Here is a 71,897-nt window from a genome sequence, read left to right as displayed (position 1 = left end):
GGACGTCCAGGAGGGGGAGGAAGGCACGGGACGGGGGCACGTGGCCCGACTGGAGCCCGGACGCACGCAGCCTCTCCAAGTCCTCGACCAGCTGACGGTCCCTCAGCATGTCCTGTACCGGCTGCAGCTGGAAGCCACCTCTGGAGTCTGGTCACACACAAACACACACACACACACACACACACACACACACACACACACACACACACACACACCGTTCTCTCTGAGCATTAAGAAGTCAGTTCTGAACGGGACAAGAAGACGTGGCTGCCATTCACATCACGCTCTGATTTGCATCTCATTCTCTGGCTGTTCAGAGGTGAGAGGTCAGAGGTCGGACTCGGCCACCTCGACCTGTGAAAACACGGAGCACCTGAGTAATGCCCTATCAGCTCTCTCCTGCTTCCATAATAGAGCACCGCAGGGATGATGTCTTTTTGTAGGCTTACCCAGAAGTCCCAGCGCTGCTGGTTCATACGGGGGAAAGCTGCTGGTTCATACGGGCCCTGCTGCGCTGCTGGTTCATACGGGGGAAAGGCTGCTGGTTCATACGGGGGAAAGCTGCTGGTTCATACGGGGGAAAGGCTGCTGGTTCATACGGGCCCTGCTGCGCTGCTGGTTCATACGGGGGAAAGGCTGCTGGTTCATACGGGGGAAAGGCTGCTGGTTCATATGGGGGAAAGGCTGCTGGTTCATATGGGGGAAAGGCTGCTGGTTCATATGGGGGAAAGGCTGCTGGTTCATACGGGGGAAAGGCTGCTGGTTCATACGGGGGAAAGGCTGCTGGTTCATACGGGGGAAAGGCTGCTGGTTCATACGGGGGAAAGGCTGCTGGTTCATATGGGGGAAAGGCTGCTGGTTCATACGGGGGAAAGGCTGCTGGTTCATACGGGGGAAAGGCTGCTGGTTCATATGGGGGAAAGGCTGCTGGTTCATACGGGGGAAAGGCTGCTGGTTCATATGGGGGAAAGGCTGCTGGTTCATATGGGGGAAAGGCTGCTGGTTCATACGGGGGAAAGGCTGCTGGTTCATACGGGGGAAAGGCTGCTGGTTCATATGGGGGAAAGGCTGCTGGTTCATACGGGGGAAAGGCTGCTGGTTCATACGGGGGAAAGCTGCTGGTTCATACGGAGGAAAGGCTGCTGGTTCATATGGGGGAAAGGCTGCTGGTTCATACGGGGGAAAGGCTGCTGGTTCATACGGGGGAAAGGCTGCTGGTTCATACGGGGGAAAGGCTGCTGGTTCATACGGGGGAAAGGCTGCTGGTTCATACGGGGGAAAGGCTGCTGGTTCATACGGGGGAAAGGCTGCTGGTTCATACGGGGGAAAGGCTGCTGGTTCATACGGGGGAAAGGCAATGGGATTTTTGTACGGGCATTTCGGTTAAATGCACGAAATAAGGTCTGTTTTTGAAAAAGCGAAGTTTGTGTTCAGCAAGATAACCTTCACAAATGAGGAACACTTTTATGACTTCCGAAGCGTTTTCTCAAAATCGCGTTAAGAAAAGGCATTTAAGGCATTTATGCTTCAAAAATAAAAAAGAGTGTTCCTCTTTTGTGAAGATGATCTTGCTGAACACAAACTTCGCTGTTTCATAAACTTGTGTTAACCAAAGACCTTATTTCATGCAATTAACCGAAATCCACATACAAAAAGTGCTATTGTAGCATCCTGGTTTTCCAGACTCATTCCTGTGACTCTATATATGTTGACCCAGTGACTCCTAAACCTGTGACCCCAGAAAGTGAGATGGCTGTAGTCACTCTGACGTAATATATATACCTGTATATATAACGTCAGATATATATATATATACATATATATATATATATATATATATATATATATATATATATATATATATATATATATATATATATATATATATATGTGTATATATAATACGTCAGAGTTTTTATTTTATTTTATTGGTATGGTAGTTACGGGCCTGACTACAGAGACACAGAGACACAGAGACACAATGAGGCCTCACTTTAGAGTGTGCACTCTAAAGTGAGGCCTCATTGTGTCTCTGTGTCTCTTCAATGAGACTGAAACACTGAATGAAAAGTCTCAAAGCACGAGTGTAAAGAGTGTAAAGAGTGTAAAGAGTGTAAAGAGTGTAAAGAGTGTAAAGAGTGTAAAGAGTGTATTATTGAAGCAGCTCAGGCATGTTTAAGAGTCAGTACGAGTCGGCTCTTTGTCCTTTCTGTAGGCAGCACACATGTAATACAAGCCTCTGCCACCGCGCGGGCACAGGAAACCTGAGATAGTGTGTAATGTGTACGTGCGTGTGTGTGTGTGTGTGTGTGTGTGTGTGTGTGTGTGTGTAGTGTGTATTTTTATATACGGGTGGGTATGTGTGTGTGTAAGGAATGCGAAGGACAGGATATGTTTTGCACGTGCAGGTGTTTGACTTTGGCAGTCCGGATATGAGACGGGGCAGAAGAGGAGCGAGCTGAAGGGAACAGAAGAGAGGGAAAGTATCTAATATCCCTCTGGGATCAGAGAGAGGCCATCAGCCAGGCAGGCAGACAGACAGACAGACAGAGAGAGAGAGAGACAGAGAGAGAGAGAGTGAGAGATAAGGAAGTGACAGAGAGAGTGAGAGATAAGGGAGTGAGAGAGAGAGAGTGAGAGATAAGGATGTGAGATCTGGATGGAGAGAGGGGGGGAGAGAGAGAATTAGGCCACAGAAATAGAGAGAGAGAGAGAGAGATTGACATATACACACTGTACACATGATGCACTTAAAGGGTAACCCACAGTACCTGGGATGGGGGTGATGAGGTGGCGTCGAGGGGTCCCACTGCGAGCAGGAGAACGCAGGGCTGGAGAATGCACTGCAGAGAAATACATCGACAAAACAAGGAGTCTAAAATAGACATCAATAATTGAGCACAGATCCCTTTGTGTAATCTCATCTGCTCTGATCTAACTTCTACATCTCTTATGCTTCTGTTTCTTTAAGTTCACCTGTAGAACTGAAAGACCAAAGCTAAATACTTCATCATGCACCCTCTGCTCACCAGAGCGACTCTTCAGAATGTCATAAGCGTCCAGTTCAAAGGGCATGACCATGCTGTCAAAACGGCCCAGCTCAGTGGCAGGGATCAGCATTCTGCAGGGGACAGGATAACACTCAATTACATCTGCTTTATATATATATATATATATATATATATATACACATACACATATACATACACATACACATACACGCATACATACACACACTCAAAGACTCACACACACCTTCACACGCTTAGCACCTCACCTTATTTCTCTGAGCAGTAGCAGTTTCTCTGGCCTGTCTAAGATTGCCAGAAGGGGGCGCACTAGATCCTCAATCACATTTTCCGTCAAAAACTGAAAGGAGAATTAAATTAATACATAATAATACATGGCAGAAGAATGAGATGCAGAGAACAAGAGCGAAAGAACCAACTTTCGTTATTTGTGATTTATTTAATTCATGTGTTGGGTTGAAGAAGATCTTCTGATATGGACTATTCCATATTCACCTTCCCTAGAAGACCACACAACCCACCAGTGATTTCAGTAGTGTTTGAGCAGCACATTAGCAGCAGAGTCACATTGTGCTCTTCAGTAGTGTTTGAGCAGCACATTACCAGCAGAGGCACTTTGTGCTCTAAGTGGACCTGCTATCTTATGCAGATTGGTGGAAAGAGGCTGGCTGAGGACCTGATCCTGTGAGAGTGGCTGTGAGTGGCTGATGATGAGTGTGAGCGGGGATCAGATGATTGCTGATATTCGATCCTAATCATAAAGGACAGTCCAAATCCGTCTTTTGTCACCACCACTGCCAGACACATCTATCATTCAGAGAAACTCAAACAGACACTGGGAACACTTCAAGTTGACTGACACAAACACAGCAGAGGGCCACTGTGGTACGTGAGGTGGACATTGAGGTGGACATTGAGGTGGACGTGAGGTGGACAGAGGGCCACTGTGGTAACGTGAGGTGGACATTTCTCACCCGCCGACAGTGTCTCATCACAGCAGCCACCTCGTCCTGGCTGAGGAGCTTCTTTGACATGTCCTCCACCTGCTTCAGGGTCTCCACCGGCCGCGGCGAGATGCTCTGGTCCTTCACGCCAGCACGCGTCTCTCTCGGGGAGCTCAGGAGCGTGAAGGGACGACCCCGCTCTTTGTCTAAGGTGAAACAACAAACAACTCTGGCTGAAAGAGAAACTATTTCCACTGACATTAGTGTTCAAATTTTTCATGAAACAAGTCAAAGAAATCTGCCCATGGGATGAAATACTTTGACTTGTTATATCGGACCCTGTAGTATTTAGCCATGTGGGTTTAAATGGGAGAATTCAGAAGATGTTTAGGGAAGAAAGGAATGTGTCTTGCGGGACAATGGCACAGTCTCAGTCCTCACCTCTGTCCCCATGGTGGGACGACGGTGACTTGGAGCGGTCCTTCCGCTCCTTCTTGAACAGGTGCTGGACAAAGGTTTTGGAGCGCTGCAGGGTGGTGATGCCCCGTGCCTCGCTCTGCTTCTGATGCTTCTTCTGCTTCTTCTGCTTGTCCTCTGGATGGGGCAAACAAACAGGAGACAACATAGTCTAGACTGCTGTGCTGGCTGGAACCCCACTAGAGGAGTCAAGTGATACAGATCTAACAGAAGGAAAACCTGGAGTGTAAAGTCTGCACAGAATATTACCTCGAGAAACTGAATCAGGGCAGTTACATTTCATCTTTGTTATAGTCCTCAAATGTGCACTAAGTGGTGTAGAAACACAGCGAGAACGGGACAACATTGAGCCTATCTGTGTCTGCTGTTGACGGCATAATGCATTAGCCCTTGTATGCTTCTATGCTTACTCTTAGTCAATAGCACTGCGTGATACACACACTCCTCTATGAGTACAGACTGTTCATTTCTCTTCCAGTCAGCTTCTCTGTTCATTGCACTAAATCTTCCACTGTGGAAATTGACACAGTAATATTGAGGAATTGCAGCCACAGCGTCCTGAGCTCACCCTGTTCTACTGAGAGCACAGCGTCCTGAGCTCACCCTGTTCTACTGAGAGCACAGCATCCTGAGCTCACCCTGATCTATTGAGAGCACAGCGTCCTGAGCACATCCTGATCTACTGAGAGCACAGCGTCCTGAACACACCCTGATCTATTGAGAGCACAGCATCCTGAGCTCACCCTGATCTACTAAGAGCACAGCATCCTGAACACACCCTGATCTATTGAGAGCACAGCATCCTGAGCTCACCCTGATCTATTGAGAGCACAGTGTCCTGAGCACACCCTGATCTACTGAGAGCACAGCGTCCTGAACACACCCTGATCTACTGAGAGCACAGTGTCCTGAGCACACCCTGATCTACTGAGAGCACAGCATCCTGAGCACACCCTGATCTACTGAGAGCACAGTGTCCTGAGCACACCCTGATCTACTGAGAGCACAGTGTCCTGAGCTCACCCTGATCTATTGAGAGCACAGTGTCCTGAGCTCACCCTGATCTACTGAGAGCACAGTGTCCTGAGCACACCCTGATCTACTGAGAGCACAGTGTCCTGAGCACACCCTGGTCTATTGAGAGCACAGTGTCCTGAACACACCCTGATCTATTGAGAGCACAGCATCCTGAACACACCCTGATCTGAGAGCACATGTCCTGAACACACCCTGATCTGAGAGCACATGTCCTGAACACACCCTGATCTATTGAGAGCACAGCATCCTGAACACACCCTGATCTACTGAGAGCACATGTCCTGAACACACCCTGATCTATTGAGAGCACAGTGTCCTGAACACACCCTGATCTATTGAGAGCACAGTGTCCTGAACACACCCTGATCTACTGAGAGCACAGCGTCCTGAACACACCCTGATCTATTGAGAGCACAGCGTCCTGAGCTCACCCTGATCTACTGAGAGCACAGCGTCCTGAACACACCCTGATCTACTGAGAGCACAGCGTCCTGAGCACACCCTGATCTACTGAGAGCACAGCGTCCTGAACACACCCTGATCTACTGAGAGCACAGTGTCCTGAACACACCCTGATCTACTGAGAGCACAGCATCCTGAACACACCCTGATCTACTGAGAGCACAGCATCCTGAACACACCCTGATCTACTGAGAGCACAGTGTCCTGAACACACCCTGATCTACTGAGAGCACAGTGTCCTGAACACACCCTGATCTACTGAGAGCACAGGGCAGAAGCCCTCCAGCTTACATAACAAATGGCTCATATCAGGCCCGCTCCTGCTGCTATGAAAGGGTCAGATCAATTATAAAAGAATATTTAATAATATATAATATAACGCAGCGGCACCTCTGAAGGCTTAGATGGATATTTCATGCTTCTTCTTATTCAATTCTCACAGAAGTGTGACAAGTCAGAAGAGAGGGCAGCCATTCAGTAGGACTGCATTAACTTTGTGCTCTACTGTGTCTGGAGTTGAAAGCAGCAACATGGAGCGGTTTGTTTGTTTACTCTATGTAGGACAGAGGACTGAGGGGTCACTGCCTGGTCAACTGACTGTTGCCCTGTAGAGGGATCAAGCTCGTAGGTGGATCTGATTACAGTGTGAATGCAGGTAGTGCCCTACTGCATCAGCTAAAGCACTGAACACGCTTTTAGCTCGCTCGCTGTTGCCACGATACTCAGCCATTATGGATAGGTGAGACATCTCCAATGGGATGGATGAGATGAGTTTGCCAATATGATCAACAACAATACAACAATACAAATCAAGTCGAACCATGTTTAGTTGATTAATTATTATTATTATTATTATTATTATTATTATTATTATTATTATTATCATCATCATCATCATCATCATCATTAGTGGTATTGTTATTATATTCTGTTGGTTTGGGTTCAGGTTTCTCATTTTATTTTCTCATTGTCAGACTGTCACCGATGATGGAGAGTGGGTAGGGGTTACACGTACAGTATATAGTTACATGTTTAGGTGATATCTATGATTATTAATAATAATAATTGATTGCATTTATATAGGCTGTTCAAAGCCCCCAGAGTGTGTGTGTGTGTATGGGGGGGGGGACTCAAGTCATCCACCACAGATGTGTAGCACCCACCTGGGTGATGCACGGCAGCCAGTTTGCGCCAGAAGAACGCTCACCACACATCAGATCTCATGGTGGAGAGTTGAGGACTGAAAAAGCCAATTGGATATCGAGGGATGATTAGGTGGCCATGATGGAAGGAAGGCCTGTGTGGGAATTTAGCCAGGGCACCGGGGTTACACCCCCCAGGGCACCAGGGTTACACCCCCCAGGGCGTGGGGGGTTACACCCCTACTCTTGCGCAGTGCCGATGGGATCTTTATTGACCACAGTGAGTCAGGACCTCGGTTTAACGTCTCATCCGAAAGACGGTGCTCACTCACAGGACAGAGTCCCTGTCTCTGCCCTGGGGCATTGGGCATGGGGATATTATTCATGAGACCAGAGGGAAGAGCACCTCCTACTCGTCCTCCAACACCACTTCCAGCACCATGGTCTCCCATCCAAGAACTAACCCCAGTCAGACCTAAGCTTCCCCAGCAAGCCAGCGGTTTTAACCCAGGAGCCACGGTGCCGGCTAGATGCACAACACTGATCCCCAATAGGCGGCCCGCGGGCCAGGTCCAGCCCGCGAGAGCCAAATGTCCAGCCCGCGCCGACCTATTGGCACTTACGCCAACGATGGAGAAGGCGGTTGAGAATGGCAGCTGCTGGAGATGATTTCAGCTGCTCGAGACCCCGACAGCGGCGGCAACAAGAACAACAACAACAACAAGAACAGCGCCGCCCTTGTGGCCATGGCTTCTCCTGACTGACACAGGGAGGGGGATGCCGCTCCACCTCGCGCCGCGCCCGCTCCTCCCGCTGCTCCTCCTGTCCGGACGAGGAAGGAGAGGCCGGGCGATGGCCGCCCTCCTCCTCCCTCCGTCTTCCTCCTGTCGTCAGCCCTGCCCGCAGCAGACATTTCAGTCTGTAATAGTTTTCAAAAATCTGGATGAAACCTGAAGAAATTACTGTTCAACACTGAGGAACTGTGAAGTAAAAAGTCAAATCATTAAATGGTTGGTTTTAGACTTTTTCTTAGATTTCTTGGATTTTTTTTTTTCTTGTGTGACCCTCAACACAGGCTTTGACGATCCCAGGCCAAAAGTTATTACTAGCACCACCACCACTACTACCCCAGGACCAAGCTCCGGACCTGGGGCGCCAGGGCCTTCTCAGTTGCTGCACCCTCCCTCTGGAACACTCTCCCCATCCACATCCGTCAAGCAAACACCCCTACCATCTCTCAAACAGGCCCTCAAGACCCACCTCTTCAAACTCACGTGCTAACCCCATTATTTATATTCTACTTATTTTTTACCACTACAAATGTACATATTAAATGATTTTATTCTGTGTGTGAAGCGACTTTGAGTATCTAGAAAACCGCTATATAAGTTGAATGTATTATTATTATTTATTACTACTACTACTACTACTACTACTACTACTACTACTACTAGCAATGCAGCAAACTGACATCCACCATTCAAATCTCTTTACAATATCTTTGAGCCTGTAGTTCTCACCTTTCTCCGTGATGTGGCTCTGGGAGCGGCTGATAGGTTTCCGCGGCTTGTTCAGCGCCATCAGCACCTCCGTCTGGGCCGAGGCTTTGGCCGCCTCCCGTTCCTCCTCCGACAGCGTCCTCGCCCTGCCCCGCCCTCCTTCTGGGGCCCCGCCCTTGTCCCTCGGCCCCTCCCCTTTCCCGCGTATCACCGTGTCCTTCAGCAGCTCCGTGGCGCCGAGCGTCCGGCTGGTCTGCGAGACGTGCCTGCTGAGGTGCGAGGCGTGCTGCGGCGAGGACGGGTGCGAGGCGTGCGGCGAGGGGGCGTGTCTGGAGTGGTAGTTGGGAGGGTGCGGGTCGGTCTGACTGGCGGTCTCGGAGGTGCGCTCGGCGCTGCTCGGCCGTCGCGGGTAGCAGCGGTCCTCCGTGGAGATGGCGACGTCGACCATGTCGTGGCCGAAGATGGGAGGGAAGAGGACCTGAGAGAGGCCACTGAGGGAGCTGAGCGGGGTGCCGGAGGACAAGGAGGAGGCGGAGGAGTAGGAGTCAGAGCCCTGCGAGGAGGGAGCGCGGACGCCATTGGCCACTGTTGAGAGAGCGCCACTGTTACAATCAAGGAGAGGAGATTTGAGAATATTATTTTCAACTCCAGGCAAATGCAACACCTGTACCTTAGGAAACCGACCAGCTGACCCAACACAAACGCTACAAGATTACATAGTCAATCAAATGTGTAATGTGTTTCCTTAGTGTCTCCTTAGTGTTGACTAGCTCTGTTTGACCTATGACCTTACATCCTATTAATCCCATTGGCTTTTGGGGTGCGAGGAACATGGACCAAGAGTTTTTCCTTGTTTTGTTTTGAAATGCAAAACCCAGAAGGACTTTGCATCTTCAAAGACATCCTTGGAGAAGAAACACCCAGCGACCCAGATGTCAGGTCCCGACGACTGAGCTGCCTTTGACGACACAAATTAATCCCTGGCTATTTTTAGAACAACTCAAATCAAAGTGAAGAAGGGAAAAAAAGAAGAAGAAGAAAGAAAAAAACAGGGTATTTGAGGCCTGCTAAGAAAAGCCATGACAGGGTTTTAGTATAAGCGGCCAGTGTTCCACTTTTCCTTTGAGAGATGTCCAAGTAAACACAACATGTGTCCTTGTAAAGACAAATGAGACTTTAGGATTCCAATGACTTCTCTGTAAAAAGTCTTGGGGGCAGATATTATGTACTGTCAATGGGGCAGACCCGTCTTTAATATCTTCTTCTATAACATTCAGTGCTGGATCATTTCAAGCTGATAGGCTGTTCAACCAAAGAACTTTCATCGCTAAGAACTGACAGTCGAATGTTTAGTTCTTCGTGCAGCCGACGCGGGTTTGAATCCGACCCGTGGTCCTTTGCCACATGTCATCCCCCCCTCTCTCTATCTCTCCCCACCTTTCCTCTCACCCTACTGTCCTATCCAATAAAGGCAAAAATGCCCCAAAAATAATAATAATAATAATTAAAAAAACGGACAGTCAATAGATTGTTGTTCCATTGCAACATCAGCGCACAACGTTCTGCTGTTGTCCCATTGGTGCAAGGAGGTGTTTTTCAGGCCAAAATGGTGGCAGTGCTGTTGTCAAAAAAAAGCATTGGAGTGTCGCCTCTTGGTTTTCACTCATCTCATTTAGAATTTATAACCAACACGATCTCGAGCCCTATCTCATAAAATCATGTTTAATGGTCAACATTCATCTAAGATAGAAAACGTACATTTGTCGAGCCAACTGTACTCTGCCACCATCTCCTTGTAGGCAGGGTATCGTCCAGCCTCCTGAAGAGTGAATGTGTTGGAGAGAGGGGGAGGGGAGAGAGAGAGAGAGAGAGAGCCAGAGAGAGCGAGAGAGAGAGAGAGAGAGAGAGAGGGAGAGAGAGAGAGACAGAGAGAGAGACAGAGAGAGAGAGAGAGAGAGAGAGAGAGAGAGAGAGAGAGAGGGGAGAGACAGAGACAGAGAGACAGAGAGAGAGAGAGAGAGAGAGAGAGAGAGAGAGAGATGTGTTACGGTACAAAACTTGGAAATTAAAAATAGCCAGGAGCATATAAAAAGCTCTACATTTCCTGGACAATTGATTAATTCAACTCATGCACAACATTCCTTACAAGGACAGAGCTATATTGGGTCAGGAGGATAATTAGTGTGCTGCTATATCCACCTTGAGGGATCGTCTCTCACCTACAGAGAGTATTTAAGGTCAAAGAGCGGAGTCACTCCAGGCCCCGTCTCAGATCTACCTAAAAGCCTCAGATATGCAGCTGTGGGGGCGTTCAGCAACCGAACCCGCGGCCGGTCGCACGGTGTGATTTGGAGCCATAATTCAGTCCGACACAGCATTGAAGGAAGACATAAAACGAGGCTTTCTGCTGATTATAACCTGATCCCTGACTGCCTTTGAATAATGAACGTGGTGCCTGGCTGTTTTTCACACATGGAACCTGAGATCAGAGGAGTAAAATGAGCACGCAGGAATGTCAGACCTAAGAGAGCTCACATGCATACACTCAAAACACACTCAACACAACGCACACACACACACACACACACACACGCACACACACACACACACACACACACACACGCGCACGCACGCACGCACGCACGCACGCACACACACACACACACACACACACACAATTGCACTGTCAAAAAATGACAGGAGTTAAGTACTGCTCCCCTGCACACAATACCTGCTTGCTTGCAGCCTACCGAGTTTCTTTCCGATTTTATTTTGTAGTAACGAGGAACGAAGATGCTCAGGGGAATGTTGTATTGGATTAAAAGTATATATTTTATTTTGGAAATGTAGTGGGCGTAAAAGTGGAAGTTGACAGAAATATAATTACTCGAGTAAAGTACAGATACTTTCAAAAAAAAAAAAGTACTGTAACAAAGTATTATGACTTCATTATTACACCACTGATTCTGCCCCACTCCCACAAAGATCAATTGATATGTTTAATCCTATGCAAATATGTAATACTGCCTTGTTGTATGATGTTGTTTCATTCAAACCACAAAGGTAATTTATGGTGCTTGTTCATATTGTGTCTGTTAGGGTACAGCAGTGTGGTTCACACAGCCACACGAGATACAGTACTGGAGTCCAGACTCACCCTGATGGTCAGCATGATGTGGGTGTGGCACTTCAGGACCTCCACTGCATTGCTGTGGGTGATGTCTTCAAAGTTCACTCCATTGGCTGCAAGGATTTGGTCCCCCATTTTGATGCCATGCTGCTCTGCTAGCCCGCCTGGGTCCATGCTAAGACACAAAACAAAAGTGCAAGTGAATTCATAATGTGATATTTGATTCCTACCCGGGAAATTATGTTTTCCCTCGCTCCCCTCCAAAGAGATTTGATAGGGATTCGGTGTCTTGCTCAAGGACACTTCAGCGGGTCGGATGGGGGCCTGAACCCGCCACCTCCAGCCTCCATACTACACCGTCCTGCTGTTCAAATGAGTTTACGTGCATCTATTATTACCTCCACCAACAGAGTGCCCTCTCTAGTATTATCAGTATTTTCACATCAGCATTTATTGAGTGTTACGTGCAGCTAGCCTTGGTCCATACTTGGAAACATATATTCCCAGGCCGAACTCTTTTCCTCCTCTGATGTTGAAGCCCAGGCAGTAGTCGTCCGATGTCGTGTAGAGGTGGACGATCCTGCGGGGGGCGCTGTCTGAACTGGTGTCTGACGGCGTGCGACCGTTCTCCTCCACCACCATCCGCCTGTGAATTAGATCCACCCTACACACACATGTGCAAACATGTTAGATATGATCATCACCCCACACACACACACACACACACACACACACACACACACACACACACACACACACACACACACACACACACACACACACACACACACACACACACACACACACACACACACACACACACACACACGAGGGTCTATTCCCCCCTGAGCTTGGGCCTCTTGTATCAGTTAATCAAATAGCCATAAAGGTCTCAGTGGTACTGGTAATCCATCCAGCACCGCCACATGAAACCAAGATCCCCCAACAGCAAGATAACGTTTGAGCTTAGCGCAAGACAAATGCAGAGGTCAGAGGTCAGCGGTGGTGAAAACAAGATCACGCTCTGCACATTACGGCAAGTTTCCCCTTCTCAGCTATAAACAAGTAAACCAGCATCTGAGTGTCTGCCCTCCCTGTCGTCCATTAGTTCCTGGTAATGGACACCTTGTCATCAGGCTTTACGTACAGTATAGCACATTCAATACAGTAACCAGCTGGTTCATTATCCTTTACTTAGAACACGGCTCTCTTGAATACTCGATTCTGATTGGTCAATCAACAAGATTCACCGGTCATTATTTCTCGACAACCGACCGCTGCTCTGCCACACCTGGATTAATCAGTTGATAAGAGCATTTTGTCTGCAGACACTATTAATTAGGCCAACCAGTTGCAGCTGTGGTGTCTTGTGTGCCAATTACGAATGAAACCGCTTTGTCGTTGAAAACGCTATTAAAAAATCTATTTGAATAATTATTTTTGTCAGATTACTGAAATAATTTAGTTGTAGGCCGTGTTCTAAGCGGGATAATGTATAGTGAGCCGGTGATTACTGGAAATAATGACCTTCAGGTGAATGATTAAGCCCTCCGCTGCGCGTCGGGCTCAATCAATCACCTGTCGGTCATTATTTCGCCAGTAATCACCGGCTCACAATACATTATCCCTTACTTAGAACACGGCTCTCTTGAATACTCGATTCTGATTGGTCAATCAACAAGATTCACCGGTCATTATTTCTCGACAACCGACCACTGCTCTGCCACACCTGGATTAATCAGTTGATAAGAGCATTTTGTCTGCAAACACTACTAAATAGGCCAACCAGTTGCAGCTGTGGTGTCTTGTGTGCCAATTACGAATGAAACCGCTTTGTCGTTGAAAACGCTATTAAAAAATCTATTTGAATAATTATTTTTGTCAGATTATTGAATGATTTAGTTGTAGGCCGTGTTCTAAGCGGGATAATGTATATTGAGGCGGTGATTACTGGGAAATAATGACCTTCAGGTGAACGATTAAGCCCTCCGCTGCGCGTCGGGCTCAATCATTCACCTGTCGGTCATTATTTCCCCCCGTAATCACCGCCTCAATATACATTATCCCTTACGTATAGCACATTCAATACAGTAACCAGTTGGTTCCTTTGTTACTTGGACTCTTGAGTACACATTTAGTTGTGGATAATTGTATTTCATTTTGGCAGCACCACCAGCACTCGGCCCTTCCCCCTCACCATGTGGTCTTCTCCTTGGAGAAGCGGATGCCGGGGACCTTCCCCACCCGCCTCACCACCATCCTCAGCCTGTTGTTGCCTGTCAGGACCTTCACAGCACTGCTCATGGTGATGCTCTCCAGGCTGATCCCATTCACCTCCACCACCTTATCGCCCACACTCAGGCCAGCCTGCTCTGAAGACACAGGCAGAGGTCACCATACGCACAAGTCATGTAATCCATGGATACGTACAATATCAACAAAGATTTGAAACAAAATGTCGGGCGTTTTATGTTTCCAAAACGCCTTATCTTATGTTTCTGCAAAGCCACAATCTCAACATAAATTAGATTTTTTTTTTTAATCTCACTGCCTTTCCAACACAAATAAAACGACTTTAACAAATGTGGTTATGTTTTGGCAAATATAACAGTTTGGTTAAGGTTAGGATTTAAATCACAAAAACGTTATGTGACTTATGGTTGAGATGCAGACTTTGGGAACCCTGGGGATCAAACATGCGGCCCTCCAGTGTGAAAGCAAGGCAAGTATTTATGCCCCCCATCAACCCCAGCCACAACACCCTTACTGGCCACCGCACTATTTCTATAGCAGACTGTATAACGTTGATATACACATATCTAGAAACCTGATATGCAACATATTATTTTTGCTTCCAAAACTGATATAGTGATAATATATATATATATATATATATATATATATATATATATATATATATACGTGATATTCGACATATCTGTGGATTGCAGAAACGTACAATGCAGGCATTTTATTTTGGCGACCAGCCCACATAAACAGAACCGAGCACACATAAACAGAACCGAACTCACATAAACAGAACCGAGCACACAAACAAAAGCACACAGTCACCACGTGAAACACATGCACACAGACAGGCCAACACCCCCACACACCCCCACACTCCCCCACACTCACTCACTGCTAACCTGCAGAGCTGTCGTCCTCCACCTTGCTGACAAAGATGCCAAGTCCATGTTCAGATCCCCCGCGGACACTGAAACCCAGACGGCCATCTGGACTCTTATCCACCGTCACTGTGTGAATATCTTCACAGTCATCCCCACCTACATACAGTACACACAAAATACACACACGTTCAAACCACATAAAACACAGGTACACACATGTAACAGCCACTGTGTGTGTGTGTGTGTGTGTGTGTGTGTGTGTGTGTGTGTGTGTGTGTGTGTGTGTGTGTACTTCCCGTTAGAATAATGTTGAATAAACAAGTTCAGGCTGGCACAGCCCCACAGTGTGTTTTCTCTGTATGACGTATGGGCCTTTCTGAATACAATACATGCTGAAAAGATGGTCGGATGCAGCCTGCCATCCCTTCGGGACCTACACACTGCCAGGACGCTAAAGCGGTCTCGGAAAATCATGGCCGACCCACCCCACCCAGGTCCTAAAGTTTTTAAGGCCCTCCCCCTTGGAAGAAGACAGATGTCTGGCAGTAGCAGAACCTCTCGAAACAGGGACAGTTTCCTCCCAACTGCCATCTGCCTCTTCAACGAGACCCGAAAGCCCCCCACAAATGACGACTTTGTTACTCAACCGGCACAACCGGCTCAGTAACAGGCTGAGGTCCAACACTACTAAATACTCTAATCTACTCTAATAATAATATCTTTAAATGTGACCATTTCATGCCCCCCAAAAAACACCAGATTTGCAAGTGTTTATTCAGTGTTTCCCCAAGAATTGAATTCTTTCTTGGTAAATGGGTCACTGAATGTATAAACTTGTGTGGAATCTACAGTCTTTTATTGTAATGAATTCAACTTTGGACTTCCTTAGACAATCAGTGTAATATGTATTGGCCAAATATATAATATACAAATAATCTTACAAACGGCATCATATCAATCACAGCAGAGGGGGACAACGGTGATTAGCCAATATTGCAGATTTAAAAAAAAATAAAAAGCCAATATCTGCCCTGATATACAGTATCAGCAAACCAATATATCAATCTAGCCCTGGTTGACTGAGCTAAATGCCTCTTGTTGACGGTGGCAGTGTGACAGTGTGACAGTGTGACAGTGTGACAGTGGCACCTGACCGTGTGTCCCAGACTCACCATCAACAGGTGCGTTGATGAGGATGACTCTCCCCATGGGTGAGGAGGACCTGCACCTGTGGCGGTGCTGTTTCCTCTGCATGTAGCGCGCGTAGGCCGCGTGGGACCCCCCTGCCTGGCCTCCGTTGTGGGGGTGGGGGCGGCCCCCTCCATTCGTCATCTCCCTCCGGCCACCAGAGGCGTGAGAGGAGTGAGCCGCGCTGGCCGGCCGGCTCCCCTGCACCTGCCCTCTCCGGCCAGGGGCGTGAGAGGAGTGAGCCATGCTGTCCGTCCAGCTCCCCTGCCCTTAGTCATCCAGACAAGGGGGGGACCTGGGTTCTAATGTCGGGGAGAGAGGAGGGGCAGCCTGGGCGGTGGGGTAGGGGGCAGGGCCCGGTGGGGAGCTGGATCCTCTGGTATTTGGTGGTCCCCCACTCAGCTTGGACAAAAGGACTGTATCATCCTCCATTAGATAAGATCATTGTACCTTGATTGAAGCCAGTTTCAAAGTATGAAGAAGTCATAGTACCATAATATTCCAGATACCCCTATAAAAAAAATACTAGGTCCATAGGGGGAAAGGTTAGAAAAATCGATTTAATAAGGATCTGAAGAGTGGTCCATGAGTGAACCTTGGACTCCGGATATCCTGATCCCGAGAAGCAGTCCTAATTATGCCAGTAGGTTAAATCATCTGTTCTAAGCCTGGTTTCTCCGTGCCAAGAGAGGTCCGCTCCTCCTGCTCTCCTCACTGCCACCAGTGACCCGTCTGCAGCCAAGAGAGGTCCGCTCCTCCTGCTCTCCTCACTGCCACCAGTGACCCGTCTGCAGCCAAGAGAGGTCCGCTCCTCCTGCTCTCCTCACTGCCACCAGTGACCCGTCTGCAGCCAAGAGAGGTCCGCTCCTCCTGCTCTCCTCACTGCCACCAGTGACCCGTCTGCAGCCAAGAGAGGTCCGCTCCTCCTGCTCTCCTCACTGCCACCAGTGACCCGTCTGCAGCCAAGAGAGGTCCGCTCCTCCTGCTCTCCTCACTGCCACCAGTGACCCGTCTGCAAGGCAATCAACAGCGCATGGTGCTTCCCCTCGGGACAGAGACCAAGTCATGTTTAATTAAATGGATAGCTGTCGTGTCGTGAGGAGGAGGCTGTGTTGAGTAACGTGCTCTCAGGCAAGAAAAAAAACCTCCATGTTGATACTGGTATGGTCTATAACATACATGGGCAACATACGGCCCGCGGGCCGTATGCGGCCCGCGGGCGCCCCCTGTGTGGCCCGCGATGGAATTGCAAAAAAAAAAAAAAAAAAAAAAAAATTTTTTTTTTTTTTTTTTTACAGTGCACCTGAACACAACATGCAAGATACCCGCTGAATAAGTGTCCAAATGTTCATGTCATTCTGGCCAATACTCTTCTGTTATAGCATTTCAGTCTGGAATATGGAATATATTTCAATAATATTTATGACTAAAAGGCTAAAAGTAATCTCATGTGTAAGAAATGACTGTTCTACATTGAAGTAGAAATTTAAATAATTAACTTGTTGGTTTTGGATTTATTTAGCTTCAAGAGTGCATTTTTGTTCTTGTGTGACCCTCAACACAGGCTTTGAGAATCCCGGGCCACTTGATAGATACTTAAGCTTAAAATAACCCACTCATATTCTGGTTTATTTCAAGAAAAACATTTCGGCTAGTGGAAATTCGAATTGGCTGGTAACTTTAAAATCTAGCAGCCATATTGGCAGGTGGTCAAAAAAGTTAATTTCAAGCACTGAAGAGGGAGAGCGGGTGGTGACATAGGAGTGAGTGAGGAAAGGATCAAATATTGGTGGTTAAGACTGAATAATGACATCACAACTGTTAATTTAAAATGAGTTATTCCTCTAAACCTGGCTTCAAATGCCCAAAATGTTTCGCGCTGGCGCCGTTCAGCCCTCAGCAAAAACTGGTAGCGAGGACATTTTTTTGTGGCCCTCTCTATCATCAAAGTTGCCCATCCATGGGTTACGGCGTGACAATATTTGTTCGGCCCCCGGCAACAATCTGGGTTTCTCATGTGGCCCCCCATGAAAAACAGTTGCCCACCCCTGGTCTATAAGCTGAGAGCTTAATAGAATAGAATAGAATAGAATAGAATAGAATAGTCGTGTTAGAATGCTGTTGCATTGAATGTCACTCACCAGTGTTTTTCTATCAATGATCAGCGTTCATTCAGCACCGTGGACAGCGCCCAGCGTGGACATTCAGTCTTACGTCTTGCGTAAACATGTGGGCTTCTTTCTTATTCAAACTGAGTCATTCAAACTAACCTGTATTGTTATCAGTGCTGGGGGTAACTCATTACAAAAGTAACATATTACATGTAATATATTACGTTTAGCAGTAACTCTGTAATATAACTTTTAGTAATTACTTTTAGGATTTCAGTAATATTCTACCAGTTACTTTGTCAAGTAACTCAAGTTACAAATTGAGTTATTTTTTTTTCAAATCAAAGCACATATTTAAATAAAGATAGAATAATGTCCTAATCAAACTGTGTGTTTTTATGCAAATAACCACTATAGATGACAATAACAAAGGAAAAGAATAACATTTTGAATTTTGGATTGTTTACACTGACTTCAAGGCGGTTGACATTAGTTTTCGGGATGGTTCCAGAGGCCTGTACTACGAATGTTGTATTAGAAGATCCAGGATCTGTCCCTTGATCTGGTTTGTCTAAACCAGATCAGCTCGATTGTAGTTAACTTGTACTACGAACGTCGATTGGCACTCGTTAACTCGAACCAGGTTTTTCTAATCAAGCTGACAGCGCGTGCACATGAAAATGCCCGTGCACTGGAGCTCGTGCCCGCAAAAGAGGCGTGGTTTTTAACAACTGCCAATCAGAGTGCAATATGGACTGCTCCAACTCCGACAGCGCCAGACACGCCTATTTCCTTGTTCATTGAAACCGCAAATAAAAATCTGCGTTGGATATTATTACTGTTCCCGAATGACTGTCTAAAGTGACCACTTTTATCCACACCAGTAATTTATTTGAAGAGCGGTTTCGTAGGCTATCTACAGCTCTCAATCTACAGTCTTTTGTGGAAGCAATGTGTAATCTATCTCAGTCCAAAATCCGTATGTAGCTATAGACCATTTAGGCTCAATGAATAATAATGATCCGTGTCTGTACTACTTTGTTCAGTATATTGTATTTAAATTTGTAACCGTCAAATAAAATAAAATAAAATAAAATAAAATAAAATAAAATAAAATAAAATCAATGTGTTTAGTCGCACTGATTGAATAATTCCTATAGGCTAATCAATAAAAAAAAGAATGATAATAAAATAAAATAAATGCTTCTGAACTGAATCGACACGGTACGTGCGGGCATAGATTTCATTTATAAAAAATAGTCTATTTTGTGGTCACATATTGTCAGCAGAGTCGCATATCTCCATATTTCATATAATGATGCTGGAAATATGAAGTTCAATCGAATCATACAGGCCAAAAGCAACAGAGTTGCAGCTGCAAAATGCAGGAGTAGCCTAGATATGAATCATCTTAATATGGGATCGCCTGTGTGCAGGTGATCCCATATTAAATTGCTTAGATGTAGTAGGCTGTATGACCATTTCAATTCCAACCCAACGTCAGTCTCAGCTCCGTTGCGCACACGGCACCGTGCGCTTTGGAGACGTTTATGTAACCTTTTTATGCCGGTTTAGTGATATGTCTCCACTCACTATTCAGCTGCAATCGATCAGCGGGGTCAAACAACGTATCTAGGCTACTTGAGAGCACAAAAATGAATATATAAAAACATATTCCAAAGTGGTAAGTAGGGCTTAATTAAAATGTAGCCTGCAGGCTGCAACAAGTGCAAGGCTTTAGTCCTTGGTTAATTCAACATTACAATTCGTGCTCCTTCCTCGTCCAGAAAGGGGTTGGCCATTTTTCCAAACTGCTGATTTGATTGGTTCGTGGGCGGTGTATTTAAGGTCTAATCTTATCCTTGCAACTTAACCTGCTGCGGACCAGGTTAAGTGTGAAGCATAAGTTGCTATGGAAATATATGTCGGTAAGAAGTTAACTTGCTTTGTAGTACGGCCAAACCAGGTTTAAACCTGAAGTTACCTCGCTAAACCACTAATCTTGCTTTGTAGTACAGGCCCCAGGGCAGCGATGTCATTCTGCTGCTGCTGTTGTTTTGGCGCAAGTAATGCAAAAGTAGTGTAATAAGTAACGAGTTACTCTACACAGACAGTAATATTGTAAGGTAACTGTTGGAGAAAAATACAAACCAATATTAAAACTAGAAATAGAATAAAATAGTTCTAAAAAGAAATTAAACCACTGCATGGAGTTGGGCTATTAAATAGTTTTTAATAACAACAATTACAACAACAGCACCAGGAACAAACAAATAAATACATTCTAGAGTCATTTAAGATGACATGACATACACATTATGACATGACTGCTCTGACCAATAGACCCATAGCACACTGACATCTGACCCATAAGCAGAGGACTTCTCCTTTTTCTTGCTGAGACCTTGTCCAGTGCTGCTGAAACCTTGGACAGTGCATCAAGTTCCCAAACAACTGATACAGACAGACAGCCCTGTAGGCTCCAAGTCAAGTCATCACCCCCTCCTCTCTGCTCCCTCCTTTACAGTATAAAGCGTATGTCAAATTGTGACATCGCGGCTGAATATTTGACTCTGTACATCGATCAGACATGTGTACATTGAGATTCTTGCCCTCTGTCAATATGCATATTGCAGAGAATATTGTATTAAATATACTTTTATGTTAATAATATGTAGTATATTACATTTTGAAAGTAACTTGCCCAACACTGATTGTTATGCTTTGCTATTAGGCTACCTTTTGCGAGCAATAGTCTATCTATGTGGCACAGGTGGCAATACGATCTGTAGGCCTAAATAAATGCATCTATTGTCTGAAACACAATCCAAACTGATTCCATTTCTCTGGAACTTTGATGTAGGTCGCCGAGAGACTAATAAAATGGCGATCAAATGATATCAAAACAAAGTATAACTGCGTTAGCGGTGTCCGTGTTGTGCTGAATGACCTCATGCCACAGCTGACACGGATAGGCGTGCACTGGCACCGCCTCACTGCCCCACTATTGGACACCTTCAGTGTACTACCGTCTGATTTGTCCTCCAGGTGACATAGCCTCTGAACCATACAGGAGGCCTATACAGTAACGTTTAAGATAGTTCTCCTATTTCACTTCCCACCCAATTCACCCATTGTGTGTCTAAAAGGCAGGAAGTAACACAGGTGCAAGCAAAACAGTAACGAGGGCAACCGGCACTGGATCACCTAAATGTATTATTGGAAGTTGGAAACCCTCATTAATGTTTTGCTTGCACCTGTGTTACTTCCTGCCTTCACCACAAAGTGACACCTTACTCCAATATGGTCTGTGAAATCCAGAGAAGGCTGGAAATTTGAGTTTATAAAAGTATGGAATTTTAACATTCAAAATGTGTAGTTGTTACTTGTTACTTGTAGGTAAACAGTAAAGTAACATTTTGTCCATTTCCTGTATATTCTCTGCATGTAGCAGATGAAGTGATGCTGAGTCATAGGTACTTTTCTGTCAGTTTTGGAAGTTTTCCTGAACACTGAACAACTGTCATGTTTACACTTTGCAATCCTGCAGTCTGTCCTTCAGGCTGGTTTTCAGCTGGGGGTTTTAAATCATTGTCCAACAAGCGCAATTGTTGATGTAATAACAATGTTTATAATAAAATTCAACATTCAAAAATGACAAAAAGATATTAGCATTGCATCAAAATAAAACATAAAAACTGGGAGAGGGAGGCAACAAAACAACACTTTTTACAGTCTCAAAAGAGACGCAAGTCAATTGTTCTCACAGAAAACATGGAATAGAGCCAAGCACAGAATAGTCATTTGTTTAGCGTTCTGCCCTGTTCAATGTTGGTTCTTCAGTGCATTGACAGTCAGTTAAAAAGTAATCACAATAAAAAGATATAGAATATAGTGCATTTAAGAAGGGATTTAAGAGTCATTGAGTAGGACACGGAACATTGCCCTCTTCAGTGTTTGATGCATTTAGTCTGTCAAAAATAATCACAATAAAAATGTACAATACATAACTGATCACTGGATGAATGTGTGTGTGTGTGTGTGGGGGGGGGGGTGATGATCATATCTAACATGTTTGCACATGTGTGTGTAGGGTGGATCTAATTCACAGGCGGATGGTGGTGGAGGAGAACGGTCGCACGCCGTCAGACACCAGTTCAGACAGCGCCCCCCGCAGGATCGTCCACCTCTACACGACATCAGACGACTACTGCCTGGGCTTCAACATCAGAGGAGGCAAAGAGTTCGGCCTGGGAATATATGTTTCTAAGTATGGACCAAGGCTAGTTGCACATAACACTCAAAAAATGAAATGAAAATACTGATAATACTACTGGGTAGAGTGCATACACTCTTCATTTCGACACAAAATGGCCCCTGTGAAAAGGGTCTATTTTGCAAACCCTGCATGAACGATGAAGCAGTTTCCCCACAGGCATGGTTTAAATGTCACAGGGATGCCTTACGTTACAGGGATGATTTAAATGTCATGGCATCTTCAAATGCATGATTGTGCTCGAGCCTTATGTTGTGCTGGGATGACCTTGACTTTGATCTCTTGAGTCATGGCCTTCTTTAGTGGTGGAGCGCCTGACAGCCTGGAGGTGCTGGGGAAAAGCAAGAGAAATGGAAAACATTTCAGTACTTTCTTCAACCACCTGAGGGCACTCAGGGCAGCATGCAAGGCCCTTGCTGACACCCGCGCCTGGTGTTTTAAATGTGGCCACAAGATGGCGCTAAGCTCAGTGATCACGAGGGAAACTGAATATGGGACTGTACCTCGGCCTCTTCAGGGCAGCGCGCTTGGGGTTTTCCTTTCCTCTCAGGTGCTGCAGGGGGGGTAGGGCCCTTCTCAGGAGGGTCAGGGCTGAGGGTGTTGGTGTCCATCTCTAATCCTATAGAAAACAACATCTTTGGAACATCAGATACTGAAATTTCACACACTTCAAAATCTAATCTTAAGGGGCAAACTCATATAATCACTCAGTTCAGTGTTTGGCTTCTCACCTAAAAAACACCAAGACCCATATCAATCAATCAATGTTATATGTATATAGTGCTAAATCATAACAAGAATTATCCCAAGGTGCACATAGAGCCGTTTGTATGGCGTTTTTTTGATTCCAGAAACGGTTTTGTGATTTTGTAAGGACTCATAAGGACTGTACTGTTGTCGGCATGTCACAGTGATTCGCTCTATAGTGCTCAGTTTTTGTTTATCCATATCTTGGATAGTTCTAGGGCTGTTATAGACCCTTCTCACGGGGGGGCATTTTGTGTCAAAAAGGCAGGGTAAACACACGTGCAAGCAAAACACTAATGAGGGTTTCAAACTTCCATGATTGGAATTTGGAAACTCTCATTAGTGTTTTGCTTAACCCTTGTACACTGTTAACTAATACTTACCCCTCATTGTTATGCCCCTCCCATTGTCCAGTTTTGGTCAATTATTTTTCTAACCATAAGAAAGGTAAAAAAAAATCTTTTTTTTCTTTTCTTTTTTTCCCCAAACATTTTACCTTCAGATGAAGCTATACATACCAAAAATATTTATTCATTTTCAGAAATGTAACCCTCTATAAGCCAGTTTGTCTTGACTATAAACAGTTTCACTTGCTGCTTTTTCAGATTTCCACAATCTCTGCACAAAATATAATCCAAAGGGAATGTTTTTGGGTGGGATTATCACAGTGGGGTCTATGTAAAAGATTATTACCAATATTTATTTTGTTCCATTCTTACTTTTTATTCAGTGACAATTTAAAAAAAAAATGCACTGTATAGTTTTTTAGACCATCTAATTGACCATTTTTGGGCAATTAGAGTGAGTCCTTCTGGGCAAGTACTAACCATTTTTGGCCAACAACATAAATAGAGGGAGGATCTTTTTTTCCTTTTTTGCTCAATCTCATGTTTGCTCAATCTCATGTCTCAATGTTCATTACTTTTCAGAATTTCAACCCTTTCAATGCCAGTTTTTAGTAATTGACCATTTCCTTGACCGGCCAAGGGTGCATTCTGTCATTCTGATGCAGGTCATAAACAGACTCTGTCTAGCCTAGTATGTGCATGATCAGGACACATCGGGATGGGGCTTTGGTGGGGGGGTGGGGGGACAGCTCAAGTTGCTTGTGTGTGTGTGTGTGTGTGTGTGTGTGTGTGTGTGCGCACACACACACACACACACACACACACACACACAACTTGAGCTGACTTCAATATAGGCATGTTTTTTTTGTCCCTCCCTCCCCCCAAAACCCCATCCCTAAAATGGTGTTCATATGGATGTGTGTGTGTGTGTACACACACACACACACACACACACACACACACACACACACACACACACACACACACACACACACACACACACACACACACACACACATCCATATGAACACCATTTTAGCTGAAATTATTTATTCCATTGGGCTGTAGTGGTCCATAATGCAGCACAAACAGAAACCAGCTAAATTGATTGCAATAGATGCATGCCATACATGAGAAAATGTTGCAATCTGCTGAAAAATATTAAAAACCATAATTTTGAAGCCTTATGTCCAAAATATCTGGAGGAAGTCATAAAAAAATGCTTTTTTGTAAAAAGTGTCTTGGAGCTCAAAAATAGCACTTTTTTGCACTTTATAGATGCATGCCATACATGAGAAAATGTTGCAATCTGCTGAAAAATATTAAAAACCATAATTTTGAAGCCTTATGTCCAAAATATCTGGAGGAAGTCATAAAAAAATGCTTTTTTGTAAAAAGTGTCTTGGAGCTCAAAAATAGCACTTTTTTGCACTTTATAGTGGTTTTCAATGGGGAATCTATCTATTCATTTCTGGATATAACATAAATGCAGTAAACATTTTTGATTCCCGGGGCCAAAAATGAGCTGAGGCACTGAAGTGTGAAAATCCTTGATATATGCCCCAATCCCCCACCCAATTTCAAAATTAATCGCCATTTGACCATTTATATCACATTTATAACAATGCGAACACAGAAAATTACACTGCACTAGCCCAAAATGTACCAACACTGTACAAGGGTTAAGGTAAACAACACAATAAGAGCACTTAACAATTCTACAGTAAAGCACTGTACCAGTGTTTCCAGATGGAAGACATGATGTATCTCGTGTCACTGAGATTGGGTTGAGACAGCAACATAATGAGCATATTCTGAGACATATTCAGACGACAGATAAACCTCTCTGATATGTCTGTGCACATTTCTAGATCTCTATAGCTGTTATTGTGGCCTGTGTACAGTAATGCTGATGGATTGTAGCTATCAAACTCTGTCACCTTAGAAAATGTGGATAAAAAAAAGCATAATTTCTAGCTCTGTTGTGTCTGTATAGACAGTTTTAACTTGACAACAATAACAACCGTCACAACCCACCTGAATATCCGGTTTACTTCCTGTATACATAGCTGAGCAGGCTGATATTCGGCTCATATTAAATGTTAACGTTAGGCCGTGTCTCCGACAGACACATTAAGGTAGCCTATTTCGGTCTTTATGTCTTGTAGTAGTTAGTAGTAGTTATTAACGCTTCCTACCCAGCGTGTGCACGTCTTTCCGACAGGGGTGGTTGTTATGGCAACTATCATCAACAACAACAACAACAACTACTACTAACTACTACAAGACATAAAGACCGAAATAGGCTACCTTGTTAATGTGTCTGTCGGAGACACGGCCTAACGTTAACATTTAATATGAGCCGAATATCAGCCTGCTCAGCTATGTATACAGGAAGTAAACCGGATATTCAGGTGGGTTGTGACGGTTGTTATTGTTGTCAAGTTAAAACTGTCTATACAGACACAACAGAGCTAGAAATTATGCTTTTTTTTAATCCACATTTTCTAAGGTGACAGAGTTTGATAGCTACAATCCATCAGCATTACTGTACACAGGCCACAATAACAGCTATAGAGATCTAGAAATGTGCACAGACATATCAGAGAGGTTTATCAGTCATCTGAATATGTCTCAGAATATGCTCATTATGTTGCTGTCTCAACCCAATCTCAGTGACACGAGATACATCATGTCTTCCATCTGGAAACACTGGTACAGTGCTTTACTGTATAATTGTTAAGTGCTCTTATTGTGTTGTTTACCTTAAGCAAAACACTAATGAGAGTTTCCAAATTCCAATCATGGAAGTTTGAAACCCTCATTAGTGTTTTGCTTGCACGTGTGTTTACCCTGCCTTTTTGACACAAAATGCCCCCCCGTGAGAAGGGTCTATAACAGCCCTAGAACTATCCAAGATATGGATAAACAAAAACTGAGCACTATAGAGCGAATCACTGTGACATGCCGACAACAGTACAGTCCTTATGAGTCCTTACAAAATCACAAAACCGTTTCTGGAATCAAACAAACGCCATACAAACGGTGCACCTTGGGATAATTCTTGTTATGATTTAGCACTATATACATATAACATTGATTGATTGATATGGGTCTTGGTGTTTTTTAGGTGAGAAGCCAAACACTGAACTGAGTGATTATATGAGTTTGCCCCTTAAGATTAGATTTTGAAGTGTGTGAAATTTCAGTATCTGATGTTCCAAAGATGTTGTTTTCTATAGGATTAGAGATGGACACCAACACCCTCAGCCCTGACCCTCCTGAGAAGGGCCCTACCCCCCCCCCCCCCCCCCCCCCCCCCCCCCGCAGCACCTGAGAGGAAAGGAAAACCCCAAGCGCGGTGCCCTGAAGAGGCCGAGGTACAGTCCCATATTCAGTTTCCCTCGTGATCACTGTGAGCTTAGCGCCGTCTTGTGGCCACATTTAAAACACCAGGCGCGGGTGTCAGCAAGGGCCTTGCATGCTGCCCTGAGTGCCCTCAGGTGGTTGAAGAAAGTACTGAAATGTTTTCCATTTCTCTTGCTTTTCCCCAGCACCTCCAGGCTGTCAGGCGCTCCACCACTAAAGAAGGCCAGGACTCAAGAGATCAAAGTCAAGGTCATCCCAGCACAACATAAGGCTCGAGCACAATCATGCATTTGAAGATGCCATGAGATTTAAATCATCCCTGTAACGTAAGGCATCCCTGTGACATTTAAACCATGCCTGTGGGGAAACTGCTTCATCGTTCATGCAGGGTTTGCAAAATAGACCCTTTTCACAGGGGCCATTTTGTGTCGAAATGAAGAGTGTATGCACTCTACCCAGTAGTATTATCAGTATTTTCATTTCATTTTTTGAGTGTTACGTGCAACTAGCCTTGGTCCATACTTAGAAACATATATTCCCAGGCCGAACTCTTTGCCTCCTCTGATGTTGAAGCCCAGGCAGTAGTCGTCTGATGTCGTGTAGAGGTGGACGATCCTGCGGGGGGCGCTGTCTGAACTGGTGTCTGACGGCGTGCGACCGTTCTCCTCCACCACCATCCGCCTGTGAATTAGATCCACCCTACACACACATGTGCAAACATGTTAGATATGATCATCACCCCCCCCCCCCCCACACACACACACACACACACACACACACATTCATCCAGTGATCAGTTATGTATTGTACTTTTGTATTGTGATTATTTTTGACAGACTAAATGCATCAAACACTGAAGAGGGCAATGTTCCGTGTCCTACTCAATGACTCTTAAATCCCTTCTTAAATGCACTATATTCTATATCTTTTTATTGTGATTACTTTTTAACTGACTGTCAATGCACTGAAGAACCAACATTGAACAGGGCAGAACGCTAAACAAATGACTATTCTGTGCTTGGCTCTATTCCATGTTTTCTGTGAGAACAATTGACTTGCGTCTCTTTTGAGACTGTAAAAAGTGTTGTTTTGTTGCCTCCCTCTCCCAGTTTTTATGTTTTATTTTGATGCAATGCTAATATCTTTTTGTCATTTTTGAATGTTGAATTTTATTATAAACATTGTTATTACATCAACAATTGCGCTTGTTGGACAATGATTTAAAAACACCAGCTGAAAACCAGCCTGAAGGACAGACTGCAGGATTGCAAAGTGTAAACATGACAGTTGTTCAGTGTTCAGGAAAACTTCCAAAACTGACAGAAAAGTACATATGACTCAGCATCACTTCATCTGCTACATGCAGAGAATATACAGGAAATGGACAAAATGTTACTTTACTGTTTACCTACAAGTAACAAGTAACAACTACACATTTTGAATGTTAAAATTCCATACTTTTACAAACTCAAACTTCCAGCCTTCTCTGGATTTCACAGACCATATTGGAGTAAGGTGTCACTTTGTGGTGAAGGCAGGAAGTAACACAGGTGCAAGCAAAACATTAATGAGGGTTTCCAACTTCCAATAATACATTTAGGTGATCCAGTGCCGGTTGCCCTCGTTACTGTTTTGCTTGCACCTGTGTTACTTCCTGCCTTTTAGACACACAATGGGTGAATTGGGTGGGAAGTGAAATAGGAGAACTATCTTAAACGTTACTGTATAGGCCTCCTGTATGGTTCAGAGGCTATGTCACCTGGAGGACAAATCAGACGGTAGTACACTGAAGGTGTCCAATAGTGGGGCAGTGAGGCGGTGCCAGTGCACGCCTATCCGTGTCAGCTGTGGCATGATGTCATTCAACACAACACGGACACCGCTAACGCAGTTATACTTTGTTTTGATATCATTTTATCGCCATTTTATTAGTCTCTCGGCGACCTACATCAAAGTTCCAGAGAAATGGAATCAGTTTGGATTGTGTTTCAGACAATAGATGCATTTATTTAGGCCTACAGATCGTATTGCCACCTGTGCCACATGGATAGACTATTGATCGCAAAAGGTAGCCTAATAGCAAAGCATAACAATCAGTGTTGGGCAAGTTACTTTCAAAATGTAATATACTACATATTACTTGTTACTTTCATTTGAAAGTAATAAGTTACTTTACAATATTACTGTCTGTGTAGAGTAACTCGTTACTTATTACACTACTTTTGCATTACTTGCGCCAAAACAACAGCAGCAGCAGAATGACATCGCTGCCCCGGAACCATCCCGAAAAATAATGTCAACCGCCTTGAAGTCAGTGTAAACAATCCAAAATTCAAAATGTTATTCTTTTCCTTTGTTATTGTCATCTATAGTGGTTATTTGCATAAAAACACACAGTTTGATTAGGACATTATTCTATATTTAAATATGTGCTTTGATTTGAAAAAAAATAACTCAATTTGTAACTTGAGTTACTTGACAAAGTAACTGGTAGAATATTACTGAAATCCTATAAGTAATAAGTTATATTACAGAGTTACTGCTAAAAGTAATATATTACATGTAATGTGTTACTTTTGTAATGAGTTACCCCCAGCACTGATAACAATACAGGTTAGTTTGAATGACTCAGTTTGAATAAGAAAGAAGCCCACATGTTTACGCAAGACGTAAGACTGAATGTCCACGCTGGGCGCTGTCCACGGTGCTGAATGAACGCTGATCATTGATAGAAAAACACTGGTGAGTGACATTCAATGCAACAGCATTCTAACACGACTATTCTATTCTATTCTATTCTATTCTATTCTATTAAGCTCTCAGCTTATAGACCATACCAGTATCAACATGGAGGTTTTTTTTCTTGCCTGAGAGCACGTTACTCAACACAGCCTCCTCCTCACGACACGACAGCTATCCATTTAATTAAACATGACTTGGTCTCAGTCCCGAGGGGAAGCACCATGCGCTGTTGATTGCCTTGCAGACGGGTCACTGGTGGCAGTGAGGAGAGCAGGAGGAGCGGACCTCTCTTGGCTGCAGACGGGTCACTGGTGGCAGTGAGGAGAGCAGGAGGAGCGGACCTCTCTTGGCACGGAGAAACCAGGGTTAGAACAGATGATTTAACCTACTGGCATAATTAGGACTGCATCTCAGGATCAGGATATCCGGAGTCCAAGGTTCACTCATGGACCACTCTTCAGATCCTTATTAAATCGATTTTTCTAACCTTTCCCCCTATATGGACCTAGTACTTTTTTTTTATAGGGGTATCTGGAATATTATGGTACTATGACTTCTTCATCCCTTTGTCCATGCTGAGTGGGGGACCACCAAATACCAGAGGATCCAGCTCCCCACCGGGCCCTGCCCCCCACCCCACCCGCCCAGGCTGCCCCTCCTCTCTCCCCGACATTAGAACCCAGGTTCCCCCCTTGTCTGGATGACTAAGGGCAGGGGAGCTGGACGGACAGCATGGCTCACTCCTCTCACGCCTCTGGCCGGAGAGGGCAGGTGCAGGGGAGCCGGACGGCCAGCGCGGCTCACTCCTCTCACGCCTCTGGCGGCCGGAGGGAGATGACGAATGGAGGGGGCCGCCCCCACCCCCACAACGGAGGCCAGGCAGGGGGGTCCCACGCGGCCTACGCGCGCTACATGCAGAGGAAACAGCACCGCCACAGGTGCAGGTCCTCCTCACCCATGGGGAGAGTCATCCTCATCAACGCACCTGTTGATGGTGAGTCTGGGACACACGGTCAGGTGCCACTGTCACACTGTCACACTGTCTCACTGTCACACTGTCCACTGTCACACTGTCCACTGTCACACTGTCACACTGTCACCGTCAACAAGAGGCGTTTAGCTCAGTCAACCAGGGTTAGATTGATATATTGGTTTGCTGATACTGTATATCAGGGCAGATATTGGCTTTTTATTTATTTTTAAATCTGCAATATTGGCTAATCACCGTTGTCCCCCTTTGCTGTGATAGATATGATGCCGTTTGTAAGATTATTTGTATATTATATATTTGGCCAATACATATTACACTGATTGTCTAAGGAAGTCCAAAGTTGAATTCATTACAATAAAAGACTGTAGATTCGACACAAGTTTATACATTCCGTGACCCATTTACCAAGAAAGAATTCAATTCTTGGGGAAACACTGAATAAACACTTGCAAAACTGGTGTTTTTTGGGGGGCATGAAATGGTCACATTTAAAGATGTAATGAGTATTTAGTAGTGTTGGACCTCAGCCTGTTACTCAGCCAGTTGTGCCGGTTGAGTGACAAAGTCGTCATTTGTGGGGGGCTTTCGGGTCTCGTTGAAGAGGCAGATGGCAGTTGGGAGGAAACTGTCCCTGTTTCGAGAGGTTCTGCTACTGCCAGACATCTGTTTTCTTCCAAGGGGGAGGGCCTTAAAAACTTTAGGACCTGGGTGGGGTGGGTCGGCCATGATTTTCCAAGACCACTTTAGCGTCCTGGCAGTGTGTAGGCCCTGAAGGGATGGCAGGCTGCATCCAACCATCTTTTCAGCATGTATTGTATTCAGAAAGGCCCATACGTCATACAGAGAAAACACACTGTGGGGCTGTGCCAGCCTGAACTTGTTTATTCAACATTATTAATTATTATTATTAACGGGAAGTACACACACACACACACACACACACACACACACACACACACAGTCAGATGAAATGGCAGTGGCTGTTACATGTGTGTACATGTGTTTTATGTGGTTTGAACGTGTGTGTATTTTGTGTGTACTGTATGTAGGTGGGGATGACTGTGAAGATATTCACACAGTGACGGTGGATAAGAGTCCAGATGGCCGTCTGGGTTTCAGTGTCCGCGGGGGATCTGAACATGGACTTGGCATCTTTGTCAGCAAGGTGGAGGACGACAGCTCTGCAGGTTAGCAGTGAGTGAGTGTGGGGGTGTGTGGGGGTGTGTGGGGGTGTGTTGGCCTGTCTGTGTGCATGTGTTTCACGTGGTGACTGTGCTTTTGTTTGTGTGCTCGGTTTTGTTTATGTGTGCTCGGTATATATACTGTATATACTGTATATTATCACTATATCAGTTTTGGAAGCAAAAATAATATGTTGCATAAAAATCATGTTTCTAGATATGTGTATATCAACGTTATACAGTCTGCTATAGAAATAGTGCAGTGGCCAGTAAGGGTGTTGTGGCTGGGGTTGATGGAGGGCATAAATACTTGCCTTGCTTTCACACTGGAGGGCCGCATGTTTGATCCCCAGGGTTCCCAAAGTCTGCATCTAAACCATAAGTCACATAACGTTTTTGTGATTTAAATCCTAACCTTAACCAAACTGTTTTATTTGCCGAAACATAACCACATTTGTTAAAGTCGTTTTATTTGTGTTGGAAAAGCAGTGATAAAAAAAAAAAAAAAAATTATGTTGAGATTGTAGGTTTGCAGAAACATAAGATAAGGCGTTTTGGAAACATAAAACGCCCGACGTTTTGTTTCAAATCTTTGTTGATATTGTACGTATCCATGGATTGCATGACTTGTGCGTATGGTGACCTCTGCCTGTGTCTTCAGAGCAGGCTGGCCTGAGTGTGGGCGATAAGGTGGTGGAGGTGAATGGGATCAGCCTGGAGAGCATCACCATGAGCAGTGCTGTGAAGGTCCTGACAGGCAACAACAGGCTGAGGATGGTGGTGAGGCGGGTGGGGAAGGTCCCCGGCATCCGCTTCTCCAAGGAGAAGACCACATGGTGAGGGGGAAGGGCCAAGTGCTGGTGGTGCTGCCAAAATGAATACAATTATCCACAACTAAATGTGTACTCAAGAGTCCAAGTAACAAAGTAACCAGCTGGTTACTGTATTGAATGTGCTATACATAAAGGATAAGTAACCAGCTGGTTACTGTATTGAATGTGCTATACATAAAGGATAAGGAACCAGCTGGTTACTGTATTGAATGTGCTATACGTAAAGGATAAAGAAACCAGCTGATTACTGTATTGAATGTGCTATACGTAAAGGATAATGAACCAGCTGGTTACTGTATTGAATGTGCTATACGTAAAGGATAAGGAACCAGCTGGTTACTGTATTGAATGTGCAATACTGTAAAGGATAAAGAAACCAGCTGATTACTGTATTGAATGTGCTATACGTAAAGGATAAAGAAACCAGCTGATTACTGTATTGAATGTGCTATACGTAAAGGATAATGAACCAGCTGATTACTGTATTGAATGTGCTATACGTAAAGGATAAGGAACCAGCTGGTTACTGTATTGAATGTGCTATACGTAAAGGATAAGGAACCAGCTGGTTACTGTATTGAATGTGCTATACGTAAAGGATAAGGAACCAGCTGGTTACTGTATTGAATGTGCTGCTATACGTAAAGGATAAGGAACCAGCTGGTTACTGTATTGAATGTGCTATACGTAAAGGATAAGGAACCAGCTGGTTACTGTATTGAATGTGCTATACGTAAAGGATAATGAACCAGCTGGTTACTGTATTGAATGTGCTATACGTAAAGGATAATGAACCAGCTGGTTACTGTATTGAATGTGCTATACGTAAAGGATAAGGAACCAGCTGGTTACTGTATTGAATGTGCTATACGTAAAGGATAATGAACCAGCTGGTTACTGTATTGAATGTGCTATACGTAAAGGATAATGAACCAGCTGGTTACTGTATTGAATGTGCTATACGTAAAGGATAAGGAACCAGCTGGTTACTGTATTGAATGTGCTATACGTAAAGGATAAGGAACCAGCTGGTTACTGTATTGAATGTGCTATACGTAAAGGATAAGGAACCAGCTGGTTACTGTATTGAATGTGCTATACGTAAAGGATAATGAACCAGCTGGTTACTGTATTGAATGTGCTATACGTAAGGGATAATGAACCAGCTGGTTACTGTATTGAATGTGCTATACGTAAAGGATAATGAACCAGCTGGTTACTGTATTGAATGTGCTATACGTAAGGGATAATGAACCAGCTGGTTACTGTATTGAATGTGCTATACGTAAAGGATAAGGAACCAGCTGGTTACTGTATTGAATGTGCTATACGTAAAGGATAAGGAACCAGCTGGTTACTGTATTGAATGTGCTATACGTAAAGGATAATGAACCAGCTGGTTACTGTATTGAATGTGCTATACGTAAGGGATAAGGAACCAGCTGGTTACTGTATTGAATGTGCTATACGTAAAGGATAAGGAACCAGCTGGTTACTGTATTGAATGTGCTATACGTAAAGGATAAGGAACCAGCTGGTTACTGTATTGAATGTGCTATACGTAAGGGATCATGTATATTGAGGCGGTGATTACGGGGGAAATAATGACCGACAGGTGGATTGAGCCCGACGCGCCAGCGCAGGGCTTAATCGTTCACCTGAAGGTCATTATTTCCCAGTAATCACCGCCTCAATATACATTATCCTGCTTAGAACACGGCCTACAACTAAATCATTCAATAATCTGACAAAAATAATTATTCAAATAGATTTTTTAATAGCGTTTTCAACGACAAAGCGGTTTCATTCGTAATTGGCACACAAGACACCACAGCTGCAACTGGTTGGCCTAATTAGTAGTGTCTTGCTGACAAAAAGCTCTTATCAACTGATTAATCCAGGTGTGGCAGAGCAGCGGTCGGTTGTCGAGAAATAATGACCGGTGAATATTGTTGATTGACCAATCAGAATCGAGTATTCAAGAGAGCCGTGTTCTAAGTAAAGGATAAGGAACCAGCTGGTTACTGTATTGAATGTGCTATACTGTACGTAAAGCCTGATGACAAGGTGTCCATTACCAGGAACTAATGGACGACAGGGAGGGCAGAAACTCAGATGCTGGTTTACTTGTTTATAGCTGAGAAGGGGAAACTTGCCGTAATGTGCAGAGCATGATCTTGTTTTCACCACCGCTGACCTCTGACCTCTGCATTTGTCTTGCGCTAAGCTCAAACGTTATCTTGCTGTTGGGGGATCTTGGTTTCATGTGGCGGTGCTGGATGGATTACCAGTACCACTGAGACCTTTATGGCTATTTGATTAACTGATACAAGAGGCCCGAGCTCAGGGGGGAATAGACCCTCGTGTGTGTGTGTGTGTGTGTGTGTGTGTGTGTGTGTGTGTGTGTGTGTGCGTGTGTGTGTGTGTGTGTGTGTGTGTGTGTGTGTGTGTGTGTGTGTGTGTGTCTGTGTGTGTGTGTGTGTGTGTGTGTGTGTGGGGTGATGATCATATCTAACATGTTTGCACATGTGTGTGTAGGGTGGATCTAATTCACAGGCGGATGGTGGTGGAGGAGAACGGTCGCACGCCGTCAGACACCAGTTCAGACAGCGCCCCCCGCAGGATCGTCCACCTCTACACGACATCGGACGACTACTGCCTGGGCTTCAACATCAGAGGAGGCAAAGAGTTCGGCCTGGGAATATATGTTTCTAAGTATGGACCAAGGCTAGCTGCACGTAACACTCAATAAATGCTGATGTGAAAATACTGATAATACTAGAGAGGGCACTCTGTTGGTGGAGGTAATAATAGATGCACGTAAACTCATTTGAACAGCAGGACGGTGTAGTAGGGAGGCTGGAGGTGGCGGGTTCAGGCCCCCATCCGACCCGCTGAAGTGTCCTTGAGCAAGACACCGAATCCCTATCAAATCTCTTTGGAGGGGGGCGAGGGAAAACATAATTCCCCGGCAGGAATCAAATATCACATTATGAATTCACTTGCACTTTTGTTTTGTGTCTTAGCATGGACCCAGGCGGGCTAGCAGAGCAGCATGGCATCAAAATGGGGGACCAAATCCTTGCAGCCAATGGAGTGAACTTTGAAGACATCACCCACAGCAATGCAGTGGAGGTCCTGAAGTGCCACACCCACATCATGCTGACCATCAGGGTGAGTCTGGACTCCAGTACTGTATCTCGTGTGGCTGTGTGAACCACACTGCTGTACCCTAACAGACACAATATGAACAAGCACCATAAATTACCTTTGTGGTTTGAATGAAACAACATCATACAACAAGGCAGTATTACATATTTGCATAGGATTAAACATATCAATTGATCTTTTTGGAGGAGGGCAGAATCAGTGGTGTAATAATTTATAAGTCATAATACTTTGTTACAGTACTTAAGTATTTTTTGAAAGTATCTGTACTTTAATCTGTATTTTACTGTACTTTTATTTCTGTCAACTTCCACTTTTACGCCCACTACATTTTCAAAATAAAATATATACTTTTAATCCAATACAACATTCCCCTAAGCATCTTCGTTCCTCGTTACTACAAAATAAAATCGGAAGAAACTCGGTAGGCTGCAAGCAAGCAGGTATTGTGTGCAGGGGAGCAGTACTTAACTCCTGTCATTTTTTGACAGTGCAATTGTGTGTGTGTGTGTGTGTGTGTGTGTGTGTGTGTGTGTGTGTGTGTGCGTGTGTGTGTGTGTGTGTGTGTGTGTGTGTGTGTGTGTGTGTGTGTGTGTGTGTGCGTGCCTGTGTGTGTGTGTGTGTGCCTGTGTGTGTGCGTGCCTGTGTGTGTGTGTGTGTGTGTGTGTGTGTGTGCGTTGTGTTGTGTTGAGTGTGTTTTGAGTGTATGCATGTGAGCTCTCTTAGGTCTGACATTCCTGCGTGCTCATTTTACTCCTCTGATCTCAGGTTCCATGTGTGAAAAACAGCCAGGCACCACGTTCATTATTCAAAGGCAGTCAGGGATCAGGTTATAATCAGCAGAAAGCCTCATTTTATGTCTTCCTTCAATGCTGTGTCGGACTGAATTATGGCTCCAAATCACACCGTGCGACCGGCCGCGGGTTCGGTTGCTGAACGCCCCCACAGCTGCATATCTGAGGCTTTTAGGTAGATCTGAGACGGGGCCTGGAGTGACTCCTCTCTTTGACCTTAAATACTCTCTGTAGGTGAGAGACGATCCCTCAAGGTGGATATAGCAGCACACTAATTATCCTCCTGACCCAATATAGCTCTGTCCTTGTAAGGAATGTTGTGCATGAGTTGAATTAATCAATTGTCCAGGAAATGTAGAGCTTTTTATATGCTACTGGCTATTTTTAATTTCCAAGTTTTGTACCGTAACACATCTCTCTCTCTCTCTGTCTCTCTCTGTCTCTCTCTGTCTCTCTCTCTCTCTCTCTGTCTCTGTCTCTGTCTCTGTCTCTGTCTCTCTCTCTGTCTCTGTCTCTGTCTCTGTCTCTCTCTCTCTCTCTCTCTCTCTCTCTCTCTCTGTCTCTCTCTCTCTCTCTGTCTCTGTCTCTGTCTCTCTCTCTCTCTCTCTGTCTCTCTCTCTCTCTCTCCCCTCCCCCTCTCTCCAACACATTCACTCTTCAGGAGGCTGGACGATACCCTGCCTACAAGGAGATGGTGGCAGAGTACAGTTGGCTAGACAAATGTACGTTTTCTATCTTAGATGAATGTTGACCATTAAACATGATTTTATGAGATAGGGCTCGAGATCGTGTTGGTTATAAATTCTAAATGAGATGAGTGAAAACCAAGAGGCGACACTCCAATGCTTTTTTTTTGACAACAGCACTGCCACCATTTTGGCCTGAAAAACTCCTTGCGCCTATGGGACAACAGCAGAACGTTGCGCGCTGATGTTGCAATGGAACAACAATCTATTGATTGTCCGTTTTTTTTTAATTATTATTATTATTTTTGGGGCATTTTTGCCTTTATTGGATAGGACAGTAGGGTGACAGGAAAGGTGGGGAGAGATAGAGAGAGGGGGGATGACATGTGGCAAAGGACCACGGGTCGGATTCAAACCCGCGTCGGCTGCACGAAGAACTAAACATTTGACTGTCAGTTCTTAGCGATGAAAGTTCTTTGGTTGAACAGCCTATCAGCTTGAAATGATCCAGCACTGAATGTTATAAGAAGATATTAAAGATGGGTCTGCCCCCAAGACTTTTTATAGAGAAGTCATTGGAATCCTAAAGTCTCATTTGTCTTTACAAGGACACATGTTGTGTTTACTTGGACATCTCTCAAAGGAAAAGTGGAACACTGGCCGCTTATACTAAAACCCTGTCATGGCTTTTCTTAGCAGGCCTCAAATACCCTGTTTTTTTCTTTCTTCTTCTTCTTTTTTTCCATTCTTCAGTTTGATTTGAGTTGTTCTAAAAATAGCCAGGGATTAATTTGTGTCGTCAAAGGCAGCTCAGTCGTCGTGACCTGACATCTGGGTCGCTGGGTGTTTCTTCTCCAAGGATGTCTTTGAAGATGCAAAGTCCTTCTGGGTTTTGCATTTCAAAACAAAACAAGGAAAAACTCTTGGTCCATGTTCCTCGCACCCCAAAAAGCCAATGGGATTAATAGGATGTAAGGTCATAGGTCAAACAGAGCTAGTCAACACTAAGGAGACTGTCAAATAACACATTACACATTTGATTGACTATGTAAGCTTGTAGCATTTGTGTTGGGTCAGCTGGTCGGTTTCCTAAGGTACAGGTGTTGCATTTGCCTGGAGTTGAAAATAATATTCTCAAATCTCCTCTCCTTGATTGTAACGGTGGCGCTTTCTCAACAGTGGCCAATGGCGTCCGCGCTCCCTCCTCGCAGGGCTCTGACTCCTACTCCTCCGCCTCCTCCTTGTCCTCCGGCACCCCGCTCAGCTCCCTCAGTGGCCTCTCTCAGGTCCTCTTCCCTCCCATCTTCGGCCACGACATGGTCGACGTCGCCATCTCCACGGAGGACCGCTGCTACTCCCGACGGCCGAGCAGCGCCGAGCGCACCTCCGAGACCGCCAGTCAGACCGACCCGCACCCTCCCAACTACCACTCCAGACACGCCCCCTCGCCACACGCCTCGCACCCGTCCTCGCCGCACGCCTCGCACCTCAGCAGGCACGTCTCGCAGACCAGCCGGACGCTCGGCGCCACGGAGCTGCTGAAGGACACGGTGATACGCGGGAAAGGGGAGGGGCCGAGGGACAAGGGCGGGGACGCAGAAGGAGGGCGGGGCAGGGCGAGGACGCTGTCGGAGGAGGAACGGGAGGCGGCCAAAGCCTCGGCCCAGACGGAGGTGCTGATGGCGCTGAGCAAGCCGCGGAAACCTATCAGCCGCTCCCAGAGCCACATCACGGAGAAAGGTGAGAACGACAGGCTCAAAGATAATGTAAAGAGATTTGAATGGTGGATGTCAGTTTGCTGCATTGCTAGTAGTAGTAGTTCTACCTTAAGAGACTACACACAACGCCGACCAAGCTTTAACAATATTTATTGAATGTAAGATTTAACAAGATTTATTGAATGTAAGATTGTCTTTGGCGTAGTAGTAGTAGTAGTAGTAGTAATAAATGTAGCGGCACTGAACAAAAGCAAAAAGCCGCTGAGAGGCTGAGGTAGGTCTTGTTGGTAGATGAATTGACGCGCTGAACAAAAATGATTCGCTGAGATCAAAAAATACGTTTTGAAGTTTTATTACAAAGAAAAATTAATAAACTCAATACAACGTGCAGAAAAGTATATCAAAGTAATCACAGCGATCAGAAACTATAAATTGCGGTCAACAAAAAGTACAGCGACCTACTCACTCCCCTCTTTCCTTCCCAGCAACAGGTGAACAGGTGCATATAATCAACTGAGTAGATGGATATCACCGCCCCCATTCATTTGACCCAATTACCTCTATCAATCACTGCCATAATAGAATAACAAACAACATAACCAAAATATAAACAAGCTCAATAATCAATGTTCTCAAGTCATTATAATTCTCCATAAATCAATTCATGGCTCTTACACGCCAGCCCCTAATTATTAGGTTATTACATAATAATTACACAAGTTAAGAGGCATGAAGCAATCAAAGCTCAATAATTAAAGTCCATAAATTGACTAAAAGTTCCTAAGTCTTCTTTCTTCCTGATGAAACCTGTGAGTGAGATATAAGTATGTTAGTTATGTCTCTTAGTCAAGTCAAATTAAAGTAGACGTCAAAAAATGTCCCAATGTGCACCAGCCGCTCCTCATCCAGCTTCGGCCTCCTGTAGCAGGCACACCTTGGTTATTGGTCGGTCCAGGCAGCTGCTCTTTGTTTTGATGCGCACCTGACGCACAAAGCCCCTTCGGTCTGGAAAGGTTTGTAGGACTCTTCCCATGAGCCATGAGTTACGAGGTGCTGTGTTGTCCACTATAAGCACAATATCTCCAGAGATGAGGTTCCGCTTCACTCCTGACCATCTCTGGCGCTCTTGCAGTTGAGGCAAGTATTCTTTAACCCACCTTTTCCAGAATAGGTCTGACATGTACTGGATTTGTTTCCATCTTCTGCGAGCATATATGTCAGCTTCTTGAAAGACTCCTGGTGGCAAAGATGGTGAGGTCTTTAAAAGTAACAGGTGATTTGGCGTCAAAGCTTCCAGGTCATGAGGATCCGTGGATGCTTTGGTGATGGGACGGCCATTGATGATGGATTCCACTTCACAAAGAACAGTATGAAGGCCTTCTTCATCCAAGTTTTGCACTTTCAAAGTGGAATTGAGGACTTTCCGGACTGATCGAATTAACCTCTCCCAGGATCCACCATGATGTGAGCCAGCTGGGGGGTTAAAAGTCCATTTTATTCCTTTCTGGAGAAGAGTATCATTAATTTGTGACTGATTCCACTGCTCAATGGCTGCTTTCAACTCACGCTCTGCTCCGATGAAATTTGTCCCATTATCAGACCGTAGTTCCTGGACTTGACCACGTCTTGCTATAAAGCGTCTGAGGGCATTTATGAAAGAGTCCGTGTCTAGTGAGGGTGCCACTTCAAGATGGATTGCTCGTATGGCCATGCAGGTAAAAATGACCCCATACCTTTTCACGACACTCCTTCTGCTCCTCACCTCGAAAGGTCCGAAATAGTCTACTCCGACACGAGTAAAAGGTGGCTCATCTGGAGTAACTCTTTCAGATGGTAGATCTGCCATTTGCTGAGACACTGGCTGAGCATTCAGCCGTCGACAGATGACGCACTTTGACAGAACTCTCCTTATGGCTGTACTAGCGCCAGTGATCCAATATTTCTCACGCAGTTTGGATAACACGTGGTTTCGCCCACCATGTCCCACATTTTGATGGATGTGCCTTAGAATCATGGCTGGGAGATGTAAATCCCTAGGCAGTATTGCAGGATGTTTAGCTTCTGCAGGCATAGATGACCTGCTGAGCCGACCACCAACTCTCAGAACACCATCTTCCATCAGGGGGCAAAGTGTGTAGATGTGACTTTGTGCCTTCACACTTTTGCCATCTTGCAGCCTGGAGAATTCCTCTTGAAAGTTCTTCCTCTGGCTGAACTTGATGATCTCGAGCTCTGCCTTCTCCATCTCCTCCACTGATAGACAACTTGAAACAGTCTTCCTCTTGAAAGCTTCCATATCTTTCTCCAATGAATGTTGTTGTTGCTCCACATCCAAGTCAGACTGTGCAAGATCCATGCTCAGTTGTCTCCTCTTCTGACACAGAGACGAGAGCCATGTCTTAAATCTTAAGATCCAGGCCACAGACTTTCTCAGATGGGTCCAAGAGCTGAAGGACTGGATCATCCGAGTTACTGCATCAACCTCCTCACTGACCTGTACAGCATTTACTGCAGCAGCCTTCTTGACCTCAGGGTCATCAGCAGGAAGTTGATGAACATCGTCGGGATTGACAGGCCACTCACTCTCAGATTGAAGGAGAAAGTGAGGCCCTGTCACCCACGTTGCGTTCTTGAGAAATACATCAACTTTCGCACCCCTGGAGGCAACATCAGCAGGGTTGTTTGCAGTCTCAACATACCTCCATTGAGAGGGTCTTGAAGCTGTGCGAATTTCTGAGACTCGGTTGGCCACAAAGACTCTGAATCTGGAAGTCTCATTCCATATGTATTTGAGAACAGAAGCACTGTCCGTCCAAAACACAGTGTCCTGAAGATGCATGTGTAGCTCTTTCCTCCACAAGACATCCATGCGACTTGCCATGGTGGCCGCGATGAGTTCCATTCGGGGGATGGTAACTGCCTTCAATGGAGCCACCCTGGCCTTTCCCATGACAAAAGCACTGTGAACTTGAGAGGTTGCATTTCGGGACAGCAGGTAGGTCACTACTCCATAGCCATCTTCGCTCGCATCACAGAAATGATGTAACTGTGCTACGGTCACTTCTCCAAAGTTCAATGGCTTCAGGCATCTCATGATGTTATATTTCTCCAAGTAGCACAGTTCATCCAGCCAACTTGCCCACTCCTGAGCAACCGGCTCGGGTATGGCATCATCCCAGCCAAGTGACCTCCTGCACAGATCCCTTAAAATCTTTTTTGCAGATAAGACGACGGGACTCAAGATACCAAGAGGATCATAGATGGAGCTTACTGTTGAGAGAATTCCTCTTCTGGTGAGTGGTCTGTCCTTGATCACAATCTTAAACTTAAAAGTGTCAGACTGGATGCACCATTCCACACCAAGCACTCTCTCCACAGGCAGCAAATCCTGATCCATGTCAAATATTTTCATGTCCTTGGCTCTGTGACTTTCAGGTATTGAAGCCAGAACTTGACGCCTGTTGCTTATCCACTTCGTCAGCTTGAACCCACCTTTAGCACAGATGGAGACAAGGTCATGACAAAGAGACACTGCTTCCTCTTCTGAAGCCACAGACACAAGACAGTCATCAACGTAGAAGCAATGTAGGACCTTATCCAGTGCCTCCTGGCTGAACTGTTCTTTATTGTCCTCTGCACATTTCCTGAGGGCAAAGTTGGCACAGCTGGGTGAAGATGTTGCCCCAAATATGTGCACCCTCATCCTGAAGTCAACGAGCTCTTGATCCAAATCCCCATCAGGCCACCAGAGGAACCTCAACAAATCCACATCTGGTGCTGCCACTCTTACCTGGTGAAACATGGATTCAACGTCCGCCATGATCACCACAGGTTCTTTCCTGAATCTGGTCACCACTCCAATCAGTGAACTTGTAAGATCAGGCCCATGGAGGAGCTGAGCATTTAATGATGTTCCCTTGAAACTCGCTCCACAGTCAAAAACAACTCTGATCTTTCTTTTGGTAGGATGGTAAACGCCGTGGTGTGGGATGTACCAGACCCTACCATCATTACGTGCCAAATCCTCTTCAGGAACCCGTTCTGCATAGCCTTTGGCAACAAGATCGTTCATGAAGGCCATATAATCAGCACGAAAAGAGGAATCCTTCTGAAGCCTTTTCTTCAGGTGTATGGCACGTTGCTCAGTTATTTTCTTATTATTTGGCATACTGACGTCCACTTTCCTCAATGGTAGGCTGATCTCGTAGTGGCCATTCACCTGCTTTGCTGAGCTTGTGACGAGTTCCATAAACATCTGATCTTCTCTTGACAAGCCAGGTTGTTCGTCCATGCTGCATTCAGGGAAATCAGTCTTAAATTGCTGCTGCCAAAGTTCGTCCAAGTTCACAACTGAGACTCTGTTCACTGACAACTCTGGCTGCTGGCTATCCATTGCATCCCCACTGTCTCCTGTCAGTGGCCCATTCACGGTCCAGCCCAGCACTGTCCTGATTGCATAGGGGCCGTTGTTAACACTGCGAATGACATGCAATGGTTCCATGGCTTTAGGAACATTTGTCCCGATCAACAGCTCGATCCCAGCATCGATCTCGGGCAAATGAACATGCTTTAAATGAGGCCATCTGTGAAGATCATTCTGTGTTGGAATGTTGCCCTTGTGGACAGGCATGCATACCTGTGTGTACGCCTTGGGCAGTTCCAAGAAGTCCTCCTCATTCAAACCAGCTACTTCCAGTCCTGGCACAGCATGCGTACTCACAACTTTCTCTTGGCCCATTGTCCTTAAGAGAATGTGAACCTTCTTCCCTGTAAGGTCAAGTTTGTGCATCAAAGCCTCTGTACAGAATACTGCTGTACTTCCTTGATCCAAGAAAGCATAGGTGGTAACAATCTTGTTGCCCTTCTTAGACTTGACTTGCACTGGCACAATGGGAAGTTTACATTCATAATCACCAGCCCCTGTAAGACCGCTTGACACCAGAGTGCTGTCCACTAACACCTCTGATTTCTTCTCAGCTTGATCAAAGTCTTTTTCTCTTTCCTTTGAAGGAATGTGGAGGATGGCTGGATGCTTGAGACCACACTTTGAACAGGAAATCCGCTTCTTGCAAACTTTGCTGATGTGTCCAATACACAAACAACCAAAACAGACACCGTTTTCCTTCAAGAAGCCTATCTTCTCTTTGTGAGTTCTTTTTCCCAACTGGGGACACACGTCCAATGTATGTCCTCCTCCACAGCAAAGACATGTCTTATTTGCTGTTCGAAAATGTTCCTTCCATTTGTTTATGTTCTGAGTTTTGTTTTCCACAGGGGCTACAGTAGTAGCATAGCTGGTTCCTCTAATGCCAGAACGAAGCTGAGGATTGTGTTTGGTTACACCTTTATTTGTCATCAGTGATGGAGCGTCCTGTATATTCCCAAACACTGGGTCAGTTAGAATTTTCACTTGTCTTTCAATGAATTTAGTGATGTCAATGAAAGTGGCCCTCTGGCTGCGCCTTTCCTGCAGTTCACAGGCGACAGTCCTCCACTTGTCCCTGAATTTGTATGGCAGCTTCCTAATAATGGTCAGCATGTTAGCGGGCATGTCTAACTCATGCAGATATTGCACTTCTTCCATGGCATTACAGCAGCCTCGGAGAAAAAAGCTGTAATCTTGAAGAGCTTTCACATCCTCAGTTTTAATGGAAGGCCATGACAGAGCCCTGTCCATATATGCAGATGCAATCTTCTGCGGGTTTCCAAACTGCTCCTGCAGTAAAGCCTTAGCCTTAGCATATCCCCTCTTAGGATCAATATGCTGGCAGCTTCTAATCAGGTCCTTGGGATGACTTTTAGTGTGTTGCTCCAGGAAATAGAGTCGGTCACTGTGGCTCTCAGTGTTCCTCTCCACACCATTCTCAAAAGCCTTCATAAATGCATGATATTTTAATGGATCACCATCAAAGATTGGTATATCTCTCTTGGGCAAAGACGAAAGGCATTGCTGCTGTATCAACAGTGTAGTTATTTCATTTTGCTTTCTCATAATGCCAAGCATGTTGTTTTGATCTTCATTTTCTGAAATATTTGCATTTGAAGCATCCCCATATGGCAGTTGTGTATTATTTTGAGCATTGTGATACACTGAATGTTGCTTGGGTGCATGGGATCCAACTGACATTGGTTGTGACTGAATGAACTGAGGGGTATTTTTATCCTTAGGCCTTGCTCCTATATCCAAGTGGTCACCTGTGTTTTGATTGTGTGACCTTCGTGGTACAAATGGATTGGCCAAAGCACTGAGGTTCTGTGTTTTTCTTTGTTTTTCCAAATGTGAGTTCATTCCATCTGAATGTCTTGACTTAGAGGTTTTCCCACTCACAATGCTCCTTGATTTTAACACATTTAATTTAGCCATGTGTACTGCAATGTCCTCATCCATTTGAAGTTGCTCCTTCCTCTTCCGCAATCGTTCCTCCTCTTCTTCCAGTTCATGTTTGTCCTTTAAGATCTTTTGTCTTATCATCAATCCTGCCAAGTCCGCTTCAGCTGTCAGACATGCAGATGAAATACTAGAAACAGCAGATCTTCTTCCTGTGTTTGAGGCACTGTCGCTTGCTTTTACCTCATCTTGTAAGGCATCAGTGTCAATTAAGGGAGCCTGCAGTAGCTCTAGCTGAGGATCAGCAGCAATTGGTGTTGACAGGTGTTGACTCATTCCATCAAGAATTGGCTGATTATCCGTAATTGGTGCATTTGGTGAGAGTTGTTGATTCATTCCATCAAGATCAGATTGAACATGACCATCCTTATGGAGCCGTTCCTCTGGCTCATTCAACCACATTTGAACCTCCTCTTTAAATGTGTTGCTGTATTCCACAATGCTGGAAAACCATTCATTTTGTTTATCCTGTTCATCCTCTGGGAGTAAAGCAATCAACACATCATGTGATGAAGTGGCATTTTCACAAAGTTCAATCAATTTTTTCAACATGGGTTGTACATGTGAAACATTTTCCCTTTTTTTCATGGATGTTTTTATTTCTGGTATGAGTGCTTTAATTTTATTCACAGTCATTTTGCGTTCCTTTTCCATTTTTTCGATTTTATTTGCAAAAGCCTTTGCAGTGAGTTTAGATTCTCTTTTTCCATCCATTTCAGAACTTGAAACAACAGCATTTTGACTCATTTTTCCATCATCAACAAGGCTCATCTTTGCTCCTTTTATTTCCTTTTTCAATTTCTTTTCACAACGTTATTTGTGCCTTTAAACACATCCACAGTCACAGACGAAAGGAATTAATTCATCCAGTAAACATCACATTTACGCATCATCAGCGCAGTGCCAAGACAGCGCGGAGATTCCTTATTGCCAGCACGGAGAAAAATGCATTGAATCCTTTACAGTCTGATTAATGCCAGAGAGCGCTCAGGGAAACCAACTCTCAACCGGTAACCAGCCACTCATCCCCAATGGACAAAGGGCAGTGCAAGCTGCGGTCCTTCCAATAACACACAGCTTTACGCACATACACCGGTGAGTGTACCTGGCTGGCTTGGCTTTACCTGCGGGGCTCCCGAAGCAGGCAATTAAACAGCCGCTCCTTCTTCCTCATTCAACTCCGATGGGACAACTTGTCTCCGGGCTTGCGTTAATCCTTGATCCGATGCGCCGGGATGTTTATTTATAATGCCATTTTTTGTTGACAAAATGTAGCGGCACTGAACAAAAGCAAAAAGCCGCTGAGAGGCTGAGGTAGGTCTTGTTGGTAGATGAATTGACGCGCTGAACAAAAATGATTCGCTGAGATCAAAAAATACGTTTTGAAGTTTTATTACAAAGAAAAATTAATAAACTCAATACAACGTGCAGAAAAGTATATCAAAGTAATCACAGCGATCAGAAACTATAAATTGCGGTCAACAAAAAGTACAGCGACCTACTCACTCCCCTCTTTCCTTCCCAGCAACAGGTGAACAGGTGCATATAATCAACTGAGTAGATGGATATCACCGCCCCCATTCATTTGACCCAATTACCTCTATCAATCACTGCCATAATAGAATAACAAACAACATAACCAAAATATAAACAAGCTCAATAATCAATGTTCTCAAGTCATTATAATTCTCCATAAATCAATTCATGGCTCTTACAATAAATAATAATAATAATACATTCAACTTATATAGCGCTTTTCTAGATACTCAAAGTCGCTTCACACACAATAAAATCATTTAATATGCACATTTGTAGTGGTAAAAAATAAGTAGAATATAAATAATGGGGTTAGCAGGTGAGTTAGCAGGTGAGTTTGAAGAGGTGGGTCTTGAGGGCCTGTTTGAGAGATGGTAGGGGTGTTTGCTTGACGGATGTGGATGGGGAGAGTGTTCCAGAGGGAGGGTGCAGCAACTGAGAAGGCCCTGGCGCCCCAGGTCCGGAGCTTGATCCTGGGGTAGTAGTGGTGGTGGTGCTAGTAATAACTTTTGGCCTGGGATCCTCAAAGCCTGTGTTGAGGGTCACACAAGAAAAAAAAATCTAAGAAATCTAAGAAAAAGTCTAAAACCAACCATTTAATGATTTGACTTTTCACTTCACAGTTCCTCAGTGTTGAACAGTAATTTCTTCAGGTTTCATCCAGATTTTTGAAAACTATTACAGACTGAAATGTCTGCTGCGGGCAGGGCTGACGACAGGAGGAAGACGGAGGGAGGAGGAGGGCGGCCATCGCCCGGCCTCTCCTTCCTCGTCCGGACAGGAGGAGCAGCGGGAGGAGCGGGCGCGGCGCGAGGAGCGGCATCCCCCTCCCTGTGTCAGTCAGGAGAAGCCATGGCCACAAGGGCGGCGCTGCTCTTGTTGTTGTTGTTGTTCTTGTTGCCGCCGCTGTCGGGGTCTCGAGCAGCTGAAATCATCTCCAGCGGCTGACATTCTCAACCGCCTTCTCCATCGTTGGCGTAAGTGCCAATAGGTCGGCGCGGGCTGGACATTTGGCTCTCGCGGGCTGGACCTGGCCCGCGGGCCGCCTATTGGGGATCAGTGTTGTGCATCTAGCCGGCACCGTGGCTCCTGGGTTAAAATCGCTGGCTTGCTGGGGAAGCTATAAGCAGGTCTGACTGTGGTTAGTTCTTGGATGGGAGACCATGGTGCTGGAAGTGGTGTTGGAGGACGAGTAGGAGGTGCTCTTCCCTCTGGTCTCATGAATAATATCCCCATGCCCAATGCCCCAGGGCAGAGACAGGGACTCTGTCCTGCGAGTGAGTGAGCACCGTCTTTCGGATGAGACGTTAAACCGAGGTCCTGACTCACTGTGGTCAATAAAGATCCCATCGGCACTGCGCAAGAGTAGGGGTGTAACCCCCCACGCCTTGGGGGGTGTAACCCCGGTGCCCTGGGGGGTGTAACCCTGGTGCCCTGGGGGGTGTAACCCCGGTGCCCTGGGGGGTGTAACCCCGGTGCCCTGGCTAAATTCCCACACAGGCCTTCCTTCCATCATGGCCACCTAATCATCCCTCGATATCCAATTGGCTTTTTCAGTCCTCAACTCTCCACCATGAGAGCTGATGTGTGGTGAGCGTTCTGGCGCAAACTGGCTGGCGTGCATCACCCAGGTGGGTGCTACACATCGGTGGTGGATGACTTGAGTCCCCCCCCCCCCCCATACACACACACACACTCTGGGGGCTTTGAACAGCCTATATAAATGCAATCAATTATTATTATTAATAATCAGAGATATCACATCACTGTCCACCTAAACATATACTGTAACTATATACTGTAACCCCTACCCACTGTTGTCCCGGAGGCGATATTTTTTTTCGGATGATGGCGAAGGCTATGCGAAGGCATAACCCGCCCCTCTCTGCCTCTGATTGGCCTAGCGTCAAACTTCCATCCAAACACATTCGCTTGGCTAGGGTCAGACAGACATACAGCAGTTACGCTTGCTAGCCTGCATGAAAGACGCCAGTGTGTTTATGTTTTTAATATAGTCATATCTATGGTTTATAACGCTGCCACTAATCAGAGGCAGAGAGGGCCAGGGGTGGGTTATGCCTTCGCCGTCATCCAAAAAAAATATCGCTTCCGGTAAGCTAGCTAGCTAGCTAATGTTAGCTGCTGGTTGGTTGGCTAACTAGCGAATGTTAGCCGTTAGCTAACGTTAACACATTAACTAGACAAACACAGACATGCAGAGCTCCAAAAACAGCGCATTCGTGATTTTGTTACTGTACTGTAGTTTCTGCAGAGTAACGTCCATGTACCTTGCAAAGGGATCTGACGGATAGTGCAACAGTCAGCAGCTATGATAGCGCAGCCAGGGGGGGGAGGAAGTCCATATATGGTCCATCCGGTTATGGGGCACAGGACATTACGTCATCACAGGATAACGCGATTGGCTGGCTCAGATCTGTTCAAATCTGAGCCAGCCAATCACGTTGTCCTGCGTTGTTTGCAACGTGTATAAAAGGCGACCGCAGATGGAGGTGGGTGGGGGGAACCAGAGGAGAGGAGGGGAGAGGGGGAGAGACGAGGAGAGCAGAGGGGGAACCAGAGGAGAGGAGGGGAGAGGAGAGGGGAGAGAGGGGGAACCAGAGGAGAGGAGGGGAGAGGGGGAACCAGAGGAGAGGGAGAGAGGGGGAACCAGAGGAGAGGAGGGGAGAGAGGGGGAACCAGGGGAGAGGGGGAGAGGAGAGGGGGAACCAGAGGGGAGAGAGGAGAGGGGGAACCAGGGGGAGAGGAGAGGGAGAGAGGGGGAACCAGAGGAGAGGAGGGGAGAGGGGGAGAGGCGAGGAGAGCAGAGGGGGAGAGGAGAGGGGGAACCAGGGGGATAGGAGGGGAGAGGGGGAACCAGAGGGGAGAGAGGAGAGGGGGAACCAGGGGGAGAGGAGGGGAGAGGAGAGGGAGAGAGGGGGAACCAGAGGAGAGGAGGGGAGAGGCGAGGAGAGCAGAGGAGGGGAGAGGAGAGGGAGAGAGGGGGAACCAGAGGAGAGGAGGGGAGAGGAGAGGGGGAACCAGGGGGAGAGGAGGGGAGAGGAGAGGGGGAACCAGGGGGAGAGGAGAGAGGGGGAACCAGGGGGAGAGGAGAGGAGAGGGGGAGAGGAGAGCAGAGGGGGAGGAGAGGAGAGGGGAGGAGAGGAGGGGGAGAGGAGAGGAGAGGAGAGAGGGGGAGAGGGGAGAGAGGGGAGAGGAGGAGAGGAGAGGCGAGGAGAGAGGAGGAGAGGGGAGGAGGGGAGAGGAGGGCAGGGGAGAGGAGAGGAGAGGAGAGGGGGAGAGGAGAGGAGGAGAGCGCCGCCAGCGGTGGGCCCTTCCAGGGGCACTGCCATCTCTCTGGGCGGCCCTGGTAGTGGAAGCGATCATCTTGCTCTACAATGACCAGAATGGGTGTTGTTCAAACTGAACATTTATTTCTTCAACATGCTGCAGCAGAAAGGGAGATAAACAGCCAACACTATTTTCATAGTTAAGCTATGAAGTAGCCTACTTCCCCCCGCAGCATCGTGACATTGAATGAAAGTATAGGCTCGTTTGAGATGACTTCTGGCTCGCCTGGGAAGCAGGCGAGAGCAGCCGAGTGCAGTCAGCCAATTAGAGGCAGAGAGGGGCGGGTCATGCCTTCGCCTAGCCTTCGCCATCATGGGAAAAAAAAGATTGCGTCCCGGAGCTAGCCTGAGAGGCTAATAAAAGCTACATGTTACAGAGTAAGCTGACTATCAGTACGTTATTGCACGCATAGGCCTATCTTTACATTTAAACGTTTACATAGCAAAAATAGAAATAGAAGTAGGCTATGTCAGTGTTTTCCCCTGAATAGCTGAGAAAGTGGACACTGTCAATAGTTAGCACTGTGAAGCTGATACAATTCAGGTGATGCGGTAATGCAACATTTAAGGATGCCAACCGCCATAAAACACAGAAGAAGAAGCTGAGAAAAAGGAAGTGCTGTGGGGTTGCAGCTGGTGAAAACCGTCTATAGCTCAGTGTTGGGGGTAACGCATTACAGAAGTAACATATTACATGTAATATATTACTTTTAGCAGTAACTCAGTAATATAACTTATTACCAATGATTTCAGTAATATTATACAAGAAATTGTGTGTTTTTATTAACTATTAATGTTTTTTATGCAAATAACCACTACAGATGACAATAACTAAGGAAAAGCTTTAGAATTTTGGGCGGTTTTCACCATGGACTGTATGGAATCTATGGAATCAACATGCAGTGCTGCCTTCAGGTGCTCCCCCGAGTTCAACAGTGGGAAATACGACTTCTCGCCTATTCCCTACTATTCACTTGCCTTTTTGGTCATAAATAATTGTAAAATGGAGCCTCTAACAAAGCAGCTTGGTGGTGCCGGTTTTATTTTAGAAAGCAAGACCTTTGCACTGCAGCAGAATAAATAATTGGAAATGAGCATCATGTATGTTGTAGCCAGATTAAATTTTGATTAATTTGTGTTAGCCAAACGTATACGTTACATCATTTTAGCACTGTTGGCATGGATTTGCGCCTACAGCCCAAAAAGTCACATCTCGGGTCGTAGGCCTACTAGCCCTAGGCCTACTTTCTCCCTTTACCATCTTGTTGTAACCTTAGTGGTGCTTGTGGCATCAAACCACATTTTACGATATTTCTGACAACACTTGAAGGCGGCATATGACTACACCGGTGCTGTGATATTGAGAGGTCATACATTTCCAAAAGCTAAAGAAAGCTAACCAGGTACGGATGGATTCATTCACTTACAGACTTTAATCGTTTCACTAGCAATCTGATCGAGGTTGTCTTCACTCCGGCTCGATTAATACACGTTGTATTTGCTTCTCTTGCAGTGTTAACTTAAAAGCTAGCATGTTAGCATGTAAACTAGCTGGCATGAGCTACCAAGCAGGGGTGATGTGGTTTGTTTTGATGCTGCGAATAGGCTTAGCATAGATAACTATCCTAGATAAACAAGCGGTGTTCTGTGAATATACTTTGTTTTTGTTGTCCTGTTAAATTAGTTCCGTAATGTATGTGTGAGTGGTAAGATATTGCTAGCTGCTTGGCTAACTGAAAGTAAGCTGGAGAGGCAGACACATGACACTAGCTGCTGCTCAGTTAAAGGAGGTTGCCTGCAGCATGTCGTGACGTCTCTCCGTCATTTTGAGTCATGTTATTTCTGTGATCTCATACATTTGTCGTGTTGAAGGCAGCTATTTAACGTTAGCTTACTTTTGCTGTTGTAAAGGGACGTTTAGGACATTTTACATTCATGTGAATGGGAAAGCATTGGTTTCGAGACTAAATGTCACAGATAGTATACAGTGACTGGCCAAAGATAACTCAAATAACAATATTCTGTATAGTGTCGATGTGTCTAGTTTATGATCTTCACAAAGGCTGATCAGACATGTGGATACCACATCAATGAACACGTTTAATTATTGTGCTGATTGGTATTCTCATTTAAAATCCACTCTCCCACATAAAGTCTGCCATGCACTTGTATTCACACCAGTGAAATCATAATTAAACAAAAGAAAAGCCAACACAAATACAGGCCAAGATTTAAGTTGTTTTTATTATTATTATTATTATTTTTTTGTAGTTACAATCACGTTTGAGATGAACATCAATCTGGTACATCATACTTCCAGCTTCCACTAAAGGAGCAGCAGGCAGCATACCAAGTTTTCAATGTTAACAACACAGCAGTAGCATAGCTCTTTATCAACCAAAGCAGAAGTTAAACTAGGCCAACTAGTCTGATTGGAGTTGTTTGCCCTGATTAAGCCCTATGTTGTAGATTGAGGGAAGGAGAGCCTTTGCTCCAATGCAGCTGTGCTGCAGCTGAGCTATAAATGGATCAGAGATGGGGGGGCGTACTGTGTGCAGGCTAAACAGGGGGCTTTGCCTTTTTCCCATCATTTCACATTTCATAGTAGTATATCTGAACCGACTGAGCCTGGACCTGTAAAATGTGTGTTCATTAATCTGACGAGACAAACATTTACAAAATTATAGTACTAAATGGGTTTTCTGTTGACCAAAGGAAGCCAGGATGTCTGGAGAATTGCCGCTCAACATAAACATCAAGGAGGCACGATGGGACCAAAGCACGTTCATGGGGCGCGCCCGGCACTTCTTCATGGTCACAGATCCCAGGACCGTCCTGCTGTCCTCTGAGACTCTGGAGGAGGCCAGGGTAACCGTGGAGGACTACAGGTAGACGTTCAGGAGATGATGTGTAGGCCAGGGTAACCGTGGAGGACTACAGGTAGACGTTCAGGAGATGATGTGTAGGCCAGGGTAACCGTGGAGGACTACAGGTAGACGTTCAGGAGATGATGTGTAGGCCAGGGTAACCGCGGAGGACTACAGGTTCAGGAGATTGGCTTTAGGGATTGGTGGAAGTCAGGGGTGGTTACTTACTGATTGGTGTGAGTGAAGAAGAGTTTCCAGTTAGGATTGTGAGGAGTTGGAGTAGTAGTGGTTATCCTGTGCTGTTTGGCTGGGCCAGTTTTATGGCAAGAGGAAAGAATCAAAAGTTTGTCTTCTTTCCAAAACACTTGGTTAAAGGTGGAGTACAGTAATGCATGACTAGACATGAGAATTGACTTGACCGGATGATGGACTGACAGATTGTGCCATTTGCACTGCAATGGATGGTGCATGCCCACAGGGGGTGCAAATCCTTTCCTGAATGGCGGAAGCATTGCTCTAAACATCAATTGACTTTGTGAAGATGCACTTACTTTAAGTGATAAGCAAGAACACATTTTAAAACAGTGTTTACAGGTGAGACAGACATTTTTTTTAAACTGTTTACAGGTGAGATAGAGGTGCTTGTTCAAAGTTCACCTTGCATTTGCCCCCACAGCAATATAAATAGCAGGGCATTTGATTGGTAGTCTGTGCTTAATTATGACTGTGGACAATAACATTCGTTAATTTTACTTTGCACCAGAGTGAAAAATAAAGGTGTCAAGTTGTGGCAAGAGGTTCCTGGATAATTCCTGTGTATCATTTGGGGTGATTTTTTGTTATCGTCGACTACTAGATTAGTATAATTAATGATAGCATTTTGTCTTTTTCAGAGCTGGGAAAGTGAAGCCTGGGCTAACGGAGGACGAACTCTGGAGAGCCAAGTATGTCTACGACTCCGCCTTCCACCCTGACACGGGGGAGAAGATGTTTGTGATTGGCCGAATGTCTGCCCAGGTGCCAATGAACATGTCCATCACAGGCTGCATGCTCACCTTCTACAGGTAAGGCAGAGCTTTCACCTGTGCTGTGCTGCACTTGTATTTCCACGTGCCACATGGAAAATAGCATCATCAACTTAAAATGAGAAAATCACCAAGCTCAAAAAATATGGAAACAGGGAATCTGGCAATATGTTAAATGCCATTTGGTTCTATATTTTTACAATGTGCCTATAATAGAAATGTCCTACTACACACTCCTGCATTCCTTCTTAGAGGGCAACTTCAAAGCCACCTCAGCTGCTATTGCTGGGGCCAGTGAAGGGCACATACTCATATACACAGTACACACTGCTGATCTACTGACAATACTGCAATACTGTACAGTATTCCACTGTAGAGTACTTTTGGTAGAAATGGCTGTATATACTCTCAACTGTTACTGTTTCATTAAGCAATAGCACACACGAGGTACTGTATATCAGCACAGCTGTGTTAGTTTTATACAGCAGTTCTGATTATATTAGAACACCTGTAAAGCAGAGTGATACATACAGTAAAGTGTCCCAGTGTGGTTATACTCAGAATGCCTCCTGTCCATAGACTGTACTGTCCAATCAAACGAGTTGACCGGAGCTAAGTGTTGTGTACTGTCCAATCAAACGAGTGGACCGGGGCTAAGTGTTGTGTACTGTCCAATCAAACGAGTTGACCGGAGCTAAGTGTTGTGTACTGTCCAATCAAACGAGTGGACCGGAGCTAAGGCTGCATTCCGTTTGGCAAGTAGTTCCCAACGAAGTGGACTGCACAGGGAATTCGGCCATGTCAACCAAGATTCCAAACCCCAGGGAGCCAAACTGTTGGGTTCAAAGGGAACTGTGCGGTGTGCACGGTGTAGGGAAGACGGTGTAGGGAAGAAGGTGTAGGGAAGAAGTGAACAACGCTACTTCACTTGGGCTGAAATTGACACACGCAACATTTCCCATCAGTCATTGCGCCTCGCTGCCGAGCAGCAGTGAGGAGGAGTTGAGGCTCCGGCATTTTTGCAGCTCGTCTCTCTGGTCTTTCTCTCAGAAGTGAAGGTTTCCAGAGACCGATCGTGCACCGTTCATAATTAAGAATTAATATCATCAAAGTTCACAATATTAATATTACATAGTAATATTCGGCAAATAATCAACATAATATAACAATCTGCATAAAACAATAATAAACAATAAACAATCTGCATATTATTAATCTCTTAGGAATGACACCATGCATCTTGTAAATTAATCAAATCGTTTTTATTCACAGGTGCCATACCATTTCAATAGAAAATGGGTTTTTGTTTTACATTAATATTACATACATGATATGCTATCATGTAGCAGCAGTCACCACAGGGCGACACACAGAGGAAGTCAACTCTGACGTCGGTGAAGTTGCTGGGTGTTCCCATTCCCAATTAGGGTTGTCAAAAGTATCGATAGTATTGATAAAAGTCAATACTAAAAATTTGAAACCGATACAACACTCATTTGCAACTGTCTCAATATCAGCAGTGCTTTCTCTTAATGAAAAATCAATCAAACCACTGATTTGTCCCTCCCTGTCATTGGTGGGTATCTTTTGCTTCAACAAGTTCAAAGTGTTCTGATAGGCTGATGACTAGAGCAGGGGTAATCTACTGTGTCGTGATAGGCTGATGACTAGAGCAGGGGTAATCTACTGTGTTGTGATAGGCTGATGACGAGAACAGGTGTAATCTGCTGTGTCAGGTCAAAGTTTTTAATGAGTTTTATCAGACCTAGATTATGGAGAAGCATGGGTCTGTCCGTCCATCTGTCTTTGTTTATTTTTTATGCCTCTTGATGTGTTGTTGTCATCTTGCCGTGTGGTATCGAAAATGGTATCGAGTACCGATATTTTCCTGGGTATCGTATCGAAGTAGAAATTCTAGTATCGTGACATCCCTATTCCGTGACATCCCTATTCCCAATAGAGGAATTTTGTCGAGGGAAGTTCCCTTAATTCCCTGAGCAGGGAGCAGGGAGCAGGGAGCAGGGAGCAGGGAATCCAGTGTGAAGTCCCCTGTGGAACAGAATGCAGCCTCTGTGTGGTCTACTGCAGTGCACTTGTGTACAGTGCACTTCCTAACGGCACCGTGCCTGTCCCCTCTGTCTTGCAGGACAACTCCGGCTGTGGTGTTCTGGCAGTGGGTCAACCAGTCCTTCAACGCTGTGGTCAACTACACCAACCGCAGCGGAGACGCCCCCCTCACCGTGAAGTAGGGAGGACTTCTCACTCCACCACCACCACACTAGATCCTTCCTGTCCTGCCCCCCTAGCCTAGTGTCTGTGCGGAGGAGCCGAGTGCTGTCCACCTCCCCCCTCCCTCACAGCGGTATTAAGCCCCACTGTTAAAAAGCACGTTGTTCACCACAATGTCACCGTAATGTCACCATGCCCTCATGTCGGCTCAGGTTAACGCCCCCAAATCATGTTGGGGTCATCAGTCATTTGCATCGTTTTTTTGTTGTTGTGCCACCTAGGCTGCAGAGCAATTTAGAGAGAGAGTGGTGTCAGCGGAGGACCTAAAATGACTCGTTAGCCAATGAACAGCCAGGAAGGGGTCTCGTGCTACTTTTGAATGCTAAAATAAAGCTGATAATGTACTATTTGATTGAAAAAAAAAACTTTCAAAGTACAACACAAACTGTCCATTTTGCTGCAACTCGACAGTGCTGCTTAATCCAGGACCTTACTTCCTGGAACTCTCGAGAGTAAAAAAACGGGTCCATTGGAGTGAATGGAGATGTCGCGACTCTTCTATATACACGGCTCTGGTAGGCTGTATTCCTCTGTAGGCTTGTAGGCTGTATTCCTCTGTAGGCTTGTAGGCTGTATTCCTCTGTAGGCTTGTAGGCTGTATTCCTCTGTAGGCTTGTAGGCTGTATTCCTCTGTAGGCTTGTAGGCTGTATTCCTCTTGAATACTGCAGGAATGCATCCATTGCATTCACGCTGCATTGCTGTAAACACAAAGAATGGGAGGAGGATTGCCTTCAGCATATGCCAGCCAGGGGTTTTCAAAGGCTGAGACTGTGGGCCTCCCCCCCCCCCCCACCTTCCCTACAAAGCTTCAGAAAGGTGCCCCCCTCACTAGATTTCTGGATGCCTATGGGATCATTATTATTATTTGATCCCATAGACACTCAACAATAGTGCCAAGATAGGCTTGATATTGGGCCTACATACATTTAGGCTATTCTATGTGACACTCCTTTTGATAACTAATGTCATATTTTTTCACTTCCATTCACCGAGCCTCCCCTGAAACCATTTGGAGCCCCCCTGGGGGAGGCCCGCCCCCCTGGGGGAGGCCCGCCCCCCTGGGGGAGGCCCGCCCCCCTGGGGGAGGCCCGCCCCCCTGGCCCGCCCCCCTGGGGGAGGCCCGCCCCCCTGGGGGAGGCCCGCCCCCCTGGGGGAGGCCCGCCCCCCTGGGGGAGGCCCGCCCCCCTGGGGGAGGCCCGCCTGGCATTTGCAAGTGGCGACTGAATCATTCTGGAACAAGCATGTGATTGGGGACTAAATATCATCATGTCTGACCATTACTTGTTTGGTTGCCATTGTTTGCTGATCTTTGCACATCTATAGCATGAGCTTGCATTCTGACTGGAGCAGCTTTACTTTGAAATGTTTTTGTTTCTCGCGCCTGATGGACTCTCTTCAGAATAAGATGTGTATTGAGTGCGTGTGACGGTGCTGACAGTGCGACGGTGCTGACAGTGTGCTGCTGTGTGTCTCTCTTCTCTCAGCCAGCTGGGTGCAGCCTACGTCAGCGCCACAACAGGAGCCGTGGTGACAGCACTGGGACTCAAGTCTCTCGCCACGGTAACGCTCAACGCTTCAAACATCGTAACCCACATACACACTTAACTGATCTGTATCTGCAGGCTGGGTATCAATTAAAGAATTACCAGTACCAATAGCGGTACCCCATACCGATACCACTAGAGAACTTCATTCGTTACCTTTTTGTGTAGTATAGCCATACTTTTGAACGTTGGGTTGTAGCTGCTGCGGTAGTGGGCCAATCACACGTCGCATTAATTTTGAAGAACGCTTGCGGCGATTGGCTGCGAGCAAAACCATACAAATAAGTCACTTTTTTCTAGATCTGTGTACAAAAAAAGGATGGAATGCAGGTATGTTTGACTGGAGAAGTTTCCATACTACTTCCTACTGGATTATTTTGGTCGATACCTTAAAGGTATCGAGTACCGATACCCAGACGTAGCAGTCATACATTTGTGTGGAGATTTGGTGTCACCGTGCCAGCTTTATCAGAGTACTAAAGCTTAATTTATACTTATTAGAAAGTGTCGCTGAGCACATGGTCGCAGACGAAAAAGAAAGTGTCGCTCATGGAGTTGCATTTATACTTCAGTGAACGTTCGCCTCGGTTCAACTCTCACGTGACACTCAAACGCTATAGTGCAGACAGCCAAGAGAAGAGAGGGAATGGAATGCACAGTGAAACCACCTCGGAGGCAAGATGTAACATACTTGTCTGCAGCCGCATATAAACAACACACAACCACACAACTCACCTCCTCTCTCTCTGGGAAGTTGGTCACGGTGTTCTTTGTGATTTTCACGAAGTCATACATCAAGGACAGGCTGATCAAAATAGCGGGGACACACGTTCATTCATTTCAATCGAGCGAAAACCATAACAAGGAAGTCAAGCGCGTGCCGTCTACAGTATATAGCCAATCAGACTTGCGAGACTGTGACAGAGTCAGCGACACTAGACATTTCACCAGGTAGCAGACACTGCTGCTCGCCGACACGTGAAAGTGTCGACTCAAGTCCTCATTTCTGTCGGCGACTGTAAATTGGGCTTAAGTGTCACCGTGCAGCTTTATCAGAGTACTAAGTGTCACCGTGCAGCTTTATCAGAGTACTGTGTTGTTTTATTGGTCTCCCTGCCAGCGCCTCCCTCCGATCGCCAGCCGGTTTGTCCCCTTTGCTGCTGTCGCCGCTGCCAACTGCATCAACATCCCCTTCATGAGACAGAGGTGAGATCTTCAAATGAATGCTCATCAGTTACCTCTGCTTTCTTATGGAGCTGTCAAATCTACAGCCCAGTTAATGAGAATTACTTTGGCTGCTTACCTCTTTGACTTATAATAATAATAATAATATAATATCTTCAGTGATCTCTGTAGGGAAATTCTCCTTTTTGTTTGCCCCTCTCCACAAGGAGGTCAGGTTCAGCTGTAGATCAGCCTCCAGGTAGTATGTATTGTCTTGCTCAAGGACTCTTCAGTGTGGCAGATGCTTGCCACCACAGGGGCTTAACGACAGCTCCTCCGGTGGAGGGGCAGGCTCGCACTATGCCTGCCTGCTGCTCCCCACTAGCAGTGTTTATTAGATTTTTTTTTGCGATCAATTTTTTTTTATTAATAGATTCAACAAAACAATTTCCATAACAAAACATAGAATAGAAGTGTGTTTATTAGATTGAGTGACTGACAGCTTGTGTCCTCTCAGTGACTTTAGTTTGCTCTTGACCTTTCTGTGTCCGTGTCCCAGGGAGTTGGATTGACCTTTCTGTGTCCGTGTCCCAGGGAGTTGAATTTACCTTTCTGTGTCCGTGTCCCAGGGAGTTGAATTGACCTTTCTGTGTCCGTGTCCCAGGGAGTTGAATTGACCTTTCTGTGTCCGTGTCCCAGGGAGTTGAAGTACGGGATCCCTGTGACAGATGAGAATGGCAACCGGTTAGGAGAGTCGCCCAACGCTGCCAAGCAGGCCATCGTACAGGTGGTGGTGTCGCGGATCGGCATGGCGGTGCCAGCCATGGGTAACATGAACTTTATGTCGCTTTGCTTTGCCAAATCCATGCTCTCTTGCTTGTGGATGTAAAACTCTATTACAGACTGACCCTGAGAAGAAGCCTATGAGGAAACGCAGTCTCTTTTGTTAGTAACCAAGCAGGACTCTTTCAACTGACGGCTGTTTGTTTGTTCTTTACTCTGCACAGCCATTCCCCCCGTTATTATGAACGCGCTGGAAAAGAAAGCATTCATGAAGGTAAGCACACAACTCATGGTTTTTTCACTCAGTGGATTTACTGGCTCCGCCCGTGTGTTTACTGGCTCCGCCCGTGTGTTTACTGGCTCCGCCCGTGTGTTTACTGGGTGTTTACTGGCTCCGCCCGTGTGTTTACTGGCTCCGCCCGTGTGTTTACTGGCTCCGCCCGTGTGTTGTGAGGGTATAAAGAGTCTTGCCACATTCCACTCGATACGTTCTCTTGTACTCACAGTACACATGCTGTATGTACATTGAATGCATATTTGTGTGAGGTATTCCTCCACCACACCCACTGGTGGGCCCTAGATTCATTATGAGCAACACCTGAACCTGTTTGATCTTTGCAAACCTGGCCTGACGAAGAGCCTGTGAGGCCTCGAAACGTTGTCATTTTGAATGTAAAATAAATCAGAAAAATATCGGGAGCTAGCGACAGTGTCACGAGTCTTCCTGAACATCATGAGATATTCCTGCAATGTAAAGGCAGGCGAAGCAGTGGTAGTGGCGTTAAAACAGGTCAAGCACATTCATCACGATACACTCTGCTTTTGCCGCCTTCTCTTTTTCCCTGTAGCGCTTCCCACTCCTGAATGCTCCGGTCCAGGTGGGACTCGTGGGTCTGTGGTAAGTAGATTACACTAGTTATCTGTTTATCTATTTACACTAGTCATCTATAGTATCGCTACTGTCTGTGGCATGCAAGATCCTGTACCTTAAAGGAACACTCCGCCCATTTTCAACCAGCTTTGTATCATTAGAACATCAGTAGTATATCAGAAAACTGTAAACGGTTTTGAAGTCTGTCATTTAATTTGACAGTTATTGAGTGTTAAAGTGTGGACCAGTGACATCACTGGTCCACACTAACTCAAATTAATAACTCATTAACTCAAATCAACTCTCAATAACTGTCAAACTACATGAATGATGAATAGTTTGACAGTTATTGAGAGTTGATTTGAGTTAATGAGTTATTAATTTGAGTTAGTGTGGACCAGTGATGTCACTGGTCCACACTTTAACACTCAATAACTGTCAAATTAAATGACAGACTTCAAAACAGTTTACAGTTTTCTGATATACTACTGATGTTCTAATGATACAAAGCTGGTTGAAAATGGGCAGAGTGTTCCTTTAAAGTAGGGATGCACAATAGGCCTATTGGATTTTTTCTATATGCCGATATTTCCCAACCCTTTTGGCCGTTTGCCAATGCAGATACCGATATTGTTGGAGCCAAAATGTACTTTTTGTTCATTTTATTTTATCTTTATTATCTAACAATATCAACTCTCACTTTGTATGTGTACATGTAATTCTGGCATTAGGCACTGGGTGGAGGTGGAGTATTGAGGTGGGAGTGGAAAGTGCATATACTGTACATCAGATCGGCAATTAGGCCTCGCCCCGTTTTAGGGGGAAACACAAGCCTCTCCCCGTTGACGTCAATGTAAAATAGCACTACTCCAAAATATTATAGAAAAAATAATAACAACAACAATCAATCTCGTTTATTAATGACCCCAAAACCCCATGACATGTACAACTCGTCTGGCCGTAGAATGGGCAAGATACACCGGAAATATGACTTTGTATACATACACAAAATATGAAAACAACTTCAACTTAGGTGAAGTAAAACATGCCATATTTTATTTTATGTAACATTTTCTTTCAAACAGAACTGTCAGATTCATCCTACTTAAACAGGCTTGGATTATATCAGCAGAAATGTCATTTCGGGCTGGTGCAAGATAGCATTTTAAAGCCTTTATGCTGATAGCGATGATGTGGTGATATCATCATGTGATGATATCACCACATCACATGATGATATCATCACATCACATGATGATATCACCACATCACATGATGATATCACCACATCACATGATGATATCACCACATCACATGATGATATCATCACATCACATGATGATATCACCACATCACATGATGATATCATCATGTGATGTGGTGATATCATCATGTGATGTGGTGATATCATCATGCAGCCCGACTTAAAGGGAGCAGATCACACAATGTGTAACACCCCCCCCCCCTCTCTCTCTTGTTTTCAGCCTGGTGTTTGCCACTCCTCTGTGCTGTGCCCTGTTCCCCCAGAAGAGGTACTGTACATTATTACATTACATTCTGTCATTTAGCAGATGCTTTTCTCCAAACCGACTTACAATATCATATATCAATATCACATCACATCAATATCACATCATATCAATATCACATCACATCAATATCACATCTCATCAAGAGCACAGAGCACAAACATGAAACACAATTAATGACAGACGTCTAGAATAGAATAGCACTTGTAAAAAGTAATCGGGGGCGAAACAAACAACACGTAACATTAGTAAGCAGGCTGAGAAGTAACAAGTACATTAGTAGGTTTTTTGTTTTTATGCCTCCGCCGGCGATAGCCAGGCCGGAGGCATTATGGATCCGGGTTGTCCGTCCGTACGGCCGTACGTCCGTACGAGGTTCGTTAACGCGATATCTGAGGAACGCCTGGACGGAATTTCATCAAATTTGCCTCAAACATCGACTTAGACTAAAGGATGATCTGATTAGATTTTGGTGGTCAAAGGTCAAAGGTCAAGGTCACTGTGACCTCTCGAACGCCATTTTCAAGCTTGTTAACGCGATATCTCAGGAATGCCTTTACGGAATTTAATCAAACTTGTCTCAAACATCGACTTGGACTCAAGGATGAACGGATTAGATTTTGGTGGTCAAAGGTCAAAGGTCAAGGTGAGCTCTCGAACGCCATTTTCAAGCTTGTTAACGCGATATCTCAGGACTGCCTTGACGGAATTTAATCAAACTTGTCTCAAACATCGACTTGGACTCAAGGATGACTGATTAGATTTTGGTGGTCAAAGGTCAAAGGTCAAGGTGAGCTCTCGAACGCCATTTTCAAGCTTGTTAACGCGATATCTCAGGAATGCCTTGACGGAATTTAATCAAACTTGTCTCAAACATCGACTTGGACTCAAGGATGAACTGATTACATTTTGGTGGTCAAAGTTCAAGCTGACTGTGACCTCTCACACACCCAATTTCCAAGCTCTGTAACGCAACATCACAGGAGCGCCTTGACGGAATCTCTTCCAATTTGCCTCAAATGGCGATTTGGACTCCAGAATGAACTAATGCGGAGGCATAAGTCTGCGTTGCGGTCGTTCTAGTTGTTACTGTACAGTACAGATAGCGCAGGGTCATAACCACACTGTGTGCGTGTGCATGTGTTCGTGAGTGAGTGCTGTACAGATAGGGCAGAGTCATGTGTGTGTGTGTGTGTAATGTACAGATAGGGCAGGGTCATAACCGCACACTGAAGCGTTCAATAACCTGTAGCAGCATTTTAACCGTCTCCTCCTCTCCTTGTAGTTCGATGGGCGTGGCCAGCCTGGAGGCGGATCTGCAGGAGAGGATACGACAGAACAGTCCCCATATTACCACCGTCTACTTCAACAAGGGCCTGTAGGACCAGCCCACACACACACACACGCACACACATGCACGCACACACACACACACACGCACACACACACACACACACACACACGCACACACACGCACACACACGCACACACACACACATGCACACACACACACACACGCACACGCACACACACACGCACACCAGCTCTCCATACTGGCTGATCCATGCATATAACGAAGGGCGAAACCAAATTGATGTCTGCATATTTAGTCCGTTTCTCTGTGTGCTTCTATATTAGTTTTCAGATTTGATTTGCACGTAGCTGCTCCAAGGGTTCAGAAGTAACAGTGGAAGGTGTTTCAAATGTCAGCTCTTTGTCTTCTTTGCTTGAACACAAGGGGGCAGAGCTGCTTACATCAAGGGTTCCCCAACTTTTCAACCCCCGACCCCCAAAATAACGCTGCCAGAGGCTCGCGACCCTCAATATCCCCCCGGAGGGGGTTGAAAGCATACAAACGTTGGTGCGCAATTTCATAAACAAAACTAACAATTATGGTTAAAATGTGCTCTTTTTAATCGTTTTTAAATTGTATTTAAAGCCCCAATCAGTAACTTTTTCACCTTAATATAACAGCTTTTTAGTCATTGAGGATGGTAGTGACTTGTAACAGGGAGAATGTCACCTCTATTGGTCAGACACCGCCCTCCAAAGGCCTCTCCTGGGACTAAGCAGTTTGGTGCCTGCGTCCCGGAGGCAAGATGCGCGCATGCGCTGTACAGCGGAAGCGTTGTGTTCCTGGAAACAAGGAAGTAACTCGATGTGGATTTGCTACGAAAATGACGTTTCACTTAACTATGGATTATTATTTCATCACGTGGTGAGAGTACCCGATGTCACAACATGTACATAGAGCTTTCTGGCGCTGTGTTTTGTTGACTTTGAACCGCGATATCGATATCGATACTATTGCACCTAGAGGGTGCAGTTTCTCCAATAGCGAAACTTGGAAAAGTTTCTGAATGGGGCTTTAAGACATTTTGTAGTTGACACATTCTTTAGGCCTATTTCACACATTCTGGAAATCATCTGGCGATCCACCCAGTGGTGTCCTGCGACCCCCACTGACCCCCACTCTGGTGTCCTGCGAACCCCACTCTGGTGTCCTGTGACCCCCACTCTGACCCCCACTCTGGAAACCACTGGCTGGATGTTGGACATTTGCAAAAGAGGAGTCGCTGAAGGGGAAGCAGGGTGGAGGACAGTTCTCTCCATACATAGAAGGCAGTATTCAGAAACAAAACGTTCTCCTGGTTTGTTTTTGTGTGTGTTCTTTCTTGCATTTGAGTCAAAATTGTTCTGAATGTTCCTGGTTTACGTTGTGCTCTGGTTATCATCATGATTATAAGGTCATGCTGCTGTGTTCAGGTTCAATGAGAATGTATTTTCTCTGATACACGACTTGTGTTTTAGAATTGGAAGTCTATTTTTAAATGGAAGATTCACTGTCGTGTATGTAATTGTTTGCGGATGTAATGCCTTTTACCATCCCTGCTCATTTTCCAAAACATTGCTATTCTTGCATTATTCCCTATTGACAGATGATACTCTGCTTAGGCACTGAGTTCTGTATGTGTGAACGTCTTGCCTCCAGTTCAGTTCATCCATAATAATAATAATAATAATTCCACTATAATATTATATTGAACCCCCCCCCCCCCCCCCCGGGAACTGTTTTTATGAGCCCCAAAAGAGAGCGACCCCTGATGAACAAGCTCCTCTCTTGGTTTCCTCTGCTCCCTTGTCCAGTGCAGCTCCTTAAATCTCTCCTTTCAAGTGTTCTTATCTCCCTTCACACTTGGCACGGTGGCTCAGTGGTTAGCACTGTTGCCTCACAGCGAGAAGGTCCCGGGTTCGAACCCTGGTCCATCCCAGGTCCTTTCTGTGTGGAGTCTGCATGTTCTCCCCGTGTTCATGTGGGTTTTCTCTCCGGGTGCTCCGGTTTCCTCGCCACCATCAAAAGACATGTATGTTAGGGTTCATGTAGTCTCTCCCCAGACTCAAATATTACGTTGAATCGCTGCGCTCCGCATACTACATATTAAGTGAGTCTGTGACACTTCACAGCCACTGCTGGTTTTTGAAGGCGGGTTGAAATTGAATGAGTGACAGGTCGTAGCACCGATGAGAGAGCGGTTCGAAAAATGGGCTGCGCCTCCCGTGTCGTCTGATCGCAAAGTCGTTACTGATTGGAGAGGACTGAATCCATCACTGACATATGACTGGCCAAGTGAACGGTTCCCTCCCATAACCAGCCCTCTGAGGGAAAGTGTCCCAGACCCCGAGAGAGATCTGCAGCATGCAGTAACGTAGTGTATCAGTGTAAGAACTCTCATGGGTCTGGCATTGAGACTAGGGTTCATGCTCCTGTCAGTGCCTCTGACCAAGGCACTGGCAAAAAGAACTGGAGTTGGTCACCGGGCGCTGCACTGCGGCTGCCCACTGCTCCTAGTTCGAGGAAGGTTCCTAGTAGAGGATGGGTCAAATGCAGAGGATGAATTTCCCCATGGGGATAAATAAAGGATAACTTAACTCTTAGACCAGGTGTATGAGGTGCTAAAGAAAAGCCACACAAATCAAACTGCACTGTAAATTGCACTGCTAGCACACAAGAGCACATCCATAGTATATTAGCGAACACCGGTGAGCGTGATTTATTATGTACTGTTGCCATGACGCCGGTGACAACCTGTCTGTGGCACCTTCAAGGCCTTTTTCTGGATTCAAGATCACTTTATAAACTAGGTTAGTCACTCTCTTGAAGTGGCATAATGCTCTCATGACTTCTGTGACTGTTGATTGTGCTGTGTGGTGGTTTCCTCAAAGCTGGAGAGGAATGTACCGTATTGTGTCTCAAAGTTACTGCCAAGAGAGAAGGATGTGATCTGATCAGCATCCCTCCTCTTGAGTGCTGCCGTCTGCGTTCAACATGCAAACAAGCTATGCAGCAACCAGTGTTGGGCAGGTTACTTTCAAAATGTAATATACTACATATTACTAGTTACTTTCATTTGAAAGTAATAGGTTACTTTACAATAATACTTTCTGTGTAGAGTAACTCGTTACTTATTACACTACTTTTCTATTACTGTGACCAAAACAACAGCAGCAGCAGCAGAATGCCCCGGAACCATCCCAAAAAATAATTTCAACCAGCTTCAAGTCGCAGTGTAAACAATCCAAAATTCTAAGTGTTATTCTTTTCTTTTGCTATTGTCATCTATAGTGGTTATTTGCATAAAAACACAGTTTGATTAGGAAATAATTGTATCTCTTTTTAAATATGTACTTTGATTAAAAAAAAAAAAAAAAAAAAACTCAATTTGTAACTTGAGTTACTTGACAAAGTAACTGGTATAATGTTACTGAAATCCTATAAGTAATAAGTTATATTACTGAGTTACTGCTAAAAGTAATATATAACATGTTATTTCACCTTTATTTCACCAGGAAAATTGTTACTTTTGTAATAAGTTGCCCCCAACACTGGCAGCAACTAGCCAGGTAACATTTGTGAAAATGTCTTTTGCACATCCTGTGCGCATCATTGTACCAGTTGAAAGTAGTTCATGTTATAAGAAAGTCAAGCTGCTTGTTACCTGCTCTGCTGCAGAGTCGTTTTCATGGCTCCTTGAAAGGTTTGAGCATCTCTGATCAAATGAAATTTCTCCATGTTCACTAGGATGTCGACCAAGCTCTCTACATGTCTGGTTGTTAGGTGTGTTTATAGTTAGTGGCGATGGTGTATTTAACCTAATGTGGTCTGTATGCAATATGTAAAAAATAAGTATATTTTTCTGGGATATATTCATCTATACTATTATGTAGAATATATAATACAAATGCTTGAGATACTAAAAGTGATTTTAACTTCAGGGTGTGCCTCTGTTTGTGTATGCACCGGTATGCATCAGAAAACTGTCAGCTGCTCATGTTACAGGTGTCCTAGTCTTTAGTACACAGTTAGCACGGAGCTGTGTTACAGGTGTCCTAGTCTTCAGTACACAGTTGGCACAGAGGTGTGTTACAGGTGTCCTAGTCTTTAGTACACAGTTGGCACAGAGCTGTGTTACAGGTGTCCTAGTCTTCAGTACACAGTTGGCACAGAGGTGTGTTACAGGTGTCCTAGTCTTTAGTACACAGTTGGCACAGAGCTGTGTTACAGGTGTCATAGTCTTTAGTACACAGTTAGCACAGAGCTGTGTTACAGGTGTCCTAGTCTTCAGTACACAGTTAGCACAGAGCTGTGTTACAGGTGTCCTAGTCTTCAGTACACAGTTAGCACAGAGCTGTGTTACAGGTGTCCTAGTCTTCAGTACACAGCACAGAGCTGTGTTACAGGTGTCCTAGTCTTCAGTACACAGTTAGCACAGAGCTGTTACAGGTGTCCTAGTCTTCAGTACACTCTTAGCACAGAGCTGTGTTACAGGTGTCCTAGTCTTCAGTACACAGCACAGAGCTGTGTCACAGGTGTCCTAGTCTTCAGTACACAGTTAGCACAGAGCTGTGTTACAGGTGTCCTAGTCTTCAGTACATACTTGGCAGCACAGAGCTGTGTTACAGGTGTCCTAGTCTTCAGTACACAGTTAGCACAGAGCTGTGTTACAGGTGTCCTAGTCTTTAGTACACACTTAGCACAGAGGTGTGTGATATTGTCTTGTCAGCTGCTCATGTTACAGGGGTCCTAGTCTTTAGTACACACTTGGCACACTCTTGCTTTAGGACTAACACGTTGTTGGTCAGAGGAGGTTTTCCTCTGGCCAGATATGACTTGATATATTGATATATATTTATATATATTGACTTGATATGGTGAACAGTGAAGCAGTAAATAACTTGATGATTCTGTTAAGTGTTGGCTTTGTGTGTGTTGGTAAAATCCCCTTCATCCCGACACTTAAGACTGAGCAGACCATTGACTCCTCTACACTTGAGACTTGCATGTCTGTCCATGAAATCATCCATATAGCAAATCACTGGAGTTGATGTGACAGAAATGGTTGTATATTATATATTATTGAATTGAAAAATACATTGTGGATATAAAGGGACAACAGAGTTGCACTTCAGTGTTCATGAATCGACCTCCACTTCTCTACGGATGGAAATACACAATGTTTATGCAGCCCTATGACGGTTTACTTTTCTTGTATAGAAACAGTTAACGCAGTGCAACAATCATGTGCTAGACAATCCAGTGTCCGACTCCATGTAAACGTGTTGATCTGATGGCGTGCACTGCAGGACAAGCTGTGTCTCAATAGAGAGCCAAAGTGAACGTCACTTCCTGCTTCAGCACTGTACCAGAGCTTTTCCTCCGCCATTTATTTTCCCATAGACATTTTGTAAAATGCTTATAAAAATAGTTTTACTTGTTCAAACCAAACGGTTTAGATATATTTAGAAACTGCAATTCATTTTCTATTGTTGTTGTGAATTTTAACTATCTAACTATACAGATATATTTACTGAAACAGGAGAGATCGCATAACATTTCACTCAGACCAAAACGTAAAAAAATGCGGGTATAAAGAAAATGTTTTTTCAATGTTTTTTTTAGTTTTGGTCTCAGTGAAATGTTCTATGTTCTTTCCCGATTCTAAATATAGCTGAACCGTTTGGTTTGACCAAGTAAAACTATTTTTATACGCATCTTACGAAATGTCTATGGGAAAATAAATTGCGTACGAAAATCTCTGGTACAGTGCTGAAGCAGCAAGTGACGTTCACTTAGCCTCTCTATATATGAAGTAAAGGTCCATGCATTCGCAATGGGCAGCATACCAAGCATTTGTCCGTGGTTTGCTACGTGTTTCTCTTCGCTGCGTTTTATGGTAATAATTGTTATGCATTGTGTTTGAGGGGCTTTTACGCTGTGGGTGAAAAAACTGCACTATAACCTTTGCTGTGCTGCTGTAGGAGCTATTAGCGTATGTGTTGCTGTTAAAGGAGCAGACGTGTTATGGACTGCTTTTTGAAATGTGTACTCTGTTGGGAGTTGTAACGTTTTGTTTGTTGTGCTTGATAATGTCTCATGTACTATGGTAAGCCATATCAATGCCTATTAGCAATTCATTCAATGGCTGCTAGCTTTCATTGCTATTTTATTTTTCCTTTGATATTTTACTGCTCTTGAATTTGTGGTGCAGAAAAGTCAAGAACAAAAGTGGAGGGATGATGAGCCAGGGCTCAAATCCCAGCGAGCCTCAGCTAGGGAGGCACCGATTTGAAAATGTTGGCCGATACCGATAATTACCGATGTCGATAGGATCTGTATAAAAACACATTTCTATGATAATCAAATTTTGTGCATAATGAAAAACACGCTGAATTTGAAAAAGTAATGTATTTCTTTATTAAGAAAACATTTGGAAAAGCCCATAAATCATAGATTTACCACATTGTTTCCTCTCAATGTGAGAATTTTGCCCGATACCGATAACCGATATTAACATTGCAACATGGGACCGATGCCGATATGTTTAAAAATGACTAACATCGGCCGATATGATTGCCGGTTATATCGTGCATCCCTAGTCTCAGCTTGTGGCTGCGCCGCAGCACCATGACAGTCATACTACTAGATCTAAGCCAAAGATGACACGGCTACAGTATGAAGTGTACAGGACTGAGGAAGAGCAGTGTATCGCTTTCACATGTGTTGTATCTGCTTTCTTTGATGCACCTCTGCCAGGCTTCACTCCTGCAGTAACACACGTTTTGTTTAGAGCAGTGATTCTCAACACTGTTTTCAAGCCACACCAAAAAATGTCAGGAATCTCACAAACTTTAGCTCAATAGATCCCAAATTCCATTCACATTAGGAAATCAATTTGATTAGCTAAATTCGTTAATTTTAATTAAGTTAAAGGAACAGTTCACCCAAACATTCTGACTCAGCTTATAGCACAACTGGAGAGAAAGCCAGTCCCCACTGGCTTGTAGAGTACAACTGAAGTCAACTGAAGCTGGTTGAGGACCCACTGATCTCTAACTTAGGTTGTGCACGCTGTGAAAAAGTCATATCTTTGCAGACTGAAGGCACAAATGTACAAAGACAATCTGTGTTATAGTTACACTCCATGAATGTTGAGGTTATTTCATGTTGTGTATATAACTTATCATGTAGTCCTGTCACTATTGGTGCTTTGTGTTTTCTCCTATTTTTTGTATTGTTGAAAAATATTTCATTCATGTATTTACTGAGAGCAATAGAATAAACTAACTGAAATGTCTTGAAGATGTCTTCTTCATTGGTCTTGGTTGTCTAAATATGATACTTGATGTGAACCTGTAGTAAAAGGGCCGGAATGGGCCTTTTTCACAGCAGCCATAAAATTTTGTGTCTCAAATGTAGGAAGTAACACAAGTGCACGCAAAACATTCATGAGGGCCCCGGGCGGCACTGTAACACCTAAATGGATTGGAGGTTGGGAAGCCTCATTAATGTTTTGCACACCTGTGTTACTTCTTGCCTTTGACGAGACACAACATGACTGATGTGAAAAATGTCTGTCATTCAGCCAATATACACTGTACCTGACGGCGTGGTCAGGGTGGGGTAAAAACCCCTGTTCTATCCATTCAGCAAAGTTAGAATTTAGCTGCTAGCCCAGCCCAGGCAGACACGATCGGGGATTTAACCACCGCAGTAAACGCACATCTGAGCAGACGTCTTGTGTTCTGCTCTAGAACCCCCAAACCTGTAGTTTAGAGCCGCAGCACCGTCTTTTGGTGAGTCAGCCCATGAGATATATGGGTGGTTTTACCCCACTCGCGCGCCAGCCGTTTAACATTTTGTGGGCGTTCCCAGACATGCCGACTGTCTCTATTCATTCATGTATCCATTTTCTTGCCACTTAATTCAGTTAACTGGCAAAAAGGCAAGCAGAGAAACTCAGCTTTTCCCCAGAAACTTCCATTTACCGGTAGTTCCAGGGTTGCCAGAGACAGATGCTATTTTACAATTGACACTATAGCTTTGTTTTTCTCTTTTCTTGAAGTTAGGATTTGGGCTGTTTTGTGCTGTATTTGTACGGTGCTGAAAAGCGGAATCTGACCTGGCAACACAGGAAAAAGAATGGCGCAAATAAGAGCACAGAGAGGTTGGTGTGATGAGTTTAGTTAGTATTTATTGCAGTTGACATTCATA

General features: G+C 45.0%; 4 protein-coding genes across 4 annotated transcripts in view; 2 read left to right on the top strand and 2 right to left on the bottom strand.

Annotated features, from left to right (window-relative positions):
- The window catches only part of LOC310796108 (uncharacterized protein), a gene marked incomplete at both ends in the record, with an annotated part of 24,123 nt that extends 7,837 nt beyond the window's left edge, over positions 1 to 16,286 (bottom strand). Inside the window, 15 exons of the mRNA XM_083658257.1 lie at positions 1 to 147; positions 2,772 to 2,843; positions 3,030 to 3,121; positions 3,278 to 3,369; positions 4,004 to 4,179; positions 4,415 to 4,567; positions 5,509 to 5,584; positions 7,858 to 7,988; positions 8,613 to 9,176; positions 10,350 to 10,410; positions 11,749 to 11,896; positions 12,209 to 12,385; positions 13,919 to 14,093; positions 14,871 to 15,008; positions 16,025 to 16,286. The exon at positions 1 to 147 is cut by the window's left edge and continues 214 nt beyond it. Coding sequence (XP_083514383.1) covers positions 1 to 147; positions 2,772 to 2,843; positions 3,030 to 3,121; positions 3,278 to 3,369; positions 4,004 to 4,179; positions 4,415 to 4,567; positions 5,509 to 5,584; positions 7,858 to 7,988; positions 8,613 to 9,176; positions 10,350 to 10,410; positions 11,749 to 11,896; positions 12,209 to 12,385; positions 13,919 to 14,093; positions 14,871 to 15,008; positions 16,025 to 16,286 — 2,464 coding nt within the window. The remainder of the gene's footprint in view (positions 148 to 2,771; positions 2,844 to 3,029; positions 3,122 to 3,277; positions 3,370 to 4,003; positions 4,180 to 4,414; positions 4,568 to 5,508; positions 5,585 to 7,857; positions 7,989 to 8,612; positions 9,177 to 10,349; positions 10,411 to 11,748; positions 11,897 to 12,208; positions 12,386 to 13,918; positions 14,094 to 14,870; positions 15,009 to 16,024) is intronic.
- Positions 16,287 to 30,364: 14,078 nt separating this feature from the next.
- On the top strand, positions 30,365 to 39,520 carry LOC310796107 (PDZ domain-containing protein 7-like; the record flags this gene model as incomplete). Its single annotated transcript, XM_083658256.1, has 8 exons — positions 30,365 to 30,626; positions 31,673 to 31,810; positions 32,466 to 32,640; positions 35,176 to 35,352; positions 35,664 to 35,811; positions 37,261 to 37,321; positions 38,465 to 39,025; positions 39,489 to 39,520. The coding sequence occupies 8 exons, from the start codon at positions 30,365 to 30,367 to the stop codon at positions 39,518 to 39,520; spliced, it is 1,554 nt and encodes a 517-aa protein (XP_083514382.1).
- A 12,094-nt stretch (positions 39,521 to 51,614) lies between these two features.
- sfxn3 (sideroflexin 3) lies at positions 51,615 to 63,770 on the top strand. The gene is made up of 11 exons (XM_083658186.1): positions 51,615 to 51,677; positions 52,990 to 53,162; positions 54,035 to 54,205; positions 56,313 to 56,411; positions 57,941 to 58,016; positions 59,121 to 59,206; positions 59,864 to 59,991; positions 60,172 to 60,221; positions 60,796 to 60,845; positions 62,303 to 62,350; positions 63,633 to 63,770. Exons 2-11 carry the CDS (start codon positions 52,999 to 53,001, stop codon positions 63,727 to 63,729), a joined length of 969 nt encoding a protein of 322 aa, XP_083514312.1. The 5' UTR covers positions 51,615 to 51,677; positions 52,990 to 52,998; the 3' UTR covers positions 63,730 to 63,770.
- An 8,110-nt stretch (positions 63,771 to 71,880) lies between these two features.
- Positions 71,881 to 71,897, bottom strand: part of selenou1a (selenoprotein U 1a) — a 6,544-nt gene continuing 6,527 nt past the window's right edge. Inside the window, exon 6 of the mRNA XM_083658741.1 lies at positions 71,881 to 71,897. This exon is cut by the window's right edge and continues 1,727 nt beyond it. The gene's annotated coding sequence lies outside the window, so the exon portion shown is untranslated.

This window comes from Poromitra crassiceps (assembly GCF_964638095.1).
Source record: "Poromitra crassiceps genome assembly, chromosome: 22".
NCBI lineage: Eukaryota > Metazoa > Chordata > Actinopteri > Beryciformes > Melamphaidae > Poromitra > Poromitra crassiceps.
The sequence above is the reverse complement of the archived record's forward strand: the minus strand, read 5'-3'. Positions and strand labels throughout refer to the sequence as shown.

Bases quoted from the DNA above. Each gene is read 5' to 3' on its own strand.
- sfxn3 (XM_083658186.1), top strand. From the start codon at position 52,999: ATGTCTGGAGAATTGCCGCTCAACATAAACATCAAGGAGGCACGATGG. The intron at 59,992-60,171 runs GTAACATGAACT...TACTCTGCACAG, and splicing joins CATGGCGGTGCCAGCCATGG to CCATTCCCCCCGTTATTATG. The intron at 62,351-63,632 runs GTACTGTACATT...CTCTCCTTGTAG, and splicing joins GCCCTGTTCCCCCAGAAGAG to TTCGATGGGCGTGGCCAGCC.